This window comes from Arachis hypogaea, chromosome 12 (genome assembly GCF_003086295.3).
Source record: "Arachis hypogaea cultivar Tifrunner chromosome 12, arahy.Tifrunner.gnm2.J5K5, whole genome shotgun sequence".
NCBI classification, from domain to species: Eukaryota; Viridiplantae; Streptophyta; class Magnoliopsida; order Fabales; family Fabaceae; genus Arachis; species Arachis hypogaea.
The window spans coordinates 110,663,260-110,719,386 of NC_092047.1; the positions used below are offsets into that span (position 1 = coordinate 110,663,260).

At 33.0% G+C, this 56,127-nt stretch overlaps 7 protein-coding genes across 11 annotated transcripts; 3 read left to right on the top strand and 4 right to left on the bottom strand.

Annotated features, from left to right (window-relative positions):
- Window positions 1-5,005: 5,005 nt before the first annotated feature.
- Window positions 5,006-10,318, top strand: LOC112728234 (methionine aminopeptidase 1A). Its single transcript, XM_025778288.3, has 16 exons — window positions 5,006-5,285; window positions 5,788-5,838; window positions 6,396-6,581; window positions 6,894-6,969; window positions 7,106-7,153; window positions 7,247-7,291; window positions 7,398-7,497; window positions 7,684-7,735; window positions 7,821-7,862; window positions 8,228-8,289; window positions 8,380-8,478; window positions 8,777-8,850; window positions 8,948-9,017; window positions 9,189-9,254; window positions 9,330-9,418; window positions 10,035-10,318. The coding sequence occupies exons 1-16, from the start codon at window positions 5,215-5,217 to the stop codon at window positions 10,110-10,112; spliced, it is 1,209 nt and encodes a 402-aa protein (XP_025634073.1). The 5' UTR covers window positions 5,006-5,214; the 3' UTR covers window positions 10,113-10,318.
- A 2,819-nt stretch (window positions 10,319-13,137) lies between these two features.
- On the bottom strand, window positions 13,138-14,260 carry LOC112729419 (pectinesterase inhibitor 9). The gene has a single exon (XM_025779630.3). It carries the CDS (start codon window positions 14,140-14,142, stop codon window positions 13,462-13,464), a length of 681 nt encoding a protein of 226 aa, XP_025635415.1. The 5' UTR covers window positions 14,143-14,260; the 3' UTR covers window positions 13,138-13,461.
- Window positions 14,261-18,246: 3,986 nt separating this feature from the next.
- LOC112728235 (protein GRAVITROPIC IN THE LIGHT 1) lies at window positions 18,247-21,691 on the bottom strand. 3 transcript variants are annotated; one of them, XM_025778289.3, is made up of 3 exons: window positions 21,431-21,691; window positions 21,086-21,150; window positions 18,247-20,017 (listed from the first exon to the last, which is right to left on the bottom strand). In XM_025778289.3, exon 3 carries the CDS (start codon window positions 19,941-19,943, stop codon window positions 18,684-18,686), a length of 1,260 nt encoding a protein of 419 aa, XP_025634074.1. In that variant the 5' UTR covers window positions 19,944-20,017; window positions 21,086-21,150; window positions 21,431-21,691; the 3' UTR covers window positions 18,247-18,683. The 3 variants fall into 3 exon arrangements, with proteins under 3 accessions (XP_025634074.1, XP_025634076.1, XP_025634075.1); XM_025778291.3 differs by having other exon boundaries at window positions 18,247-19,945; window positions 21,431-21,671; XM_025778290.3 differs by having other exon boundaries at window positions 18,247-20,010; window positions 21,431-21,671.
- A 15,418-nt stretch (window positions 21,692-37,109) lies between these two features.
- Window positions 37,110-40,419, top strand: LOC112728236 (uncharacterized). 2 transcript variants are annotated; one of them, XM_025778292.3, is made up of 3 exons: window positions 37,110-37,455; window positions 37,973-38,368; window positions 38,994-40,419. In XM_025778292.3, exons 2-3 carry the CDS (start codon window positions 38,013-38,015, stop codon window positions 39,646-39,648), a joined length of 1,011 nt encoding a protein of 336 aa, XP_025634077.1. In that variant the 5' UTR covers window positions 37,110-37,455; window positions 37,973-38,012; the 3' UTR covers window positions 39,649-40,419. The 2 variants fall into 2 exon arrangements, with proteins under 2 accessions (XP_025634077.1, XP_025634078.1); XM_025778293.3 differs by having other exon boundaries at window positions 37,112-37,455; window positions 37,981-38,368.
- A 766-nt stretch (window positions 40,420-41,185) lies between these two features.
- Window positions 41,186-44,037, top strand: LOC112728237 (uncharacterized protein ycf20). 2 transcript variants are annotated; one of them, XM_025778296.3, is made up of 4 exons: window positions 41,186-41,489; window positions 41,871-42,083; window positions 42,657-42,979; window positions 43,102-44,037. In XM_025778296.3, the coding sequence occupies exons 2-4, from the start codon at window positions 41,911-41,913 to the stop codon at window positions 43,107-43,109; spliced, it is 504 nt and encodes a 167-aa protein (XP_025634081.1). In that variant the 5' UTR covers window positions 41,186-41,489; window positions 41,871-41,910; the 3' UTR covers window positions 43,110-44,037. The 2 variants fall into 2 exon arrangements, with proteins under 2 accessions (XP_025634081.1, XP_025634079.1); XM_025778294.3 differs by having other exon boundaries at window positions 42,657-44,037.
- A 183-nt stretch (window positions 44,038-44,220) lies between these two features.
- On the bottom strand, window positions 44,221-47,967 carry LOC112728238 (uncharacterized). Its single transcript, XM_025778297.3, has 3 exons — window positions 46,194-47,967; window positions 45,457-45,646; window positions 44,221-44,871 (listed from the first exon to the last, which is right to left on the bottom strand). The coding sequence occupies exons 1-3, from the start codon at window positions 47,796-47,798 to the stop codon at window positions 44,744-44,746; spliced, it is 1,923 nt and encodes a 640-aa protein (XP_025634082.1). The 5' UTR covers window positions 47,799-47,967; the 3' UTR covers window positions 44,221-44,743.
- A 4,021-nt stretch (window positions 47,968-51,988) lies between these two features.
- On the bottom strand, window positions 51,989-54,865 carry LOC140176865 (serine/threonine-protein phosphatase 7 long form homolog). The gene is made up of 5 exons (XM_072208421.1): window positions 54,689-54,865; window positions 52,901-53,090; window positions 52,492-52,819; window positions 52,190-52,271; window positions 51,989-52,111 (listed from the first exon to the last, which is right to left on the bottom strand). The coding sequence occupies exons 1-5, from the start codon at window positions 54,863-54,865 to the stop codon at window positions 51,989-51,991; spliced, it is 900 nt and encodes a 299-aa protein (XP_072064522.1).
- Between the last annotated feature and the right edge of the window lie 1,262 nt (window positions 54,866-56,127).

Sequence of the window (56,127 nt, forward strand, 5' to 3'; positions counted from 1 at the left end):
GATTCCAAAATTCATTACATTGTCATTTAATGCATGGAAACTATGAGAGAGAAAGTTGTAGCTGAATTGATTGATGGCCATAATACTACACGCCACTCTAAGCTAGGGAAGTAAAAGCAACTTTTACCAACTAATTGGTTTATTACATTTGAATTGCTTTTCTTTCAAGTTGTTTACTCTCTCTCATCTCTTTCATCTTTTTTGGTCAATATCCAGAAAATAAAGGAAGCCATGGAAGCTACATGGAGCTACCGAAATGAAGCTGCATGCATCAAGACCATCAAGCTAATGATGGCAAGAAAACATACTAAAATAAAAAAGAGCTGTGGCTGAGATTTTCACAAAATATGGTTAGATTTGGTGAAGTAATCTTGAGCTCTTCATGCTCAAAAATGGACAATGAAGATTCGGCCAGCAAGGGAGATTCTTGAAGCATGACTTGTCTTTGATTCTGCTCAACCACCACAAGAAGTAGCTAGAGTGGCGAAGTGATGGTTGAGGCAGAGATTGAAGCAGATGAAGTCATCATCATCATGAAGCATCAAGGGCCAGAAATCTATCTTGGAGAAGCAAGCCAAGGATGGAGAGCTCAGATTGATGAAGGGTGATGATCAAGAAAGGACTAGAGGTAATTGCATGTTGGGTTTTGCATGGTTATCTCTTCTCTCTCTATGTGGCCGAATCGGTTCTGTTTGTTGAAGGAGGAAGAAGTTGGTTCGGTTGTTGGCTTCAATAAGTAGAGGCTTCCCTCTTCTATAATAAGAGGGAACAACCACTGTTTGAAGCAAGGAGAAAAATTTGAGAGTGCAAGGCACAGTGTTCTCAGAGCTACCTGAACTAACAGTTTTCTCTTCTCCTTCAATGTATTTTGTTTAGTATTTTTCTGTTTAATTTTGTCATGTCTTGAGTCTCATGGAAAAAGGCAAACAGTGAGGTTTGTATGAAAAATCCATAGAGCGGAAAAAGGCAGAGAGTGCAAAATTAAAAGAAAAAGCCATAGATGTCTTAGAGTTCCTTTGTTCATCTATGTTGTGTTTCATGATTCTGTGGGAATCCCCTTGTAAGTTGGGTTAGCACTTTACAGTTTGTAATCAGGATGATTATAGTGAAATTCCATCATAATTGTGATGGAGACTGGATGTAGACTGCACTGCACTTAGCAGCTGAACCAGAATATATCTAGGTGTATTTTTTCTCTCTTCTCTACTCCATTTCTGTTTCTACTGCACAGGAGCAAAAACCAGAAATATCTCGTGCCAAGTGACGAGATAAAACGAAAAGTCTCGTGGCTAAGGACGAGAAAAACAAAAAAGTCTCGTGTCCAGTAACGAGATAAAAAGACAAAAAGTTTCCTGAATTGGTCTCACAAGTCAGCAAGGGTTATCAAGCAAAAAAGAGGCTAAGATTCAACCCCCCTTCTCTTAGCCACTGAAACCATCACATTTTAATATTAGTTTTCCAAACTTAACACATTGAACATGTGTTCTCCCAGCATGGCAATCTTTGGAAGCTCATCAGCTCCATGTCGCTTGAGAAGGGAAAGTGTTACCATTGATCAAAGCATTGGAAGCGCATCCAGTGGAGGGAGAAAGCGAACGGCTAAAGGTGAAAACTCAAGGTATCAATGCGGAGCTTATGCCATTGTGGTGGAGTCTAGCATAACAAAAAATCCAAAAAAGTCATTCTTCGGTTGTTCTTACTTCAAGGTAATAATAATGTTGATTGTGTTGTTGTTTCGTTTGTTGAATTGTTATGATGTTGAATGCTGGGAGATGCTATATTGATGGTGTTCTTTTACCCTACTAAAAATGGAACATTGTGACTTCTTCTAATGGTTTGATCGTGTGTTTGAATATGATGCTGCTATTGAAAAGAAAAAGATTGAAAAATGTGAAGACAGAATCAAACAGTTGAAAGATTTAGTTTGTAATTTTTTAGGGTTCTTGTTCGTGGCTGTTGTTGTATCAATGTTGTGGGTAGGAATAAAAAGGGTTTAGGTCACTTTAGCAGATGGAATTGAGTATTGATAAATATAAATTAATTATTTGGGGATTAAAGTGTATAGTCTGAAATTTTTTGAAAACCAAAATGGGTAAATACTCTTTTATTTTGGAAGTGAATGTGAGGAGTCGCTCACCCGAAGTGTCCGATTTTATGTCTAATCAATTTCCAAAACACATGCAGCATAGGGTATTTCTCCAAAATGATGTCATTTCTGTATAAAGAGAGTCATAGACTATTTTATCCGTTTTATCCACGTGTCACTTAACGTGTGATGTGACAAGTTAACACAACATGTAAGACAACTCCTTTAGGAGTTGACAGAGTGAAATGGATTATGGACCTAAATGATTTATGAAATTAACAGTTAAAGACCAATAAAATAATTAATTTATGTTGAGGATTAAAGTGTCATTTAAAAATTTTTGGAAATCAAAATAGATAAAGATTTATCAAATGAAGTTCGAGCATGAATGACATAATCAAATTCGAGTGGATAAACTAAGTAATCGTTTGGCCTAATCTTCTGAATTCAATTATAAGCAATATCAGTCTGAATCAAAGAGAGTTTCAATTAAAGTATAATTATTATTTCAGCTAACGTTAGAATAAAGAAGAAAAATTACATATATAGTTGACTTTTAAAACGTGAGTTTTTCTCTAAATATAATTCATGTATTGTTATTGTTAAGGGGTGGCAAATGGGTTAGTTCGCTTTGTTCTGTTTCGCTAAAAGTTTGCTATTTGATGAGCTGATTTATTCTGTTTTATCTAGTGAGGCAATCTCGAATTTCTCTCCCGTCTTGCTTAACAGCAGATTGGCGGGTTAAGTCTGCCAGCCAATTTTTTTAATTAATAAATTATTAAATATTAAACAAGATATATAATTTCACAACTATTTTAATAAATTTATAATTTTTAAATTCACAAATATTAAAATCTTTATAATTTTAAATATGTAATAAACATAATCACCAAGTTTTTTGAAACAAAATAATAAAACTAACATTGTAAAAAATAAAATAAATATTTTTCAAAACATATAATTAAACATCTTTAAGTTTCTAATCAATCAAATATAAAACCTAATTCAAATTATAACTTAAAATATCTTTAATTACAAAAAAAAAAAAACGACGGATCTGCCGAAAAAGCCTCCCGTGCCAAAAGTTGCCAAAACCTGCGAATCAGACGATGCGGATCGAATTAGGCAGACTTTTTACTTATAATATTTTTAAATTTTCAACTCGACCCACTTCTTTTATTGAATTACGCGGACTAGTTCGACAAGTTTCGACCCATTTGCCACTCTTATAGATATTCTAATATCCAAATCTTATTAATAATCGAAGAGTTTTAATAAAGAAAACACTACATTATACTACTACATACTTATACACATATATACATTATATTGTTAGACAACAAAAACATATTAAAGTACCCAAAATTTTTATTTTTTTCACATATTTTCAATTCTGTCTATAAATAAAGGATATTAAAAGAAAGTACTACTCAACACCTTGATAGTTAAGTTATCAAATGTTTTTCAAATTTATAAAAGCATGAACAAGTTGGTGAAAATTAATTGTCAGTAGTGAAGAATCATTTAGCGGTTACTTTTGGAAGTTTCTTCCAAAATGAATGAACCATCCTTATTAGCATTTCCCCGATGGCTTATTCTTCAATATGCCAATGAAATCCAAAACTATAAAAACAAGACATTTTGTTCATCATTTTGTCTGTAACTTGCTATAGTATAAACACGTACATAACCTTACCAATTGCCAAATCATTCTTTCATCACCTACTTCACCTTCCTTGCACGTAGTTTCGATCGTCAAACTTCTGCATTTAATTAGATAGATAGCTCCTAGAATAATATGCTTCAAGATAGCTAACAAATAATAATATTTAATTCCCCATGCATGAATCAAAGTTGAATAATAACCGAATTGGCATCATCCCCTTTGAGAAGTAAATAAGGTGCAATCACTTGAAAGGGAAGGAAGAATTAATTAATTGCCTTTGAATGGAATTGAATCTAACATTAATTATTGAATGTTTCAAGCTCAGAGAAGATATCCTACTTTATTTATACAAGTAATTTATTGACCAATATTAAATTTTCAAATAAAGTTTAGATTTTATAATGGATTAAACTTTGGCTTGCTTATAGGAAAGATATTCTGAGGAAAAAAAAAAAAAGCGCAATATCATTTAATAAAATAAGATAAAAATTTACATACAGTTGTATGTTTTTACTCTTTATATAAAATTGATAGTTTAAAATTGTTATATGATAATTTAGTCAAATTTATATTTAATAATTTTTAATTATTAATTTCAAATGAAAATAACTGCATTTGAGTTTTAACCATAAAATAAAGAGTAAATCAAAATTGCACCCTATTTTTGAATGCACCGACAAAAATAACCTTTATTTTTTATAACGATAAAAATATCCACAAAATAATATAAAATACAACAAAAATAACTAAAATAATATTTTTTTATAAATAAAAAATAATTTTTTGTATTTGATAAAATTATTTATATATTTGATCTTAAAATTTATAGGAATATTTAGATAACTATTTAGAAATTACATAAAAAAATCGAAGAAAAATTTAAATTCTAGAAATGTATTCATTTTTTAAAAATATTTGTAGTCATTGATTAAAAAATCGTAAATAAAATATACTTGACATAACATTACTAAATTTTAAAGATAAAATTATCTTTTTTTAATGATGTTTGTAAAAAATATATCAAAATTTAATATTTAAATCACTTTTTGATAATATATTTAATATTATATATTTTTATCAAATTTTAAAATGAGTATAATTTTTATGGTTAAGAAAAGTGTGGTAATTTTTATAAGCGTTTTAATAATTTGGATGCAAAATTGGTGGTTTACCAATTTTTTGGGCCAAATGCTTCGTTATTTGATGGGCCTACAATACCAAATAAAAAACGGGTGAGCCCATAAAAACGAACCGAAGAAGCCCAATACCAAAGGCACCATTTTCTTACACGCGAAGTTATTATAATACTTTTCTTGTAATTTTTCTTCCTTTTTGGTCTAAGGTTTTACCATTTCTTGATTTTCTTGAACCCTAGCAAAGTAGCAATTAGCAAAAGACATAGCCTTCAGCATCAGAAAACAGATTGAACCTCCTTCGTCTTCTTTGTGTTGGTGAAATCAAAATGGCTGGTGAATCTGATGTCTCTGAAAATGCACTTTCTTGTGCTAACTGTGGAAAACCCGCAAATCTTCAGTACTTAAACTCTTCTCTCTCGCTCTTTCTATAATTTTACTGTGTACTTGTTCACATATTTTGCAAGCACTTTTGAAAATTTAATCTTGTGTGGATTGAGGTATGCTGTTTTCGCATTGAATAACTTTTGATATATGCGGAAAGGCTTAGTTTTTGAGTTTGATCAAAGTGGATTTTTGAAGTTTTCAGCTGTAGCTGCTGTTGCTGATGACAGCATTGATTTTGGGTAGTTTTTGGATTATTAGAGTAGTTTCGGAAATTTTTTAGTGGTGCCTAATTTGTTATGTTTACCGTGCTATGATGTTGAAAAACTGTGGAAGGTAGAGTTTTTGATCAATTGGGTGGTGAAAGTTACAGTTTTTTTTTTTAAGTCTTGCAATTTGGTTTAGGAGGTTTGGGATGATCATGTTGTAACCAGATAGGGATGCCCTTATGCATAGATGTTTATGTAAAATTTGTAATTTTTATTGTATTTTATTTTATTTTTATTCTTTTTGCTCAGGTGTCCAAAGTGCATTGAATTGAAGCTTCCTCGTGAAGGTTCTGCTTTCTGGTCTGTGATTTTTTTTTTCATTTTTGTCAATGATTTGATGTCCATTTTATTATCCATTAAATTTCTGTGCACAATTATAAAATGATATGAAGACTAAAACCAAGTATAGAGTTGGAATCTTTATGGACTATTTTGCATAGGTAACACCACGTGATACAATATGAGTATGAGGTACAAAATTTTACAAAAAATAGGCTATGAGTGTGAGAAGGAAAAGTAATTAAATTATAAAATAAACATAATTTTTGAGCAAAATCATATCAAATGATATGAGATAAAACTATATCGATTATCAATTTTGACTTTTTTCAGGAATAGTTTGTAGTTAGATATATGTTGTTTTTGTTACAATAGTAATATTTAGAGTTAGACGAATGAGTACACAAGTATCAAACGAGTTTACAGATACAGCAACCATTTAGGAGGGCCATGCTTTAGAGCTTATAGGTTACATTTACAGAGTACGATGGTTGCATCACATAAAACTTTACTAATTGATGTATCGATGTCCTTTTTATATTGTTCATATTGGAGCCTATTTTGATATCTCTTGACAGCTCCCAGGATTGTTTCAAGTCTTCGTGGAGCTCGCACAAGTCGGTGCATGTGAAGGCGAAGCTATCCTCACCTGGCATGGGCACTCCAGGTGAGCAGGACTCAAGCTCACCTGGTGAAAGTTGGTTATACTGCTTGAAGAGAGGGCAGTCACGAACTCCAAAGATGCCTCACTTTGATTGGACTGGGTAATTTCTAGGACACTGAATCGCTTCATATTGTGGAATGTATGCATCTTAATTTAATGATGATTGATCAGAAACTTATGTTCATTGTTACTTATTTGCAAAGATATGATGCTGTTTAAGCATTTTTCAAATCCTTTTTTTTTTTGTTTTTCCCATGTTCACCTTCTTTTTCATTTATCTTATGTATTTTTGGCATTGTAGATGTATGCAGCAGTTTACAGCTAACATACATTTTCTTTTCAGCACTTCATCTTATGTTTGTAATAAACTCAATTTTTGTTGAAAGCAAAATTTCATTTATGCTTTTGTAAGGACGTTGCGGCCATATCCCATATCTGTTAAACGCATTGTTCCAGCTAATATTGATAAACCAGACTGGGCAGATGATGTGAGTTACCTGAGTTCTTCCTATTTAATTTCTTGCATTTTTTTATTTGACTCATTTTACTACAGTTTATGTGATAGCCAATAATTTGATAGCAGGGTTTATTTGTTTCTAAATTGTCTCTATCTTCTATTTCCAGGGAATTCCCAAAATTGAGCCTAATAGTGACTTCCAGCATACTGTTGAGGTGGGTAGTTTTTTAGTTTTTCATGTAGGATAAAGTTGGAGATTATTTATATTTTTTTATTTAGTCTCTCTTCTAACTGATTTTAATATGTAGATTAAATCTCCAGATCTAATTGCGAAAATGAGAGAAACATGTCGGGTAAATTCTTCATGTTTTCTATGGCATTTAGTTTTCATAGATTTTTGTGGTACTTTATTTGGCCCCTCTGCTATCTTAATTTATTCTCGATCATATTAATTTGTAGATTGCAAGGGAGGTTTTGGATGCGGCTGCTCGTATTGTTCGGCCTGGTGTGACAACTGATGAGATTGACAAAGTTGTTCACGACACAACTATTGCTGCAGGTATTACTTTTGTTTGCCAAGTTCCATTTTCAAAATCTTCTGTTACTGTTATTACTTATTATTATAGTTATTATAATCACATGCTCTAGAGACACACTTTTTCATTTATTGTTGTTGCTGCTATTGCCAATTACACTAAATAATTAGCGCTGATGGATGTTTTCCACCGAATTTCCACTTATGCAGGAGGATATCCATCACCTCTCAATTATCATTTCTTCCCTAAATCTTGCTGCACGTAGGTATTTTCCTTCTGTTCATATTCTATTCTTCTCAGATTGACCCAGGTATTTGTTAACCATGAAATCTGCTCTGTTTAACAGGTCAGTTAATGAAGTAATCTGTCATGGAATTCCTGATGCAAGGTAGACTGTTCTGTGATTTTCTCTTATTTATCCTTTTTACAGTTTTTCTTTGTTACCACTTACCAGTACCGGATTGTAGTAATAGATCTTCTGACGTCTGCCTTCATTTTAACATAAACGTCACTATCACTTTTTTGATACATTGAAATGTCAATGTATCTGGATACACATATATATTGATTTTTTCAATGTATCGGGAAAAAAGGTCAAAAGTAACATTTGTTTTGAAAGAGTTTATTATAATCCAATGGAAAATATTTCTCTTGAAATGCCGTATCGGTAATTTACATTTCAAGTAGTGCAAGTGTAGCTATTTTGACAATTATTTCAATTTGAGAATTTTTTTTAATAATGTCATTTTACAGGAAGCTTGAAGATGGAGACATTGTAAATATTGATGTCACTGTGTACTATAAAGGTGTACATGGTGAGTGGATTAATGTATATTGATATATGTGTACACTATTGAGTTGAAGTTTATACATGACACTTGTCTTTCTGTGTTGAGTTTATGCAGGTGATCTCAACGAAACGTACTTCGTGGGAAATGTTGATGAAGACTCTCAGAAGCTGGTCAAATGCACATATGAGTGCCTTGAAAAGGCAATAGCTATTGGTATATTACCATTGTATTTCTACTCAAGTTTGATCATCTCCATTTAGAACGTAATTGAATTTCTAAAAGTATTATAGGTGCCTTGGATTTTATTGTTTTTATGTTTTGACATGTACCTCAAAGCTTCATTGTCAATTCATACACTAACTGTAAATTCAGTTCAATGATAAATTTCGGTTGAAGTCAGAACTCAGAAGGATATGTTTTAATGAGTGATATCAAATAATATCATATTAGCTGCTTATTGATATTTAGTGAGTAATATATATTCTGATTCTTCCTTTTCTATCAATTTCAGTAAAACCCGGAGTACGATTCCGGGAAATTGGTGAAGTTATCAACCGTCATGCAACTATGTCAGGCTTTTCAGTGGTATTGCATTCTGTTCCTTTACAATTAATTTTTTTTCTTGCACAACAGATTTGTTTACTAGTTTGTTAGTTACTGATATTCTCCCTTGCCCCTTTAGGTAAAATCATACTGTGGTCATGGAATTGGAGAGCTCTTTCATTGTGCACCAAACATTCCTCATTATGGAAGTATCCTTTTCATGGTTTAAATGCACTGCAAGAAAAAAGTGATTTAACAAAAGCTGTTTTTTAACACTGCATGTCTTGGCTTCTAGCTTCTCCCCCTATCCCTCCAATTCGTGTTAAAAACAAACTATGATTGCAATGAAATCAAATGCAGTGAACCTTAACCACTTGCAGGAAATAAAGCAGTTGGTATAATGAAGGCTGGACAAACCTTCACAATTGAACCAATGATCAACGCAGGTATGTTTCTAAAAGGTTTAAATCGATTACTTACATGGATACACGTCATATGTCTGATTTGGTTTTTTTTGTTAGGTATCTGGCGTGATCGAATGTGGCCAGATGGATGGACTGCTGTCACCGCAGATGGTAAACGAAGTGCTCAATTTGAGCACACTCTTTTGGTAAGTGCATCTTTCTTTAGTCCTGGTCTTACAAGTGCTGGAAGTGACCAACTGAAAGAAAAAAAAAATGAATCTTTATTGTTTCAAATTTTGGGTAAATTACATTGATTTCTCCATAACTTTTGATTTATTATGCTTAAAAGTGATCTAAGGAAGTCATTGTCCCATTTCGCAAAATACACGAACATACCGAGTATTGACAAATCCCTAGGGAAGATAGTGTATACCTTACAAATGAACAAATATATGTGCAGTATTGTCTAACCTTAGGGGAAGTTAATGTAATTTATCATTAAATTTTTAAAGAAATTTTCTAGAAAGACAATAGCAGTTCCTTTCTCTTTGTACTTACCTCCTTCGAAGATCATGACATCAATGTGACACATAATTTTTTACATGTCCTTGACTAAATCTTTGCAAACCCCTATATGGTATTGGATATTAGAGTACACAATACAATGATATGTTAGTGCTTTAAATCCATGGCCACTTATCTATAATTTGTTATGTTGGTGAATTTATGGCTTTATAGTACCTGTGTATCGTATTTCCTAAGTACCTTAGGCTATGTATTTTGTAGTTAAATTAACCATTTTTTAACCCTTTTTTTTCTCAGGTGACAGACACTGGTGTTGAGGTCCTAACAGGGAGGTTGCAGACATCACCCAATGTTTTTCCATGGTTAAAATCATGAAATTTGTGGCAGTTTTCTGAAAAAAAATACATAGAATGAATAGAACATTAGACAACATTTCATTGCCCTTTCACTTCTTGCCTCTTTTTGGTGGATCATGTTTTGTAACTCATCATAAAGTTCAACATAGATTGAATTCTTCCAAACCCCTGTTGTGACAATATAATGTTTGTTTTGTATAATTAAATGTTAGTCATTTTTAATAATCTTGTCCTATGTTCTTTTCTTCAGCTTATTTGTTGTAATCAATAAAATAGTTAGATCATAAGTAGTCTAATAAATAATATATTCTACTGCATGGTTCATGTTATCTAATTTTTGGGGTATTTGTATCAACTATCAAGTGCACAAGTAATATATTCTTCAGCTTATTTAATTCATGTTATTTATTGTTTGTATAATCAAGACAATAAAAATAGACAGATATGCATTTATTAATATACATATAACAGTACTGGTGCTTCGTTTCTTTTTCTTTTAAAAAGAAATTAGTTGAAATAAATAGTGAAAATTCATTTTATTCAGAAATTATTTTATTTATTTCTTTCTTTCAAAAATGCTAAAAATTTGGAAGTTGAATCTCTCTCCTCTCTTCTAAGATTGAAATTCATAACTTCATATATCACATTCGAAGCAATTTTTTCTGAGGAAAACCTTTGACTTGATTCCCACAAAGCCTATTCAAATGTACAACAAACATGCTATTACATAATATATCTCTGACAATAAAATAAAATAACATATCAAAATTTTAAGGTAGAAACTCACCTGCAGTCGACTGTAGGTGAAGTTGCTTCTGGATGGTTGACACGTGTTACTATATGATTTTAAAAAAATTGATTTATTTTATACAAATGGTTTATTTAAAAAAATCGGTTTAAGTAGATCAAATAACTACTTTTAAAATAATTTCAATTCTTTTTGTGTATTATTCCTAAATTCCTAACAGATGAATTTGGTATGTTCTTCTTCTTCATTCTTATTGACCAATTTTTCTTTAAATTTATCTGAAATTTTTATTTATTTAATTTTCGTCAAATATATGTATACAAATTGTTTGAAAAAGTAACATTTAGTATCCTGAAAAAGAAACAAAATTCACTTTTTTTTATAGGAATGACATAAACGGTATCATCTGTCTTTTTTTTTGTGTCTCTGTTTCTATTTTCTTGATGAGCTTTGTTTTGTTTTCCATAACTTACATTTTCAGTTGCTTTTAAATTAAGCTGTAAACAGATTTTAAATTAAGCTTTAAAAATATCTTCAATTACAAATTTACTGTTAAATTAAATTTCATGGTAATCAATCAATTAACTTTTATTTTACTAATAAATTATTTTCATGCAAATTATTGTTAATTTTTCAATATTATTCTATAAATAAATTATTTTTTTAAGATAATAAGACGATAATTTACTTGTCTAAAAATTATGATTTCATTGTCATGCACGTTTTTGTGTTTTTACTTACCAACTAAAATTTATTTTTAATAAAATTAGAATTTATTTTCAATAAAACAAAAATATCTAATCAAAATATTAATTTGGTCTCCTTAAATAATTGAACATAATTTTTAATAAAATTTTTTAAAATAAAATCAACCCAAGAATAGAGAAAAAAAAACAACTAATGAAAATATTTATTTTGGCATTGCCATCAAGAATAGGATAGTCATAGAAAAAATCCAACCCAATAAAAAGGACCTAACTCATACAATTAAACTACCATCATATCATCACAATAAACTATAACATCACCAACTAAAGAGACATGCAACAAATATGAAAGAGATCATGCCAAAATTTTAACTATGCTCATGTTATCAAACAGTCCACATTATACCATAATTACATTTTTGTCTTCTACCACATGAAATTGCGATGAATTATTTTGGCATTTATGATATCTTCCTTAGATTTGTAAAGAATCTCTATTTTCATTTTTTCTTTCTTCATATTAACCAACTATGTTAAACACAATTCCCACAAAATCATTAACACCAAATTTCAAAGCTAATATTTTCTACGTATTCCATTTGCTAGTACAATTATTTCTTTAAAAAAATAAAAAAGATAAATACATTCTACACATATCTTTTAAGCTTTTTATTTAAATAAAATAAAAAAAATTAATTTTATTTGATTCTTTTAGATTAAATTAAAAAACGTGAATCTTCTAAATCTATTAATACATAAATTGTGTTAGAGTAATGTGTATTAAATATTATATTAAACACCACAATCTAGGATAATTTATGCATCAAACTGCCAAAGATGTGAAAAGTAGAACTCCCAAAATTATTGTCTAATGTCCAATCAATTTCATCTTAAATATCAAAATAGTGTGATGACATAAACATGTACGTATTTATTAAATAATTTTCATCATTCACAGAGGAATGAATAAAAACATAAATTAAGAAATACATTTGAAATAATAAATTTGATTAAGAAATATAAATAAGAAAAACATACCTAATTGAAAGTTTGATATTAGTTCTAAAAAAGGGATTGGAAGAGAACGAATATGTGAAAACGAAGAAGAAGGGAATAAAAGTAATAACCGTTTGGTCCAATTCAAACCGTTTTTTTTTTAAATAAATCATTTATATAAAATAAACTGATTTTTTTTAAACTATATAGTAACACGTGTCAGCCATCCAAAAGCAACTTCACCTGCAGTTAACTAACTGCAGGTGAGTTTCTGCCTAACATTAATCACAAATTTTGGCTTAGTAACATAAATGCTTCATCAATTAAAAGTACAGGGCTTCAAGACAAAAAAAAAAAAAAGGTATAGGGCTTCAAATTCTAACTTGTGTCTTATATTATTCCTTTAATTTCAATTTTTTGCTGCCTTTGTCTTAAATCTTACATTAAGAATCATCCTCCTTTGTTTTAGGTTTTTTTAATTATTTTCCTTTTATTTATATATTTTGTCACTTTTGCTTAGTTTACTTCTTCAATCTTCTTCCACGTGACTTCAGCTGGCTTTGCCAATTAAGAGAGTCTCAGTCAACGGATCAAAAAACTATTACCAATAAGGAAGGAAAATAATAATAATTAAAAAAAATGCAATCCCTAGAAAAGAGAAATAATAAATGAATAACAAAATACAATAAAAAATCACTTCTTTTTAATACAAAATAAATAACTATGAATAACATTATTCATCCAAATTACACTTGATTATTAAAAGATAATAACTACCCACCCAAAGAAAAAACATGTACCTTAATTATAATAGATCAATCTAAATACATACATGAAGAAATTAACAAAGGGTGGTTAATTACTTAATTAAAGCTAATCAAGCTAGCTTTAATTTTGATGATCCCTTTTTAATGATTTCAAGGCTTGGTGTTCCTTGTTGCTGCTTCCATGTACTTATGAATGAAGGCTAATGCATTGCTAGTAACTTGTGCAACATTCATGGCCTTACCCCTAATTGAAGCTGTTCTCTTACTCATTCTATGGCCAGGGAATGCATAGACACAACTACTAGCATCTGTTAAGGCAGTGCTAACCCATGTCTCAACATTGTTAATGTGCCACAAGAAATCATCATTGATTGTTGATCTACTTTTGTTGTTCATCCTTCTTAGCTCCTTGATTGATTGACTAAGTTGGTCAACACTATCACTTAGTTGTGTCACACAATCTTGAATTGTTTGGTACTCCCTTCTCTTCTTTCTGTCGTTATTGTTATTGTTATTGTTGTTGAGATTGTTAATCGCGTCGAGTTCCTTGGAAACTCCCACCAAGTAGTTCTTTGTGTGGATTGCCCTAGCAAGGCTAATTGACAAGGCAACATGTGCTAAGTGTTGTGGACCGTCGATTTCATTGGTGCTGGCGAATTTCGAAAGGGAACGGATGCATAGTTCACGGTAGAGAGTGCCATTGCAAGAGGACTCTATGTATGATAATGTTTGGGATTTAGGCCTTGACAATGTTGGATCAACTTGACCAAGGGTTGGGAAGAAAAGAGAGAGGAAAATTGTGACTAGAAATGTGATATTGAAAGGTGACATTCTTTTAGGATTTGGGCAATTCAAGATTGAAGATTGATGAGACTTTTTTTTAAATTGTGATGATAGAAGAAGAGAATTGAAGTTCTCAAAATGCTTTGATTTGAGTTTGGGAAAATGGGAATGAGTTTGGTGATTATATAGAGGAGTGTTCAAATCACTATCACATGATAATAAATGATAAGTTGCATGTTACGTGATTTTATGTCCACTATGCATGCAATGAGTTGCGCTAAGAAAGAACAATAGGGCATATATTATAAAATTTTAATAGCAATTGGTCGGTCAAAATAATAGACATAATTAAAATAGAAGATTAGCATTACCGTTTGTTATTCAATTAAGCATTATTACATTACATTATTATTGTCATTACATGTGCAATTAATAGTTAATTCAAGTCAAAGGTATTCCCACTCTATGTAACCAAAGAAGAAACCTACCTAGTGTAACCCTATGTGGAAGAAGGTTGTTTAATTGTTTCTCCTTATTTGACTAAGGTTGCCACAAGGCTTTTAAATTTTGTAGTTGTATCCGTGAATATATAATTGTTGTGATTATGAGTATTACATATTGGTGGACTCTATAGTTGTTATTATTGGAATGGTTACTATAATTATACAATTTTAATCACACTTAAAAAATATTATTAAAATTAAAATGATATTTTTTTTATATTTTAATAATATATTTAGTTTAATTTTAATATACTGATAATATAAAATATTTTATATAATTATCTAATTATATTTTTTTAAATAATTATTCATACAATCACATGGTCAATGTAAAAAATAATTATTTTTAGTGATATAGTATTGTATTATTAGAGATAAAAATTATTTTATATTAATAGTTTATCAAAATTAAAGTTATATTATTTATTTTTATTTTTTAACTATAAAACGGTTCTCAAATAATAAAAAAAAATATTTTAGTTTTAGTAACATAATAATATGCATCATAGCATGTACCATGTATATATTATGTATATTATATAATTGATGGAAATTTGATGGAAACTCAGGTGGAGTCAACTTTACGTGAAGTTGATAATTGAGAGTCGTTAGATGAAAATTTAGTCAAATTAGTCAAATCATTTAACGGCTCTCAACTATCAACTTCACGTAAAGTTGACTGTATTTGAGTTTTCACCTATAAAATTTGTGTTTACAACTAAATTATTATTAGTCTATATATTATGACACGTTGCAACTTGATGCGATGCGTTATGATTTTGATGCAAACTATGGCTAATTAAGGTTGCAAACCACAATTTAAAATCATGGTAAAATTAACTAGTATGTAATATGAAGTATAGTCATCAATTATGGCTCAAAACTTATAATAAATTAGTGTCACCCGGTTTAAAGGGTTAATTAGACCTTGACCTTATCACCTTAATATAAAAACAAATTCCGATTAATTAAGTGCGAAGTTAAAAAAGGGATGCAATGCTTAGGAAGGAAAAGAGCATGAAAGTGACTTGAATAATTAGGAATAATTTAATAAGATAATGTTAATGATAATGTAGGCTGAAGCATGGTGCAACATGGAGCTTTTTAGGCGATACCAACGGATTTATGTCTCAAAAATTATTACAACACACATGCGTGTAGCTAATTAATTGGTTGGCAAAATAATAATACCAACACCGCCAACAAGATTAGAAGATTACAGGTAGGCGTAATTTTCTTTAATTAAGCAATATTATGTTTAATTAATTATTGGTTGCTGGATTTTGCAAGTGGAGTGAGACAGTAAGATATTGTAATGTTCCAGCAACAATAAATACTATAATTCAACTCAATCGAAGTTTCTTAACTATGATATATTAAAAACTTGCAATTTACATTAATAATGATTCAATATAAACCCCCTTAATTTTACTATTATAAAATAGAAAAAATCAAGAACAAGTAAGTTCTTGAAGAATTGAAGAATTTTGTGATGGATTTATAAATTCTTAAAAAAAAAAGTACTAAGTAAGTTTTTGAGAAAATTTTTTAATGGACTTATAGATTAGTATGAAAATAAAATTGTAATTGAGTCCTCAAAGAATTGTAACATTGAACTGAAGACTTATAATTCTTTATAATTTTTCAAGAAATTACTTGGTACATTTGTTTTTCTTTAAGGCATATAAATCCAACACAATAATCTTAATACTTTTTTTTTCTTCTTAAAAGCATATAAATTGATTGCAAAACTCACCCTGAAATAAAAATCTAACATTTTTTTACCTAACTCATGACTTGGGAAGGAAGAAAGCAACATATTGAAAACCATGGGCTTTGGTTCAATCACTTGGAAATCACAACTGAGATTTTAAATTTTATCTTGTTTTCTTGTCTTTGAAACTTGTCTGTTATTCTATAGGTTAAGTACCTGAAAGACATTATAAACAAGAAAAATAAAAATTATAAGGTGTTATTTTCTTTATTAATAGGTGGAAAATATTTGAACGTCTAAGTAATTGTACTTGGATGTTAAAGATGTTAAATAGACATTAATTTTTAGATGCTTAAATAAAATCATTTCTAGATATTAATGTGACTAAAGGACAATTTGGTGTACAAGTATTTTGCATAGAATTTTAAGACATGGTTTGCATTTAAATGGTATAATGTAGACAGTTTAACTTAATAATAATGGCTGATTTTAAGGTTTGAATCCGTGATTTTAGGCTACGATTGTTTATAGGTATAAGTCACCAAAATAAGGATATAAAGACACAAAATTATGTTTAGTATATGAGATAAAGATAGAGACATTATATTCAAAGATATTAAATTAATATATTGTGTTCTTCTTAACACAGAGACACTAACAAAAAAATAATTTATTTTTTATTTTTAATTATTCTCATTAATTTTTTATAATTATATTTTTTATCACTATATTTGTTTTCCAAATTTTTTGTATGAAAAAAAAAAGTGAATTGAACTTTCACAATGTTTTAGTTTATCACCAAATAAAATATAAAAACACTAATTTTTCTATCTTTGTCTTTCATAACTTGTTCTTAAGGAATTGTGTTTTCATAACCAAATATAATTTTAGAGGCACATGAAGACAACTCAATCGTTACTCTAAGCCTTTTTTATAGATAATAATTTGATTTAATAATTATTGAATTATTACTTGGCTAACTGTGATTAAAGAATTCTGATTACCAATCCACAGATTGTTGTATTAACGAAAAAAAAAAAAAAAGTGGAGATATGAAAGGACCGAGGAGAATGAAGCCTCTTGGAGAAGGTTGTTGTTCTTAAAGTGGACAGCCAAATATTTCAGGAAATTACATTTATATTTTTGTGAAGTTGTTAGTAGACAATTAGAAATATTCAAATTAGAATAAAAAAATAAATAAATATGTATGAAGAGTGAATTCGAAAACAAAAATAAAATAGCCTAAATACAATTATGTTTGAAGAGATTCTCACTCATACAACACTTGATTTGATAGAGCTTTAAGATATGCCCCATCTTCAAATTAATTGCTAATTCTACAAGAAATTTCTAAAATTCGCTATTCAATTATTTTCAATCTGAGTTACAAAAGATAAAATCCCTTATTTATATATTAATTCTCCATCTTTTTTTTTATCATGATATCTTAATTCTCCATTTCTCCTAGCTAATCCTTTAATAGTTGCTTAATGGGCCTAATACTAATAAAGCTTGACCCTTTTGTGTTTGGTCGGAATTAGTCATGTCAACAAATACCCAATTACCAAAAATTATATATATATATATACACACACACCTATGTAATGACTCGCACATTTTTTCAACTAAATAATTAACTATCAAAATAATAAAACTTATTAAAATAAAATAATTAAATATATAATAGACTAATACTCATTTAATTACAATAATATAATATTTTTTTATAAAATATCAAATACATATTTTATATTTCTATGTTAATTGATAAGTATATATAGCATGGTTGTTTATTTGTTTTATTTATTTATTTTTCTCATTTTAGGCTTGTCTCACCATAAGACCTTTTTTCCAAGTCTAGTTTGTGCTACAATTGCATTAAAGATAATAATAACTCCCACATGTCCCTTCCCACCAAAAGTCCAAAACCAATGATAGTCCAAAATATAATGTAAAGTGGAAAACTTGTATATACCTTACAATCCCCTTCCTACAAACACTACAATTTTGAGTGCAACATGTTTCCACAATACAACAAGGCACTTGACAATAAACAAGGATAATTAAGAACATGGCTATCAAACTCAAGAGTTTATCTAAATCCATCAAGTTTAGGTAGGCTTGAACCGAAAAACTCAAACTCATAAGCTCGTAAAAGCTTACTCGTATGACGAGTTTATACGAGTTGACGAGTTTAGCTCGAGAGTTTGACAACCTTGATTACAAGACTCAATTAACCTCAACAACAACTAAAGGGGATCTTAACAGTTACAGACACAACATTATCTTACAGGTTAAGGAAAAGTGAAGTCCAAATAAACCACATAGAAACACATGAATCTTCTGAAAGGTTTGCCCTGCCAAATTTAGGATCATTCAGCAACTTTCATACCAGATAGATAGACTTTGCTCTGAATCACGCTTCCACCAATCCAGAATCCAGGCATAACCATCAAACCAACCTTTGGTTTTTCGTCGTTGTCTTCCATTATCAGATTCTTGACCACGCTTTCCATGTAAACATCGGAGAACTCGCTCCCACCTTTAACCTGAAAGACCTTGACATTCGGCTCGAAAGAATAGGCCAATCTGTGCAAAAGCCAAATTGACTTGGCCAATTTTAGAAAAGCTTGGTAAAATGGAGTCCTTGGGTGCCCTCCACCCATTACATAATTTCGTTGATCTAAATTTCCAAAGAATGATGCTTCCATCTTTGGATGAACCACCACAAGGTATTTGCTCCTGCAAAATTTCCCAAAAATGGAATCTGGATTTTGTCCTAGCATGTCTAAGGGATCCATCTCCCTTAAAGCAAGAAATTGGTGGAAGAAGCTCTCTTTGGTAACCGTAATATTTTCTGAATTGACAGAGAAGCTTTCTTGCTCAAAACCGCTGAACATTCTTTGGCATATGTAAGACTCGAAGGCATATTTCTTGTGAGCTCTCTTCGCATAAACGACATCAGGTTCTATTGAGTTTGCAGCTGCATCAAGGTCCCACCCAGCAGCTTTCATCATGTTGATCAAAGGTTTAGAAAAATCGTGAATGGCTTTCGCGGCTGCATCCACGGAAGAGGTAAAGAGATCCGGAGTTAGATCAACAGGGAAAAATCCATTTTCATTCTCTGATTCCTTGGTTGACAAACCTCTAAGCTTCAGATTTTTCTCTAGTTTGGCTCTTTTCTGGCTAGCTTCCTCAATCTGCTGCTGTAATTGATGGATCTCTGAATCTTTATTCTGGATTTCAGACTGGAATTTCTTCACCATGACCTCATAGGTTTTCAGGAGGCTCTGCTGTTCTTGAATTTCTGCGGCTAAACGGGAGTCTTGGGGAGAAACACACACCGGTTTTGGGTTGTTTTCCCTGTAGAAATGCTTGAGCTCAGACAAAGTTTTCAGCTCGCTGATAACAAGTTTATCGGCATTTTGGATTTTATCAGGGTCATAGGGGGTATGAGCGGATTGCAGCTGGATATAAGCCGACTTAAGGGAAGAGATATTCGTAAAGATTTTAGAAATAAGGGTTTCCATAGCTTCCGGATTCTGATTCATGGCCTCTTCCATTGGTTGAGGGTGGACCTTCTGACTATTGCTCTCGCGTAATTGAGTGTCTTTCGCTCCAGTGGGTAGCATAGCTAACACCAACAAAGGGGCAGTTTAACAAAGGTTGCAGTCAACAGAATCAAAATTAAGACACAACCTGCAAGCTTCCGAAGAAGTTCAATTGAGGAGATAAGTGCAAAAAAATATTTATTTTTCACATTTCACAAATAAAGTGCTTAAGCTCGACAAGAATATAAATAGATTAAATTGAACTTATTTCATGTCAGATGCTGTTTCTCGCAAGGAGAACTTTTCTGCCGGGTAGTCTTAAGGTATTTTACAAGTTAAATATTTTTCAATTTAAAATAAAATATATACGAAAATATGCATGGAAAGTAAGGCACCATAAGAAAGTGGCAATATGATGAAGATGTAAACATAGAAAGCGAGTAATTATTCAATCATTCGGGAAGTGTAAGTAATATAACAACTCATGAATACAAAAAATAAGTGAATTCCATTGTGCCAATCACAAGCCCAATGTTTATTGATCACTTTCTTTCCGGATACAAAGTCAATACCTAGAAAACACCACAAGTCTACAAGCATTCTGTCCACTCTTTACCTACGTGTCTCCGAAACTGATTTCTAATTCCTCTTGTGACTTATCTTAAAAAGTAAAACCAAATAGTATGTAACGGCTCATGATAGTTAGTTCTCAGAATATAAAATAGTGACCAATTAAGACAACCTAGTAAACAAAGGTACTCGATTTCAGTTAAATCACCTCAGGGATCATGGATATTAATTTGTTACATAAGGAAAGTTCACCAGATCATGTCTCTCCTTCACCTAACTACAAAGTGGCAACTACAACCTGTACATCAAATTTGCTATGATGTGATCCCAACAAGTCTGGAATCTCTTCTATATTGAGTCTTGGAAACCGCAACAAGAATATCAGAATAATCCAGTCTTTAATCTAATATCTAATTATGCAGTTAATATTACTACAAATACAATAGAGATCGCTATATATGCAAAAATACAAGGGTGACCCATGAGCCAAAAAGGTTGATCAGTCAGAAAAGTTCAGGTGTTCCACAACATCAAATTGTGAATGTTCGAAGTACTCAAAATATCATATTAATACACTTCGCAAAACGCAGAAATAAGAAATAACTCAAAATTAGGTATAGAAAAGAAAAAATGTGGGAGTTAGATTTTTCTACCTAGAAAGACTGCATTTCAGGAAGAGAATGCATCCAGCAAGCATAACATCCTTGAACCTAAAAAGCTGAAAAAAAAAATTTAAGGCATAATATGAGAAGAAATAGCTGCAATTATTGCTTTGTACACTCAACTCAAAATTCCGAATCAAAATTCAACAGATATTTTGCATTAATCTGGTTTCAGAAAACACAACCCAAAATCTCAATCAATAAAAAGGGATGATTTTTACTATAAAGAAATGATGGGCAGCATAAAAAAACAATCTTAATGTAGCGAATTCATAAACACACACACACACACACACACAGAGAGAGAGAGAGAGAGAGAGAGAGATCTGTGGTTACCTTTGGTGGGAGAATGGAAGAGTGTGTGAAGAGCAAGTTGGAGTTGGGGTGTTCAAGTTGGGGAAAGGGGAGGAGGTGACAACATCAGAGGAATCAAAACCCTATACCAACCATACGGAAATTCGAAGCAACTTGTCGTTTTATGTTTTCTTATTACACTCTTTTATTTCATTTTTATTTTCTTCCTCTTAAGCACCCTATTCTAAGCAGGGCTAATATTTTTTGCTTTTTTTTTTTTTTCGAAAGGATGGTTCACGTTTCAATTTCATATAAAGAAATGAAACTTTTTTAATTATTTCTAAAAATACCGGTCGTTTTAGCTGATGGTTTTAATTAATATATATTATAATTAAAATTAATAATTAAAATTATTGGAATAATTGTTGTAAAACAACTAAATAAATAAGAAAGATGTAATTATAAAATAATGTAATATAATTAGATAGCTTTAATAATAATATTCACAATGATTACTATTTTAATATAATAAGGATGATTAATATATCTACTAATATTATATGTTGTAGTATATGAATAGAAAAGAACTTTGTACGTAGAAAGAGAGAGAAAATTTTGTATTTGTATTATTGTTTGTGTGTAATTGTTAGAGGCTTAAGCCTCTATTTATACACGTATATGAGGTAGCTTTTTCAACTTCATATTAAATGAAGTCATCCTTGAGAAACTATATATCATGGAAAATGGGCATCCACGTAAGGTGTGATAAAGTATTCTTATCACAACACTCCCTCTTAGATGACTATTTAGGATTATGCCTCGTTAAAACCTTACTAAAGAAAACCCAATGGGAAAAAACTTTAGTGAAGGAAAAAGAGTACAAAATCCTTTGTGATGAGGACTGTCTCATTAAAAACTTTGTCAAGAAAAATCCAATGGAAAAAAACCTGACCAAGGAAAAAAGAGTACAGTCTCCCCCTCTTGTCAACATTATTTAATGTCTCGCAATCGGCACATCCCAATCTCATATACCAATCTTTCAAAGGAGGATTTTGGGAGTGACTTTGTGAATAAATCTGCCAGATTGTCACTTGAGCGGATTTGTTGGACATCAATTGTCCCTTGATTTTGAAGATCATGAGTGAAGAAGAATTTGGGAGAATATGCTTTGTTCTATCGCCTTTGATGTATCCGCCTTTAAGTTGAGCAATGCATGCTGTATTATCTTCAAACAGGACAGTTGGAGCTATCTTATGATCAATCAGTCCACATAATGACAGAATATATTGGATCAAACTCCTGAGCCAAAAACACTCGCGACTAGCTTCATGTATCGCTAGTATTTCGGCATGATTAGAGGATGTTGCAGTAATCGTCTGTTTTGTTGACCTCCATGATATAGTTGTACCACCATATGTGAAAAGGTATCCTGTTTAAGATCTCCCTTTATGTGGATCAGACAAGTATCCAGCATCTGCATAGTCAACTAATTGTGACTCAGATCCATAGGGATAAAACAATCCCATATCAACCGTTCCATGAAGGTATCGAAAGATTTGCTTGATTCCACTCTAATGTCTTCTGGTTGGAGAGGAACTATACCTTGCTAGTAAATTCACCGCGAATGATATGTCAGGTCGCGTATTATTAGCAAGATACATTAGCGCTCCAATGGCACTAAGATATGGTACTTCAGGACCAATGATATCTTCATTTTCTTCTTTAGGACGGAATTGATCCTTTTTCACATCCAAAGACCTTACGATCATTGGGGACTCAAAGGATGTGACTTATGTTGGAATAAATTACTTTTCATAACCCAGATCATCCATATTGAATCATCAAAAATATATCATATCATAATGCGGAAGCGTACCTGAATTTATAAACATGAATCATACGATCGGAAGAGTTTGGATCTTGTGGTTCTTTCGATCTTCCTCAACCGAAACCTTCTGTATTCCTAGGTGGCTGAATTGCAACTCTTTTGATGGGGAAAGAGCAACAAAGGCGGCTTTGGTATATTGGGGACCGAAACCCCGAAGGTCTATTTATATTTGAGCATGGCACCCATTAAACCCTTAAGCCCAAATAAAATAGTATCTAAGGCCCAAAAGATAATATATCTAAAATCCAAAAAGATAATTATCTAAGGAACAAAAGATAATATCCGGTTTTATTCTCATTTAATTCCAAATCAAAAGTAATAATGACTTATTCAATTAGCATTTAAAACAATAAATGAGATCATCATTATATAAGTCATTTAATTTGAAATAGCATAATTTGTGATTATAATGTATTGCCCACAAATAAGTTAGGAAATCAAATAATTTCCTAACAATCTCCCACTTGGGCTATACATATATTATTTCTTGACATAATCACATCTTTATAAACTTTATGCGCGCATCTGAATGCTATTTCTCTCATTACTTTAACAATCTGGTCCGTCTCATACATTAGATATGGAACTACCGCAGCTTTTATCACATTAAATGCCGTGACTAAACCACGTCAATCACCATCCTAATATACTTAACGACATAGATCAAATTTGGATGAGTAATATGGAAATTACATGCCAAGTGATCTCATGCATGCCTATTTCCAGCTGGTCCAACTTTATTGAGATCAAACACAATACAAATATTACAAAATAAACATTTCACATAACATGAAATAAACCATCAACTTAATTCTGCAGAAAAATAATTCAATATCTGTCATAGGACATATAGCATGAACTCCCACTAAACCAAGGCATCACAAATATTGAAACCCATCCGAGCAGTGTGCTCATGAAAAACTTTAGGGGTCAATCCCTTGGTAATGGATCTGCTAGCATATACTCTGTTCCTATATGTTCTATGGAAATCTGTTTTTTTCTTAAACTTTCTCCTTGACAACTAAGAACTTGATGTCTGTATGCTTCGATTTTGTCAAGCTCTTATTGTTATTGGAGTATAGTACTGCTGACTTATCGTCACAAAATATCTTTAATGGCCTTTCAATGTCATCTACTATATGAAGCTTAGTGACAAAGTTTCGCAACCATATGCCATGAAATCGGAATCAGAGTACCTAATGATCTCCAAATTTTCTGATCTCCGATAAATAAGCATGTAATCCTTTGTTGACAAAGTTTCGCAACCATATGCCATGAAATCGGAATCAGAGTACCTAATGATCTCCAAATTTTCTGATCTCCGATAAATAAGCATGTAATCCTTTGTTCTCTTTAAACAACGCATTACGCGTTTAACAGCTATCCAATGATCCATGTCCGGATTGCTCAAGTATCTACCCAACACTCCCACTATAAATGATATATCGGGATGTATGTAGACTTGAGCATACATTAAATTTCCTAGTGCTGATGCATAAGGTTTATCATGCATTGTTGTCTTCTTAAGATCATTTTGGGGCATTACTTGAGACTAAACTTGTCTCCTTTAACTACGGGTGTGTCCATTGGTCTACAACTTTCTATGACATATCTACTTAAAATCTTTTCGATATAGTTCTTTTGTGACAATCCAAGAATACCTTGAGAGCAATCTCTTAGTATCTCGATTCCTAATACAAAAGAGGCATCACCAAGATCTTTCATTTCGAATTTGTTCGATAGAAATTTCTTAGTTTCATGCAACAAGCCTATATCGCTACTGGCAAGTAGAATGTCATCAACATGTAAGACCAAAAGAATGTATTTACTCCCACTGAACTTGCGGTATACACACTCATCTATAATATTTACCTCAAAACCGTACGAGGTAATGACTTGATGAAACTTGTGATACCATTGATGGGAAGCTTGTTTGAGACCATAGATGGATTTTCTCCTTTTCTATTAGATCTCCTTAATGACACTTCTTGAGGTTGTTGAGCTTGCTGTATGGGTTGGGATTGAGAAAAATTCTCATTATTTTTCTGTGCTGTAGCAGTATCTTGAGCAACAACGATATTCTCATTGTTCTCTTGTACTGTAACTGGATCTACAGTAGGATTCTCATTGTGCTCTTGTACTATAACTGTGTCTTGAACAATAGTAGGTACAAAGACCTGATCATTGTCAGTTATAGAATCCTCATCAAAAGCAACTTTCCTAATATTTCCTTCCCCCCCAAACTCAACATCCTCAAGAAATCTCGCATTTTCCGTCTCAAAAATAGACCTTGATGCAGGATTGTAAAACTTGTACCCCCGTGAACGCGCAGTATAACCAACAAAGTAGCAACTAATTGTCTTTGAGTCCAATTTTCTTTCATGCGGCCTATATGGTCGCGCCTCAGTTGGACATTCCCAAATATGCAAATACTTTATACTGGGCCTTTTTCCAGTCCAAATTTCATATGGGGTTTTGTTAACTGCTTTGCTTGGCACCCTATTAAGGATGTACACTGCGGTCTTTAAGGCTTCTCCCCAGAGTGATTCAGGCAAGGAAGAATGACTAATCATACTTCTCACCATGTCCTTAAGAGTTCGGTTCCTTCGCTCTGCAACACCATTCATGCTAGGTTTGCCTGACATGGTGTATTGCGGAACAATACCACACTCCTCTAGGAAAAGAGCAAAAGGCCCGGGACGTTGCTCACCTGAACCGTCATATCTTCCGTAGTATTCACCACCACGATCAGATTTGACAGTTTTAATTTTCTTTCTAAGTTGAAGTTCAACTTCAGCTTTGAAAGACTTGAAAACATCCAAGGCTTGACACTTTTCATGAATTAAATATAGATACCCATAACGAGAGTAATCATCTATGAACGTAATAAAGTACCGTTGTCCATTCCAAGAGACAGTAGGGAATGGACCACATATATCGGTATGTATCAGTTCTAAGACATCTTTAGCTCTCTCGGCACCTAATTTCCTTTCGTTTGTCCTTTTCCCTTTATGCACTCAATGCAGACTTCAAAGTCCGCCAAATTTAGGTGTCCAAGAATTCCATCCGACACGAGTCTCTGAATTCTCTGTTTAGAGATGTGAACTAGGCGTTTGTGCCATAATGATGCCGAATTCTCATTTAGTTTTCATTTTGTACCTATTTGCAGTATTTCATTATTATAGGAATTTAAGTCAAGCCTATATAGATTATCCACCAAATGACCAGAGCAAATATTATTCGAATTATAGAAGAGATTGACTTTATTTTCTCCGAACGAACAAAAATAACCTGATTTGTCCAAACGAGAAACAGAAACCAAATTCCATCTAAATGACGGTACATAAAATGTCTCTAATAAATCCAAATAAAATCCACTCATGGAACATAATCTAAAGATTCCTATAGCTTCGACTGCAACTATATTGCCGTCTGCCACATAGATGTATCTTTCAGCATCACTTGGCGGTCGGCTCCACAGGCAACCCTGCATAATAACACTTACATGAGTAGTAGTAACAGAATCTACCCACCAAGTATCAACAGGTGCATAACTTAAACTAGTCTCAGAACAAACGAAAATAAGAATTATACCTTTCTTTACACGCCATGTGGCATATTTGGTACAATCTTTCTTCATGTGTCCCACCTTCTTACAGAAGAAACAGGTTGAAACTTGATACTGTTTCTTAGCCTTTTTCTGCTAAGAAGGCACATTCGCAGTGGTATTACGCTTTCTTTTATACTGAGAAGATGAAGCTATGTGAGCACTTTCAGTCTTATCTTGCTGTAGCTTCTCTTCTTCTTGCACACAGTGAGATATAAGCTCATTTAAGGACCAAGTGTCTTTCAGAGTGTTATAACTCACTTTGAATTGCCCAAAGTATGCAGGAAGGGAAATCAAAATGAAATGCACGAGTAAATCTTCAGATAACTCTAACTTTAGTGCTTTCAATTTTGAAGCAAGATGAGACATTTCCATAATGTACTCCCTTATGTTCCCTTTATCTTTATACCTCATGGAGACAAGTTTTCTCAAAAGGCTACTTGCCTCCGCCTTTTCATTCTTAGTAAAGAATTTTTCAACATCTTTCAGGAACTGTTTGGCATCTTTATCCTCAGTAATTGAGCTCCGAAACGCCTCAGGAATTGAGCGTTTCATGATCATAATGCTCATTCGATTAGATCTCTCCCACTTCTCTATTTTAACCTCATTGAGGTTTTCCAGAGTGGAAGTGGGTTTCTCCTCTCGAAGAGCTATATCTAGATCCATACAACCGAGGACAATCTCCACGGTATCCTTCCAAACTTTAAAGTTTGAACCATTCAGCATAGGAATACTGCTAATTTGCGCAGAAACATTGGTAGCTAAAGCCATAGTTTCTGGATTAGAACAAAAGAACATGCAGTAAATATTAGTTAATTAATGGGTAAAAATCCATATTGAGATATCCAGCACAACATTAATTTTTAATCTTTGGATAGAAAAATTAACTGTAAGTGATACTCTCATTGCAGTAATCAAATATTGTCAAAATTTCTATCACACATTAAGTCTTTCTTTGGACCGACTTAATGCACACATAGAAACTTAAACTTCGCAACCTATTTATTACCGCATATATTTTCTATTAATTGGCCAAACAATAACCTTCCTTTGGGCCGACTATTGACCGCATAATTAATAGAAAATAAAGAGAAGTGTGCAATGCTTATTATTTGGCCAAACAATAAACTTCCTTTGGGCCGATTATTGTTCGCATAAATAATAAATATTACTTTATTCTTAATTAGTTATACCCAAACATGTATTTACTATCAATATGCGTATGTAATTCGGCCAAATATAGACCTTCCTTTGGGCCGACCAATATTCGCATGAATTACATATCACCATATTCTTAATGTTTTAAATAAATCAATTTTCACAAAAGAGGCTACTTTGACAGCATAATGTTCAATCAATTTATTTCAAAATCAAATCTTTATAAAATAGATGGGTATACTGATCCAAATTGTTACTAGTTTACTTATGCAACAATAAAAAAAAATATTTAAATCGCAAAATGATTTAAATCTTAATGGTGTCTTTTTAGACCTTTAAAAAAATATGATTATAACTCATATGCCAAAAATTCTCGATCCATTAAGATTAAAATTAATCTTTATAAAATTAGTGGGTATAATTAATCAAAAATATAAAAGTTTAACAATACTTTATTTTCTATTTAAAAAAAAAATCAATTTACTGTTTATTATATAAAAAAAAAATCTGCCAAACTAAATAAAAGGCAGACCTTCTCATAAAATATATATACGTAACCATATATATCCTCAAAGTATAACCAAATAATGATATATATAAATGATGGATAGTATATATACACATATATATTCAAAAGCAACCAAAACGGCGATATGTTACGTTGTATATGTGGAACAATACTAAATACATATACACTAACCCACACAGTCGCACAAATATAATATATATACATATATTCTTATATATGTAACATCGTAACGTAATGAGAAACATATATACATCGATCCATATATCAATTCAGTAATTAAAAAAATAAAACTGAATATTTTCGATGATTAAATTATGGATGGCTCTGATACCACTTGTTAGAATAAATTAATTTTCATAACCCAGATCATTCATATTGAATCATCAAAAATATATCATATCATAATGCGGAAGCGTACCTGAATTTATAAACATGAATCATACGATCGGAAGAGTTTGGATCTTGTGGTTCTTTCGATCTTCCTCAACTGAAGCCTTCTGTATTTCTAGGTGGCTGAATTGCAACTCTTTTGATGGGGAAAGAACAACAAATGCGACTTTGGTATATTGGGGATCGAAACCCTGAAGGTCTATTTATATTTGAGCATGGCACCCATTAAACCCTTAAGCCCAAATAAAATAGTATCTAAGGCCCAAAAGATAATATATCTAAAATCCAAAAAGATAATTATCTAAGGAACAAAAGATAATATCCGGTTTTATTCTCATTTAATTCCAAATCAAAAGTAATAATGATTTATTCAATTAGCATTTAAAATAATAAATGAGATTATCATTATATAAGTCATTTAATTTGAAATAGCATAATTTGTGATTATAATTAATATATGTATTGCCCACAAATAAGTTAGGAAATCAAATAATTTCCTAACAACTTATCCATATAAAATCTTTTCAATATCTTCTCTATGTATGTTGTTTGATGAATAAAGATCCCATTTTTTATATGCTTGATCTGCAGGTCGAGACAAAATTCAGTCTTTCCAAGATCTTTCATCTCAAACTCTTCTTTTAAAATTTTTTATAATTGTTGGAATTTCTTCAGGAGTTCCAATGATATTTAAATCATCAACATACACAGCAATTATAATGAATCCAGATGCAGTTTTTCTTTATGAAAACACACGGGCATATATCATCATTCCTGAAACCGTTTTCGGCCAGATACTCAGTAAGACGATTATACCACATTCGTCTAGATTGCTTTAGACCATATAAAGATCTTTGCAATTTGACTGAGTATAACCCTTGTGAATATTCATTGTATGGTTTAGATATCTTTAGTCCTTCAGGGACTTTCATATAGATATCCCGATCTAATGAGCCGTATAAGTAGGCTGTTACCACATCCATTAAATGCATATGCAGTTTATGATATGCAGATAAACTGACTAAATAACGCAATGTTATTGCATCCACTATAAGGGAATACGTTTCTTCCTAATCTATACCGGGTCTTTGTGAAAAACCTTGTGCCACAAGTCGGGCTTTATAGCGCACAACTTCATTTTTCTCATTTCGTTTTCTCACAAATACCCACCTATATCCAACAGGTTTTACATCTTTTGGTATACGGACTACAGGTCCAAAGACTTCACGTTTTGTAAGTGAGTCTAACTCAGCCTTCATGACTTCTTTCCATTTTGGCCAATCATTTCTTTGTCGACATTCTTCGACTGATCTTGGCTCAAGATCATTAATTTCATACATGATATTTAATGCCATATTATATGCAAATATTTCATTGACAATTGTCTTATTTCGATCCCATTTCTCTCCTGTAAAGACATAATTTATCGAGATCTCGTCATTTTCACAATTTTCAGGTACCTGAACGTCTTCTGGCGTTAAAATTATATCAGAATTTTGGACAACTGCAGGTGTCTCTACTATGTCTTTTCCAACAGAAATAGTATTTACCTCTTTTCGCTTTCGAGGATTTTTGTCTTTGGAACCGACAGGCCTGCCACGCTTCTGGCGTGTATTTACTTCGGTGGCAATTTGTCCCACTGGGACATCAATTCGAAGTCGGGCATTTTTCACTGGTATATATGATTTGGTTATCCTCTTTGTATCGAAAAATGCATCAGGCAATTCATTTGCTATTCTTTGCAAATGTATAATCTTTTGAACTTCTAGTTCACATTGCCCTGATCGAGGATCTAAATGCATCAACGATGATGCATTCCAATTAAGTTCCTTTTCAGGAAGCTTATTCTCTCCCCCTAATGTTGGAAATTTTGATTCATCAAAATGACAATCCGCAAACCGGGCTTTAAATACATCTCCAGTTTGTATCTCAAGATACCTCACTATAGAGGGGGAATCATATCCAACATATATCCCCAATTTTCTTTGGAGTCCCATTTTGGTGCAATTGGGTGGTGCAATGGGAACATATATTGCACACCCAAATATTCTTAAATGGGAAACATTTGGCTGCTGGCCAAAAGCTAATTGCATAGGAGAGAATTGATGATAACTCGTTGGCCTCAAACGAATAAGTGTTGCGGCATGTAAAATAGCATGCCCCAAACCGACGTTGGGAGATTTGTTCTCATAAGTAAGGGTCTAGCAATTAATTGGAGGCGTTTAATAAGTGATTCTGCTAACCCATTTTGTGTGTGAACATAAGCTACTAGATGTTCAACACTTATTCCATTAGCCATACAATAAGTATCAAAAGCTTAGGAAGTAAATTCACCAACATTATCAAGATGAATTGCTTTGATTGGATTTTCTGGAAATTGTGCTTTTAATCGAATAATTTGAGCCAGTAATCTCGCAAACGCTAGGTTGCGAGAAGATAATAAGCACACATGTGACTATCTCGAAGATGCGTCTATTAGGACCATAAAATATCTAAACGATCCACATGGTGGATGAATAGGTCCACATATATCACCTTGAATCCTTTCTAGGAATTCAGGGGACTCAAATCCAATCTTTACTGGTGATGGCCTTAAAATTAACTTTCCCTGAGAACATGCAGCACAACAAAATTCACTAGTTTTAAGAATCTTCTGGTTCTTTAGTGAATGTCCATGGGAGTTTTCAATAATTCTCCTCATCATGGTTGTTCCCGGATGACCCAATCTGTCGTGCCAAATTATGAAATCATTTGGGCTAGTAAACTTCTGGTTTACAGTGGCATGTGATTCAATTGCACTAATCTTGGTATAATATAACCTAGATGAAAGTGAGGGCAACTTTTCTAATATTACCTTTTTATTTGAATCATGAGTTATGATACATAAGTACTCATGACTTCCCTCATTCATAGTCTCAATATGATATCCATTTCGGCGAATATCTTTAAAGCTCAACAAGTTTCTTCCAGGCTTGGTAGACAACAGTGCATTATTTATTATAAATTTTGTTTCTCCGGGAAACAAAATTGTAGCTCTTCCGGAGCCTTCAATCACATTGCCTGAGCCAATAATAGTATTAACACATTCTTCTTTTGGCACAAGATGAGTAAAATATATATCACTTTTAAGAATAGTGTGCGAACTTGCACTATCCGCAAGGCATACATCTTCATTACATATCTTTGCCATTTTCTTCAAAGACAAATAATAATAAAATGAGTAGTATGCACAGTTTAAATTGAATACTTGATTGGAATTATTTTTCTAAGAAATACTGCACATAAAAATAATATCATATACTAAAATTTTATTTTAAAACATGACACATTTAATGATTTCAAAATTCATAAACATTAATATTTCATTATTTATATACATCATATTTGAAACTTAAACACATAGAAAATAAAACTTAACAATAAGTTCTTTACATTATTTATTTACATGGATACTTAACAATCTCACATATTAAACTATTCCATCATTGATCAAATGACCAATATTTCCTTTAGAGTCCTCAAAGAAATAAGATACATCATAATGAGAGGTGGAATTTTCAACATCATTTGAAACAAAATTTGTTTCCTTTTCTTTGTCATCCTTTTTCAAAGATGCCTGGTAAAGATTGACTAGTTGCCTTGGGGTACGACAGGTACGTGACCAATGGCCCTTTCCACCACAAGGAAAATATTTATCCTCTATTGATTTATTCGGCCCAATATTTTTTTCTTTATCCCACTTCTGGTGAGATCCTCTCTTTTGAACATAATTCTTTTTCCTTCCACAATTTTTCTTGTTATTAAAACCTTGCCATTTACCTCTTCTGGGGTAATGATTTCCCGCATTTACTTCAGGAAATGGGGCGGCGCCAGCTGGGCGCGCTTCGTGATTCTTTAAAAGCAACTCATTTTTGCGTTCAGCAACAAGAAGACAAGAAATTAACTCAGAATATTTTTTAAATCCTTTTTCTTGATACTGCTGCTGCAGGAGCACATTCGAGGCATGGAAGGTTGAGAAAGTTTTCTCCAACATATCATGATCAGTTATCTTTTTCCCACATAATTTCATTCGTGAGGTGATTCGAAACATTGTAGAATTATATTCATTTATGGATTTAAAATCCTGCAGACGCAAGTGCGTCCATTCATATCGGGCTTGAGGAAGTATCACCATTTTTTAATGATTGTACCTTTCTTCAAGGTCTTTCCAAAGATCTGCAAGATCTTTTAATGTGAGATATTCATTTTTCAATCCTTCGTCAAGATGACGACGAAGAAAAATCATGACTTTGGCTTTATCCTTCTGGGATGCATTATTTTCAGCCTTAATGGTATCTCCAAGATCCATTGAATCAAGATGAATTTCATCATCTAATATCCATGATAAATAATTGTTTCCAAATATATCAAGAGCATTGAATTCAAGATGAGAGAGTTTCGACATAATGAAAATTTGTTACCTGAGTCTTCCTTAAAAATTTGATTAGAGTCTCGTGCTGATAACGTGTTGTAAAACAACTAAATAAATAAGGAAGATGTAATTATAAAATAATGTAATATAATTAGATAGCTTTAATAATAATTTTTACAATGATTACTATCTCTATATAATAAGGATGATTAATATATCTACTAATATTATATGTTATAGTATATGAATAGAAAAGAACTTTGTACGTAGAAAGAGAGAGAAGATTTTGTATTTGTATTATTGCTTGTGTGTAATTGTTAGAGGTTTAAGCCTCTATTTATACACGTACATGAGGTAGCTTTTTCAACTTCATATTAAATGAAGTCATCCTTGAGAAACTATATATCATGAAAAATGGGCATCCACGTAAGGTGTGATAAAGTATCCTTATCACAACAATAATAATATTTTTGAAATATCATTTTTTTTTAAAATTAACTAATAAGTATTTTAAATTTTAAAATGTTAGTTAAGGTTTTAAATATAAAATAAATTTTATATTAAAAAATTAAATTTTCAAATTTTTAAAGTATTTATGGAATAAAAAATAAAAAGTTTAAAATAGAGTTCTGCTTAAATTAATTTATGAAATTCAATAAATTTATGTGTTTATTTTCATTAAAAACTTAAAAGATAATTTATTTAATAAAAACTTTTCGATCTTTAAACAATTTTTTTTACTAAGATTATTTAATGATATCAATTTTTTTAAATTAATAAATATATTACAAAAATATTTAAAATTAATTTTTTGTCTTTTCAATAAAAAAACTTTATATATTAAGAATCTTAAGAGCAAAACTCAAAATTTTTTATTATTTTTGAAATTTTACGGAGTGTCTTCGTTTGCAAAATCATTTATATTACTTAGAGCTAGTGAAGGTTATTAGAGAATGCCACAAATCAACATATAAATTCAATTTGATTAATTAATATGCTAGTGAGTTTAACCATCCAAAAACAAAAAGAAAGAAATCAATTTGGTTGGTCGAGTGATCAGCTTACTCGTCCGCTTAAGTAAGTGTCGGGATTTGAATTTCGTTTTGTGCATGCAGTAATCTATTGGCCAACGACAGACTTTTAAATGAAACTTTAATCCGCAACAAATTGGTCTTTAACCTGTTGAATTGGAGAATACCGTGGATTAAAAAAAAAAATAATAAACAAAAAGAAAGAGTTATGTCAAAGACAAGAAGCTAAGGTTCATACAATTATAAAACTTAGGGGGTAAAACCTTTTTTATTAATTGATTTAATTCTATGCATCGCTCTTATTTTACTGATCACTTTTTAATGAGCTTTGTATATAAATAAGTATTTGTTGAGTTAAAATTTAAAATGGTTTTTAAAATTTACGTACTGTACTAATTTAATTCTTGATTTTTTGATTATATTGTTTGTGTTTTTAAATTTATAAAAAATGCACCTAGCATTCTATTTCCAGTTAATTAGTCTATTGTCGGTTAGTAATATAGCACTGACATGATAAATGAGTGTCATGTTGTACATTATAAAATGACGTAGTATGATTTTTGGCGATAAAACGCACTAAAACAATGTTATTTGAAAATTTAGAGAGTTAAACTCTAACATTAATGATCATTTCATCTTTTTTTCTTCTTCTTCTTCTTTTGAATTTAAACATTTAGCGCCATAAAATTCTTGCGCCTATAACTGTTATCTAGAATTTGAACGGTGAAATTATCCGACTTGGTAGAATTCACTCACACTCTGAACTTCGTCCGCAATCATAGTCGTTAAGCGAGGAAAGGAAAAAGCGTTCTCGCGAAATACAGAGGTAGGTCTGTACTGGATTAAAAAGAAAAGTTACCGTCTTTCTATTGAGATATACATTATTGTGTGTATTTGGTCAGAATTTTGTGTAGGTTGATAAAAATTTTTCACTATTTTTTATTTACTAGAGTTTATGTGTGTTTTGTGGGTAGTGGAGGAATTTTTTTTTATGTTCTGTTTTTACATAAGAAAGATAGATATTTTTTTCAATGTAATTTTATTTGGATTAGTTGATAGCTATTTCTAAAATTTTTGTTTGTGTACGAGTGCCATGGTCTATTGTTGTATGTATGAGTGAGATGGCTATTTAGAGTTCTCGTTGTTGATTTCATAGAGTTTTTACTATCTTGACTCACATAATCAATTATGATTCTGCTTTCAGTTTTAAATAAAATCAAAGAAAAAGAAGGACGTTGGTGAAGAAAGAGAAGAAGAAGAACGATAGATTGGCCGAAAATAAAATGAGAAACTAACTAGATGCATTTTTTACAAACTTAAAGACACAAATAAAATAAGGGAGTAAAATGTCGTTTTTGTCCCCAACGTTTGGGGTAAGTTCCAAAGTTGTTCCTAACGTTTCAATCGTCTTATTTAAGTCCCTAACATTTCAAAATTGACTCAATGTTGTCCTGCCGCTAGGGATCCGTTAACAAAATTGACGGCAGGACAAAATTGAGACGATTTTAAAACGTTAGGGACTTAAATAGGACAAAAACGTTGGGGACAAAAACGATACATAGAAATAAATTTTAGTTTTATCCTTCAATAATATTAATTTTTTACTGTACATAGTATTCAATTATTTTTTAATCACATTTAAGTAAATTACACTTAATCACATTACTTTCATTCTAAATAAATTTATTTTTTTTTATAATTTTACACTTAAAGTTATAAGTTAATATAAAAATATAAAAATATTTATTTAGAATAAAAGTAGTGTGATTAAGTATAATTTAGTTAGATGTGATTAAAAAATAATTGAATATTATATATAGTAAAAAATTGATATTATTGAAAGATAAAATTAAAATTTATTTTTATGTATCGTTTTTGTCTTCAACTTTTTCGTTCTATTTAAGTCCCTAACGTGTCAAAATCGTCTCAATTTTGTCCGGCCGTCAATTCTGTTAACGGATCCCAAACAGCAGGACAACATTGAGTCAATTTTGAAACGCTAAGAATTTAAATAGGACGATTAAAACGTTAGAAACAACTTTAAAACTTACCCCAAACGTTAAAGACAAAAACGATACTTTACTCTAAAATAATCAAAAACTAAATTAATACAATCCGTAAATTTTAGGAATCTCTTTAAAGTTTAACTCCTTTTTGTCATTTTAATTTATGCTCAAAACTAATATATTTACTATATACTTAAAATTAAAAATTATATATTACATATTTATTGAATTTTTTATGATATAGAAAAAATATATCTGTACTTGTTTATATATCTATATTTATTAAAAAAATCTTTATTTATATTATATAAGAAATAAAATATGTTTTTCCTTTGTTATCCGATAAATAAAATATGTCTAAACTAGCATAAAGAAATAGCATTGGTCTCTAACTTCAAATATAAAGATATTTATTCACAATTTTTTTTTAAAATTAGATTTCGACACCATTTTTTACAAATATATTTAAAAAATAAATTCTTTCATCTTCTAAATTTAATAATTTTATATTAAAGTGATTTTCTTTTGAACAATTAATTTAAGAATTTATTTTTGATATACTAATATAAATAATTTTATATAATATTTAATTAGATTAATTTGTTTAGATAACTTTTAAATAATAAATTTAAAAAATAATTATTTTTTGATAATATTATGATTAATTATCTGTATAAAAGAATTCTTTTAGACGACATTCCGTGAAAATTAAATTTATAAAATAAGAGTATATTCTAAAGAAAACATATAAACCTATCACCGACACAGGTGCCCCAGAAAATATTTAAAATTGAAAAAAAAAAAAAAAAAAAACTGCATCGCTCCATGTGCCTGAGTAAATCCAATCTGTGTCGGAGTGACTCGTGTTTTTAGGTTCCTTCATCATCATCATCCCATTTCCACCCAAACATTTTTATTACCTTCTTCTTCTTCTTCTTGAACCATATTCTTAATTCTTTCTTTCTCTCGTTTTTGTTCCACCAATCATAGTGTAGAACAGCTCCTATCCACAGCATCGCTCACTAGATCGATCTACTCTCCAACACGGTAACTCTCAATTCTGCTCCATTTCTATCTCCTTATATGTCTTTGATTCATTCGCAAAATGCTTGCTTTTCGTTGAAGTTCTTAACTTTTTCCTATTTTTAGTGATTCATGCTCATTGTCTCGGGTACTTTGGATTCATATTGAAGTCGTGGTTTTTAATGCATTGATTGTGGGGGGTGAGGGTTGGGTTTCCAATTATTGCGATAATCCCCAAGTTGGTTCCTTTTTGCTTAAATTATTGAATGCTTCATGATTCTGTCCACCTTGGATGGGAATAGTGGATTTTTTCAATTGGTTTACGATTTAACATTTTAGCTCTTGATACATGAATATGGTAGGGTTAATTGAAAAGTACTAATAATGATAACTTTGATGCCACTGGCTTAGGATGTTATAGCATTGTGGTTCAATTTGTATTTTAACTTCATTGTTTAATTGAAGATAACAATGAGTTTATGAACTCAGGTATGAGTTTTTCAGCGATAGTTTGTTTGCTGAGTTTTCATTTTCCTGTTAGATTTGCAGGGTGCCAATAAGAGCTATTGTAGTATTGGTAGATGGCGCTCTCGGCTTCGAGGGCAATGTCAAAAGGTGTAGTGATAACAGTGCCTGTGTTGGTTCTTTCTGCTTTGGTGGCTGCTGTATTTTTGTTCTTCTTGTTTTCCTCTCTGTCCTCTTGCTCCTGTCCTTCAACTTCAGGCCCGCCTGTAAACCCCATCGCCAACGCCGTGAGTGTTGGTGGCACTGGTGTGTCTGATTCTGGCAGTGGTGGCTTTACTCTGTCAACAAGGAAGGCTGACGTTGAGTGGGTGAAAAATCAAATCATAGCAAACGGGCTTCATATGCATGACAATGTGCTTCGCAAGGGTATTAATCCTCGGACGAGGGCTCAGCAACTTGAGGATCTTAGACAGTAAGTCCCTTAATCTCAGTCAGTTTTATTCACTTGTGTGTTTCTGTATGAGTATATTGTTGTTTCGGGATTGCCAGATTTTTATCTCATTCATTACATAGAGTTTCAGAATGACAATTATGAGATTTGTGCCATTTCTTGTTTGCATTGAGAGTTTCAATTTGGTAGAGAGAGAGAACACTAAGGGAGACACGATATATTTAATGGTCTGAATTGTAGGGTATGTGGCACTGAATACCTGGTTGTGTCATCTAAAGTATGCAAGATGTGAGAAATGAAAATGAGTGGATGTAGAAAATTCACTCCCCTTTCTTTTATTGGTTTGAAGCACAATTTCTTCAAAATGAAGGAACTACAGATTGCATTTTTCCTTTTATTTTTATTTTATATTATTGGTATAGGAACTGCAGAATGTTATGTTCTTGCATTATGTTTTCTTCTCAACTTGAGTAATCTTCCTTGTCCTGTCTCCATCTCAATGTTCTCTTTGCAAGATTCCAATGTTTTTGGAGCCGTATATGAAATATACTTATCAAGAAGTGGTTGCAATGCCTAGTTTTTATTTGAGCATGAATGCATCAATGCTCTTCTGGATTATGATCACTAAATTTTCATCTAATTGCAGATTTAAGGGTATATCACACTATGAGGGGGATGGATCAGATAATCACACTGCCCTTCCGTGCCCTGGGGAACTCCTTGTTGAAGAACACCATAGCAACTATGGCGAGCCTTGGGCAGGTGGAAGAGACGTTTTTGAGTTTCTTGCTCAAGCTAGTCAACTCCGACCTGACTCACAGGTCTTGGAGATAGGTTGTGGTACGCTCCGTGTTGGTTTACATTTCATCCGATATTTAAATCCTGAACACTTTCATTGTCTCGAAAGGGATGAGCTCTCTTTGATGGCTGCATTTAGATATGAGCTTCCTGCCCAAGGCCTCTTACACAAACGACCTTTGATAGTTAAGGGGGAGGACATGGATTTCAGTAAGTTCGATTCTGCCACAGTGTATGATTTGATTTATGCTAGTGCCGTGTTTCTTCATATGCCTGATAAGCTCGTGTGGATTGGATTGGAAAGATTAGCATCTAAGTTGAGACCTTACGATGGACGAATCTTCGTATCACACAATATTAAGTTCTGTTCGCGATTGGGTGGAGAGGAATGCACAAAGAGGCTCACAAGCTTGGGGCTTGAGTATCTTGGGAAGCATACGCACGATAGTTTGCTATTCAATCACTATGAGATATGGTTTGAATTTAGACGGTCAAAGGCTTAAAAAATTAGCAATTTTATAGAATGAAGCATTTGATATAGCTCCGAATTGCCTCAACTTGCTAAATGTGGTTACGATCACGAAGAAAACTCTTCAGCAATGCAATGATGTTCTTGCTTCAAGTCTGGAGAGGTGGCAGTTTTACTGCTCAGTTTTTCATCAAGTGCCTGAAATCTGTATACTCATTTCAACAATGCTAAAGAGAAAAAGGATCATCTGTAATTGGATTGAGGAGTTGACAAACCGAAGGAAATTAGTTATTTTTTGAGGGGTTTTATGGTGAAAATGGCTAGCTTGATTGGTACGAACTTTTTAGTATAGTTTCTATGTAGGTTCTGATATGATAGTTGTATTTAGCAAGCATATTATTTTGCAACTGATTTTTGTTGTGACTGAAGTGGTGCAAATTATCATGTGTAATGCTCAGAATTTTAAATACTTGTCTATTTTTTGAGGATTTATATGTTGTAACAAAAGCATTTTTGCTGAATCTTTGAAGATGCCCCCCATGTTCATCCGAGTGAAAGAGGGCCAAGAGCTAAATTGTATAGCTGAACAATGAAACTTGTAGCAAACAAATTTAATGGAATGCTTGAAAGGAACAGTATATTCTCCATACCCAGAAATGACAAGAGGAGAGAATTTGTTGATTCACATTGTGTAAATGTCAGTAGGCAGGTAATGTCACATGTAAACAAGGGGATACAACATGCAATGTAGTAATGCTGTGATTATCATGTTTAATGATATATATCTGAATAGAATTATCATAAAGATGTCATTTTTTCATTGTTTAAATCTATACTGCAAATTTAACATTCTGAAAATATAACTAAATTCTATAGCATTGAACAAAATAAACACCATTTTACAGAATTTCAAAGTGTAAGTGCAATCTTCAAGTGTTCGAAGATTTAAGTACAAAGACGTTGACAAAGAGAAAATTATAAACTTGGTAGGAAAGTAAGTGCTTAATCAACTTGAATTGAGTAGTTAGTTTATTCGTTCGCTTAATCAAGTGTCTAGAGTTCGAAATTTGTTATGTATATGCAATAACTCATTGCTAACGGCGATTCTAGAGTTCGAATTTTGTTATGTATATGCAACAACTCATTTCTAACTGCGATTCTTAAATAAAACTTTCATCTGCTGCAAATTAATTCTTGATCTGTTAGGTTAAAAGCTTCAACCTGGTGATATAAATTTTTCCAAAATCAGTAGAAATTTTATTTGGAGATTTTCGTATATAAAAATTTGAGTAGAACGAAATAAAATAAATTTAGTTACAGTTGTGTCATTTTAAACTAAATATTTCATCTACAAATTAAATATATTCCTAAAATAATTCTGGGTTCTGCTTTGTTCCTTTTGACAAACCGCAAATAAGCATATGGTATTTTGATCCATAATCTCTTGTATTTTTGTGTACAATGTAGTGTTTTACTTTCAGTATATTTAGAATAATTTACTACTAATTTTTTATACTATAAATTTAAAAGAATTTTATATTTCCATTAACTTGTATAGTTTTATTTGCAATTGCAATTGAAATGTAGCTTTTTTTTAATTAAGAACATTTTTCTTTAGTAGTGTCTAAGAAAAAATAAATAAAACCCCAAAAAGAAAAAAATGGCCATGGTCATGGACAAATAGCAATGAAAGCATAACAAAAATGGATTTCTTCTTCAATGAACAAAACCCATTTTTCTTTCTTCATTACCCTTTAGCAGCAAGCACTATACTCCATAGGGAACTAAGAACAGAGAAGCAAGGACAACCCAATAAAGTTCTTCATCATGAAATTTCATATTCAAGCCCCCTTTTTGGGTCTCACACACTGAAAGGTTCTAACTTTACTCCTTGTTTCAGCTTTTAATTCATATTACAGAAACACCCATTTTGCTCTTTTCATCTTTTCATTAGTACAGCGCAGAAAGCATCAAAGTTGTAAACTTTTCCGTCTGGGTATTTTAATTTGTCTTTTCACGGAATAAGGATATAGGATTGGAAATTTTGCGCAGGTATAAAAGCACTTGAAAATTGAGTTAATTGATTGAAGAATAATAAGATTCTGTGAATAGTATTTGTTTATGTTATAGCTATTCCTAGCTCTTAATGCTTAAAGTCCCTGTCATCAATTGAAAAATTGTTAATTTAGAGCATTTGGTTTGTTTTCTTGTTTGCACTGTTCCCACTAATGTTTCTTATAATTCTGTTATCTTTAGGTGTGAGGATTATGCAATTTGCTTTTTGCTTTCAACCAGAATGGCATCACACAATTATATGGCAAGTGCCAAATCTGTATCTCTTCATTGTATAAGTTCAGGTGTTTCTCAATCTGCCATTGCTGCACTCTTTTGTAAAATCAATTTCGGCCAGAAGCAATTCTCTACTTGCTGTTTCGGTTTCACTCAACCTTGTTTGATTGACAAGTTCAGGTAAGTCAGTGGTGGCATTTCGATTATGCTTATGCTAGTTGATCATATGGATAATCTGGGAATATATGTGACAACTTTGAAGATTTGGAGGTTCTGTAACATATCAATGCAGCCTTGCACTTTGAGATGTGTGGTTATCTTTTGTACATGATTATATTATAAGCCTGTCTTTCTTAGTTGTTTTCATTGTTTCCATGTGATTACATATTTTCTATTTCTTTAATAAAATAATTATCTATTCAATTAGAGTATCTAATGTTCTAACTGTTCATTAGTGCCTACTGTTGCACTACAATCATAAGTTGAAAGTTAACATCTATCTTCATCAGAAAGATGGAATGTGTTTCATAACTTTAATCATGGTGGATTTAGTTTTGTGTAAAAATTGCTAAAAATGGGTAATATCTCTGTTGGTGTGATTACTTTATATCAGAAAAGAGTTTGGTAATTTTCAGGTAATGGATTATATCTCTTAAGATCTGCATCTATTAGTACATCCATGAATGTGATTTGAATATAGTAAGATAATCATACACTGAGAATCATGCATTAAGTCTTTGTGTTGCTCTTCAGGAGGATGACATGGTCTATAAGAAGCAGCTTAAACGACAGTGGTTTTAGTCCTTCCACTTCTAACGGTACCAATGGAAGAACACGCATAATCCGAGTGATTCAAGAGTTTCAGACCACGTTAGGTTCGAAGATTCAGGAAGTAAAGAAAAATCTTCCGCTGAAGCTTCTTTCCTTCCTGGTTGGTTTTTATTGCGCTACTGCATTTGCCACTGTTATCGGACAAACAGGTGACTGGGATATTCTATCTGCTGGCTTAGCCGTGGTTGTTGTGGAAGGCATCGGCGCTCTCATGTATGGAACTTCTCTTCCATTTGTTAGCAAAGGTAGGAGCCTAATATCAATATTCAATTATTGGAAAGCTGGCCTAACATTGGGACTCTTCTTGGATTCATTTAAATATTGATTGTTTTGGTCTTTGTCACTGGTATTCGGATGTTATTACCAGGAATCTGACAAATCTGGTTTGACGAACTGCGGCTGCCTCTCACACTTATTTAAATTAAGCAGAAGTCCTTCCATGTGAGTTGGATTTTCGCAGTGATAATGACACGCAGTCTGTTCGGTTCTCCATCACAGATATGTTTGAGACATGTGAAAGTGTCACTTCTTTGGACATAATTTAGACTGTAATTTCTAAGGTTAGCATTGCTGAAAGCCATTGCTCAAATTAAGAAGGTAGTCCATTCAAGCTGTTATGTCAGTCATCAGTATTTATGATCAGCAGAGCAATAGTTTTGACTTAGATAATTAAAGGACATTGAAGCAATCGGCAACTTCAATTTTTACCATAGATGGATACTGAGTTCTGTTTGATCAATGCTACAGTCCTTCATTCCCTTATTCTTAAGTTGGTTCATCTTGGTGTTGAATCTTTGCTGTCAGGGTTGCTGGTATTCAAGTTCTTGAAGGTCATTCTGACAGCAGAACAAACAAACCAAACTTTTTATTGGCTTGTGAGTCGTGAGCACAGATGATGAACCACAAATCCTTTCGCAACATGTTAGTTATTGAAACCAAGGAAACTCGATTCAGTTCTTGGCCTGGTGATTTCATATTTTAAGTCTGGCACAAGATTGGCTCATGCAGTGATGTGATTGTGAATCATCTTCTTGCAAGAACTCCAAGATTGTTTGTCATCTGCTGCAGGCTCCATCAAGTAATGCAGATGATGACATATGTTGATTCACAGATTTTGTTTATATATGGTAGACTCCTGCAACATGTTTTGTGAAGGTTATATATAATGTTTAGAGAGTCTTTGCATTTCTGGTGTACATTTGGATCTTGAAGATTGTGGTCTTGTGGATGTAAATATCACTTTTTGATGAACCTCGAGTTTTGGTGAAAGTATATATGAAATTACTTTTTAGTTTAGCAAAAATACTTTTGAGCTGTAATGTCATTATTACCCTCATATTAACATTAACTAACTTATACCTCTAAAAGTAATTTTACTTTATTCAATTAAAAAAAAAATCTAATTCTCTTAACTCATCCATGCTTTGCCAATGATGCTATTACAACAATCACTTGTAAGCTGTAAGTAAACAGGAGCAAGACAAAGTAACTAACTAATCAAACACTAGGTAGTATTATATTAGAACAACACTAACATGTAAGCAGCCTTATCTGAGTGCTAGAAATTATAACTCAAAATAAGGCTCAGGGGTAAGTGCTATGATTTTTACCCTTATTTGTCATTACATTTTGGCAACACCAAATATAACTAATTCAAATCACTATACAAAACTTGTGTATGTTAATGTGTATGTCCAAAGATTATTGACAATGAGGACTTAACATATACAAAGGTGTTGTAACAATCTAAGTTGTGTCATGCAAGAACAAGATATATTCATTGGGGACAGAGCCTCAAATGGAAAGCCAACTTGACCATGTCATGAATGAATTTCTACCATTAATTGATAAGGTTGGCTCTAACATGGATCCACAAGATTATTCAATCAATGGTGGAAGTTCGAAGCTGGCATAGTCAAGTGAATTTTCCAATCGTGAGAATTCAGTCCTGATATTCATTTGTTATGCAGCTCTTCATGGAATTGTAATTTGGAAAGTCATTACGAGACTCAAGCATCAACATTGGGGCCTGGATATGCTGGTAGACTCATTATGCGCTTATCTAAGACGGGACCTCCAACAGTAAAATGATAGAGGCTTTGGTAAGTTGACCCTTCAAACCCAAGCAACTGATGCACTGCAGAAGACACAAAAAGAAAACTAATGAAAGTCTATTCCAGTTATCATCACATCAAGCATAGTGTTGTCCAAGAAAAACCTTTTCCAGGATTTCAATGTTATAACTTAATGGAAAAAAGCTGTCTGAATTATCATTAAGAACGTATGCATACATCGAGATGAGTTCATATTGCTAGAGCTACTATCTTATGCACATGAACAGAATTGAAAGTATCCAATGAAGTTTCTATCTGGAAAGAATCACATTTTCCACCACAATCTAACAAGTTCACCCAGATGTTCAATTAGGAAATGATATAGAAAAGGAGCATAATAATAACTAAACTATGATGCTCATCAGTGACAGCTTAATAATGAAACATTGAATGAATTGAAGTATGATGCAAAATTAGCAATGGTAACTTGATGTGAAAGTGCAACTGCAGAAGTGATGATTAGTTATCAGTAGTTGTGTAGAATTCAATTCACTACTTCCTAGTTACTCAATCTTTGTATTAACTTATAAGTAGCAGATGCAACGTTGATCCACAAGTAACCAACAGACTGAGATTCTCAAAGTAATGGCGAGAAGGAAGAAGCATACCAGGGTCATCAAAGAAACAACCAATTCCAGTTGCTGAGATTCCAACAGCATGTGCTTCAAGGTACAATACCTGTCCAAGGACTCCAGTCTCCCAAAATAAACGAGGATACATCCATACATTCTTCTCACGCAATGTAGGCTCTAACCGAGCCAACATACCAAGGCTGAAGCAACCATCACTTGCAATCTCCTGCAAACATATGTCGCATTAAAAAAATGGAGATCAAAATATGCTAGATTATCAGTTCTATTTAAGCATTTTTTGACTCTTTTTGCAAGGGGAACAAAAAACGCTTCGTACAAAGAACACTATATATAAGGCCATCAAAACAGAGATACTAACTCTACATAATTACTGTACCTCAAAACTAGTAGCTCCTAGGAGGCTTGAATAAATAAATAAAGAGAATAACTAAGTTTTGAAACCCTCAACTTCAACTTCGAGACCTTTTCTCAGATTAATTTGCTGTTAAATATATTTCTAAGAGAATACAATTTGCACAAGGATTTTTATTTGAAAGCAAATGCTAAATTCAGAACGCCTAACTAGCAAAAGCTATAGGCATAAAACCCAAAATTATTGTCCTAAAGAACAGGGAACCATTTTCTTTCTATGTCACTATGTATCATAACTTAAATGGGTTGATATTTGATTAAGTTTTCAGCATTTATGAAACTCTATCATTCAATGTAACAATCTGAAAGACAAGTGAAATATTATTAATCATAATATGAACCTGATGGCACGAGAGCTGCTTGGCAAGCCGCTGACAATCAAATCTCAGGAGTTCATACAAAGGAAGCTCATTGGGACAGCCCTCTGGTTTGGCCCAGACAAAATCGGGACGCATAGCTTTCTTCAACTCACCCAAATGATCCTCATTCCTCACCAGGAAATACAAGCCCTGAGGCAAATCCACTACTCTATGAACAAACAAAGCAGCATGCACCTCAGCATCCCATGGAAGTGCCCGATATGGCAGCGCGAGCTGCCTCCTTTGCTTTCCTCCAGGTTGGCAACCTGAAGGAAGGCAATGTGACATCATCTGATAAAATGTATCCCTCTGAATTCCTGTAACTCCATCCATATCAACAGCGCTCCTTCGCTTCCTAACCACTTGCCTCACACTATATCCCTTGTAAGAACCCTCACTATAACTGCCACTACTCTGAAATGGATCCACCAAGAACCTATCCCCTGAAGTCAAAGGCTTCTTCACAATCTCAGAAGTTCTATATATAATATCCCAGCACACATGCTCCTTGCTAAGGGAATTCGGCTTCCCTCTCCATTCCAATTCCGGAAAAGACTCCAATATAGCATTACTCAACTCCTTGTAATCCAAATCAAAACCTTGAGTCCCACTTGGATAAACAAGCATAACACAATCAGGGTGCTCAAACTCAATCTCAGGGAACTTCCCCATAACAGCACGTGATGGAACCTCAAACTCGGGAAAGACATGGAGCCCCATAAGGTACTTCAATTCCTCACACCCTAAACCATCAAGAATCTTCACATCCCAACCAAGACCAGCAGCAGCCATAGCAACAGCACCAACAGCATGTCCAACATCATGATTACAGTACCTGAAAGCACGCTCCCCGTACTTCCAAGCCTCACGCCAGAAAATCGAAGACAACCCAACAAGGAAAGAGTTCAAAGGAAAGAACTTTTTGAAAAACCCAGGTGGGATTTTGGCCCTTACCTCCAAAGCATGTTCCTTTGGGGCATAATGACAAACACATGGTGTGTCAAAAAGTGATTCAATGGAGTTAGGTGCAATAACATAAGCCTCAGTTGGGTGAAGATTCCCACTACTCGGATTAACCCTTAAGGACCAAGTTGAAAAGCCCGTGGTTTTCCATGCCGAGAGAGCAAGAGAATCATAGAGGAACTTTGAGATGGTGGTTTTGGAAATGGGTTGTGGAGAAGGGAGAGAATGGAAGAGTGAATTGTAAAGGGGTGCATTTGCATCATCATCAGCATTGTTATCATCAGTGGGGAAATGGAGGAGAGGGAGGAGAGGGGAAGAGAGGTACCTGCGAAATGGGTTGGGCTGGTTGGCCCAATCAAGCCCATGTGGACCCCTGGCGTAGCGGTTGAAGTGGTGCTTGGTTTGGTTGTGGTATTTTAGCACGTGAGAGAGTTTGTTTTGGTCGAGGTTTTGATTTTGTTGTTGTTTTTGTTGTTCAGTGGAAGTCGTAGAAGGTGAAGAAGAAGAAGAAGAAGAAGAAGAGAAGGAAGCCATAGCTTGTGATTGGAATGAAGAAGGGTTGTTAATGGAGGGAATGAAATGGAACAGTGATGGCGGAAGTGGGTTCCGAAGGAGGAGTGACATTTTTTTCCTATTTCTTTTTTAAAAAAGCGGTAACAAATAATAAAGTGAGTTTTGTTGAGGTGTGTGGAAGCTCTGAGTTCTTTGCTTGAGAATCTCAATTCTCAAGTCTTCCTTGGACAGTTGGACCATGCTGTTGGGGACTTTCACTTTTGCTTGCTAGAGAATATTCGTTTTCATCTGAAAGAAAAAGAAAAATGATATATTCTTTTTTTACACTCTTGATTTGAATTTTTTTTATAAATAAATAATTTAAATATTTTATTTATCAAAATATATATAATTTAGAGCGTATTTACGAATTTTTATTTTATTATATATCTCGTTTACAATATAAATAAATTAATTATAAACATATTTTGTTTACAAATTATTTATTCTGTAAACGAAATATATGAAAATTTTTAAATACGTAAAAGTTGATATACTCTACATATTTTATTTATAGTGTAAACAAAATATACTCATAATTATAAACGAAATATGAGCATATATAATTATAAAAATTTAATTTTTATAAGTATAAAAAATAATTGTTTTAAAAAATAAAACGGTATTAAATTGCATTAACTAACAATGCAATCATAAAAAGTAAACATTCTAATTTTGCTTGTTAAATTGCATTTAAACTTTTTAGTTTTTACCCAATTTTGTTGATAGTAACTCCAAAATTAAAGTAAACAATATAGATGTTCGATTTTTTTTTAACAGCTAAGATAAAAAATAATAGTTACAATAATAAATAGTTATATTTTAGTATAAAATGATAAATATATAATTTTGTATTTATTTTAAAAAATTCTAAATTTAATCTATATATATGGATAACTAACTAATTATACCAAGAGAAGAAGGAGAAAAAGTCCATGTAAAAATAGTTTATTGTTTTTATTTAAAAAAATTAAAAAGAATATTTTTTTTCATTTTTTGACCATTTAAATATACGACAATTCATCTCATTACAAAAATAAAATGTTACTGCAATTCCTAATTAATTAATCTGTTAGACAAGTTCTTTTGTTAGTTTTTTCGTAAATTTTTAACAGAAAAATTTTATGTGTATCATTTATTACTGAAGTGTTAGAGAACAAATAGAGAGGGACAATTTGGTCTTGCGGCTCAAGATTTGATTATGGAGTAAGGGGTGGTGTTTTAGTTGAAAATAGGTGTATACAAAGTCAAATACGTAGAGGGTGTGTTACATGTAGCATGTGGGGGGCGTGCTAAGTCAGTATGTAGGGGGCGTGCTAACACGTGGTGAAGCCTGGTTCGTCTTGCGTGCTGACACATGACGAGCTCTGATTGACTGATGAAGCAACACGTGGAGGTGTGCTGAATACTCCTCTCTATATAAGAAAAAATTCGGTACCATTTTCATTGCGAAGAAGAGTGTGCTTTGAGTGTTTTTTGAGTGTGTTGGTAGTGTTCTTTGAGTGTGTTGGTAGTGTAATGGAGGGTACTGCGAACTTGGTAGTGTATCGCAACGGTGAGATAATATGGAATACTCATGAAGGAGTAAGGTTTGTGTGTCAGAATCCGTTTTCATTTGTGGTTCAATGCACCATGACGTTAATGGAGTTTCAGAACGGTCTCTGTCAAAGCATGAAGAATGGTGTGTTAAGGAGAGTGAGTAGAATTCTGTACCAAAATTCGGTTGTAGTTTTTGGTGGTTTAACACAGTTTGATATCATGCCGATTATTGATGATGCGAGTATGCAGAATATGTTCCAAATTCATCGGCAGACTCAATGCGACAGCCACAGATTGAGCTGTATGTCGAGTTTGAAAATGTAGAGGCAGATGAGATTCAAAATGATTTAGATATAGAGGATGATAGAGCTGCAGTGTACGAAGGAATGAATAGTGACAGTGAAGATGACTTCGAAGCCACTTATGAAGCCGGAGACGAAGACGGGGATGGTGATGTGGGAGTAGAGGCAGTAGCGAAGAATGTAGTGCTTCATCCCTCGGGTAGTCAACCGATGAACGTTCCACCTTTTATGCGTAACTTGGATCTTGACGCGATGTATGCACCAGAATTTTTGGAATATGCAAACATAGGTACTTGATGACTGAATAATACGTTTTTGTTAATTTATATTATGGACTGATTAATGAATGATGATTTCTGCTTTCTGTAGGCATTGTTGATCCTGAGAACGGAGAGTTCAAGATTGGAATGAAATACAGTTCTAGAAAGTCGGTCGTCGCAGCAATTAGAAGTTACATTATCTCTAGAGAAGTTGACTACAATGTGTATGAGTTTGAGCCATAGACATTCTATGCAAAATACAAGACGTATGGGCGTGGGTACGACTGGCTTATCCGTGCCAACTTGATACGGAAAAAAGGTTGTTGGGAGATATACAGATACAATGGTAGGCACACGTGCACAATGGGAACAATTTCACAGGATCATTCCAAGTTGGACTCGGATACAGTTGTTGAGGCTATAAGGCCATTGGTCGAGACTGACCCGTCCATCAAGGTAAAATCTTTAATAGCGAAAGTCCAATCAAGGTTCAACTATACCATCAGTTACCGAAAGGCTTGGTTGGCAAAGCAGAAGTCCATAGCCAAAGTTTTCGGTGGTTGGGAGGATTCTTACCATGCTTTGCCATGGTGGATCTCGATCATGGTTCAGAAGATGCCTGGTTCAATTGTCCAAATAGAAACACGACCACTGTACAACGGGAATGAGGAGGCGCACGGTGTAAAAATACTTCATCGCGTATTTTGGAGTTTCAATCAATGCATTAGGGTGTTTAGGCATTGCAAGCCTCTAGTTCAGGTTGACGGGACATACCTATATGAAAAATACAAAGGTATACTTTTGGTTGCTGTTGCACAAGATGGGAACCAGAACATTGTGCCGATCGCTTTTGCCTTGGTGGAAGGAGAGCCAGCTGATGTGTGGCACTTCTTTCTCAGGAATCTGCGAACGCATGTTTTTAGAAGAGACAGTGTGGGTATGATCTCAGGCCGACATGAGTCAATCTGAGCAGCAGTAAATCGTTCTAGAGGTGAATGGCAACCTCCAAGAGCATGGTGGATATTTTTGTACAAGGCACATCGGCAGCAACTTCGTAAGGGCATTCAAAGTCCATCACTTGTAAAAACTTATTGTCAACATAGGGTATTCAAGAACGGTGGAGGAGTACAACATCAACTATAAGAGTTTAGAAGAGCGAGGAGAGGCATATGCCAGGTGGTGCGATGCCATTGGACTCCAATATTGGGTATTGGCATTCGATGAGGGACATTGATGGGGCCGTATGATGACGAACCTTGTCGAGTGCATTAACTCAGTGTTAAAGGGTGCCCAAAATCTACCTGTGTTGGCACTCGTCCGAGCAACGTATTATCGGTTAAATGAAATTTTTACGCGAAAGAGTGCTGAAGCTCACGAACACAAGCGTGTTGGATTTACTTACTCCGTATTTGCACAACAACGGATAGAAGTAAATATGCAACAGGCTGGGAATATAGTTGTGCACCGGTTTGATAGACAAAATGATGTGTTTGAGGTGAGCAAAATGACTAGCGGAAAGGGTCTTAGTTATTGATCTTGCGCGACGGACCTGTGACTATGGGCACTTTCAGGTGGAACGACTACCATGTCGCCATGTTATTGCTTGTTGTGCTAACCAGCCTCTCGATTGGCAGTTGTATGTGCATGATGTGTACAAGATTATAGAGGTTCGTAAGGATTTGAGTCCACACCATTAGGCGATCCCGAGACATGACCTGCTTATAAGGGACCCACATTGGTCGCTAATCCTACCTTGATGGCTACCATGACTGTGGTCCAGTGGTTGTGGTATATGATAAGGAAATGGCTCAAATACTGCATGCTGAGGTGGACCCTAAGGTGCATCCTGAGGTGCAGGTGGTTGTGGTGCTGGTGGCTGATATGGATGCTGAGGAACGTGCTTCGACAATCTCGATATATGTCCGTACGAGCCTACGTACTAATCCCAGTACTCCACCGTCGGTATAAAGTCACAGGTCAGAAGGGGGTGCAGATCCCGCAGCCGAGTGTTTCGCTTGTTGCCTCATTTTGCTATCCATACTCCATGTAAAACTGTTCAGTCATGAAGTTGCACTCCGTGAAGAGTGATGCAATGCTGGTCCAGTAGAATGTCTCTTGCTACTCCTGGAGGAGGTTGTGCATGCCCAAACTGACGTATCACTCAGTCCACAGGGTGCCGTTCGACACACTCGAACGACAACAACAGAGCAACGATGTCACACACCTCAAGATATCCATGTAACTCGTCGGGTATGATCAATCCATCGTATGGCCGCCACTCAAACTGCCACATATTATTGGTATATTAGAACCCTAATATTAATGTTTGGAAATAGGAATCACACGAACCCTAAATATTTACCTCTTCCATGTAGTCTATATCTTGCCTAAATTTTGCTGCGGTCTTCGATAACCACGTTGTGGTCCGTTCCGAATGACTCCACCTGAAACATGATTCATTGAAAAAATTTTAAAAAGTCACCGTAAATCAAACATGCATCGTGAATATAACGCAGGACTAAAATAGGTTTTTGTTACCTCATGACAACTGGTATCTCAGCCAGTGGAAGGGTCTATCTCGGTACGGACACAATACAGGGCATTCGCTCCCATGCCCAAACAAACAACAGATTAAGAGGGCCATCCATCTCCTTTGTATCATACCTTGATGCACGACATAGTGCTCTGTAAAGATATGCGAGACATGCTGACCCCCAACTATAAGTATGGATCCGCTCGAAATTGTGAAGCAATGGTAGATACTTTGCGTGGGCATATGCGGTTGACTTATCTGTGAATAGAGTCGAACCCAACAAACAGAAAATCTGCCATCTGACATATCTCTTAATGGACTCTTTAGTGTCTAACGGTTCTGCGTCTCTGATACATCGAACCCAACCCAGCTTTATATAGGACTTCGAAGAACTACTGACTTCTAGTTCACGACCAAATATCGCGATGCTCTGGCTCTGTAGGAAGTCGCTACTACTATCTGTTCATTCGCTCACATGCTCTCCATCAATGGGTAGGCTAAATATATGAGCGACTTCTTCCAGTATTACAATAATCTCACCCATCGGCAATACAAAGGTGTGAGTTTCTGGCCTCCACCTTTCCACCAGAGCAGCTAATAAGGGGTAAAATCCTCTTATCACCCCAATCCTAGAAACATGGTAGAAACCCGTCGAGCGTAAGTGGTTTTCGACCATCGAGTTCAACGTCAGTGGCGGATCCAATTTACGGACCATCAAATTCTTGTTAGGCTGGTTCCACAAAAATATATTTATTAGTTTAAAGAAATAATAATTCTTACAAATAATAAATCGACATCAATATAAATATTATTATAAATATTCACATTTTTATTATAATATTTATTTATTAAAATATCTAACAAATATTACCATATTTATTTTTTAAAAAATATTTATTCATTTATTAATATTCAAATTATTTATTAAACTCACAGAAAAATAATTTCATTCTAAGAAAAATAATAAAAAATTTATATATTAACATTTATTTCTCTAAATATTATAAATATATAGTTATACTTCCACTTCTTTTTTTAAATAAATAAATATAAATGATTGATTTTTTTTCCGAAATCAAAATATTTATTTTTTCAATATTTAATAACGATATATTTTATAAATATTTACATATTTATTATAATATTTATTTATGAAAATTTTGAAAATACATGTTCGACACGCATATTTATTTTTAAAAAGTCAAAATATTTATTTATTTATTAGTATATTCATAACAAAAATTATACAATATATATTTCATTATAGTATTTTTATAACAGAAAATTAATTTAATTATAACAAAAAAATTATATATCTACGTTTATATAAAATAAAATATAATTATACTTTACAAATAAAAATTTTATTCTAAAATATTCATAAAATACAAAAATAATAATCCTACTATATTTTTATATGATACTAACAATATTTAAAAAAAATTTAAATAAATAAAAAATATAATTTATCAACTTACATAAATTGGATGATCCAAATAATTTATAATATATTTTTCGGATGTCGTATAATTACGTACCATTTTTTTTAAATAAATGCAAACTAATATTTTTTCTCTATTTTTTTTAGCACCACTAAACCAAACACTATCCTTCTTTCTTTCTTTTCTCGCAACCCTTCATACACTAACAGCAACCGTTCTTCTCTCTAGCACACACTAACAGCAACAACCCTTCTTCTCTCTCAAATACTCTAATGCATGTGATAGGGTGAGGGTCTTTTTTTATAGAGCCCAAGAGTAACGTTCGCTGCTTATCGGGGTGGAAGAACTGTTGCCTGCATGCAGACGGCCTCCAACATGTCCACCCTGTGTTACTGCAGCACATTGAGAAGGCGCGGAACTCTGTAAAGCCTAGCTGATTCGCAGGCACCGTGTGTTGTCAGGGAGCTGCATGCGCGTCGCGTCACCACGCCCACGACGTGTTGCTGAGGAACTAGCACGCCTTTGACGGACAGCGGTACCACGCCCCCTGCATGTTGACCGTGACATCTACAAACCAGCAAAGCACCTCCCTCCTCAATATTCAGCCAAAACACTAATACACCCTCCATATGAAAAATAATTTCTGCCTTATTGCATTATCAAAACATCTGGATAATATTGTGTTGAACACACTGTATAATTTCTTGAAGATTTTAGTTCCTAAGGTATAGGTTGAAAATTTTTTTGTTCCCAACTTTTTTTTTACATATAAAATCGTATTTTTTACTTAATATTAAATTTTATTACCAAATTACCCTAACTAAAAAAATTATAAAATAAAAAAACAAGAGTGAAAAAAACGGACGAGAGGGAGAAAGGGAATTACGTGGGGGGGGGGGGGGAGGGACTCGCCGAGGGGAAGGGGAGGGGGAGGGAAGAAGAAGACGGCGGAAGGGAAGGTGGCGACGACAACGACGCCAGCAGATCGACGAGGAGGACATCCGCGCGCATCGTCGTTCTGCTCCTCATCGCTAGCCGCTCGCCGTTGCTTCTCGTCGCTCATCGCTGGTCCATTCTTCTAATGGAAGTGGCAAAAGTGGAAGCTTTCTAATGGAATTCGCTTTATACCCGAAGCTTGGTCTTAGAAACACACTTCCAAATCCTATAGCATCTCAACCATTTTTCAAAACACTAAGCTGGCAGCGCTATTCAGGGACATCATGTGACCTTTTCTTTCAAGGTTCAGTGGGTGGGACAAGCATCCCCAATCTCAGACACCCTCCTCCTTCGAGAGAAAGTTATGCCGACACAGCAAACTCAAACCTCTCTCTCTCTCTCTCTCTCTCTCTCTCTCTCTCTCTCTCTCTCTCTCTCTCTCTCTCTCTCTCTCTCTCTCTCTCTCTCAAAACATCGGGTTCTAGTAACATGTCACCAAGTCTCGGGTTGAATAACATGTTGAATTTCAGTGGTGCACATGTGACACAACTTGCTACATCATCCCATAGTGAATCCATTCATCAAGTTCCGAATTCCGCATGGTGTTCGAATAAGATTGTCCTCAATCTAGGTCTCAGTCAATTCTCACAGCTTCCCAATAGCCAAGTTTCCGACGAGTTTGATGCACTACAACCAGGTAGGAGGCATCATGTGAATCTAGAGTAGTTCTGATTCTAATTTTATTTTTCTGCTTCTAATTCTATTGTTGTTGATTCTTCTACTTCTGTTCTATTTTTGTTGTTGTTTTTCGGAGTTGAAAGAGATGGTGATGGTTTCTTTTTTTTCTTCTTCTCTTTTACTGTTGCTAGTTGAAATGAATTGTGTTTTGATTCTTTGATATTTGTTAGTTGAATTTTTATTGCTGCGGTTGAAATTCTAGTTGAAGAAGAAGAAAAAGAAGAAGATATGCTGGTGCGATAGAAAAAAAAAAAAAGAAGAATAGAAATTGAGTATTTTAGTAAAGAAAGGAGAAGGGTATTTTGGTTCGAAGGATAATTTTAAAAATATATCACATTCATAATATATATATATATATATAACAAGCTCTTAAAATTTTTATAAATAAAAAAATAATAAATTTTTATTCGTATAATATATAAAATAATTACTATATTATTATTATTATTATTATTATTATTATATTATAGATTAAAATTTAGTAATTTAAATTTTGTTTTTATTTTTAATATAAGTATTAGAAATAAATAAATTTTTTATAACAAGATGTAATGTAACAAAATATATATAATATTAATTAGTTTTTAAAAAATTTTGAAAAGATGATTTTTTCTAATAAAGTGTTATTAAAAAATTAATATTATAAAAACT

Excerpts from the sequence above, each read along its gene's own strand:
- LOC112728234 (XM_025778288.3), top strand. The coding sequence starts at position 5,215 with ATGGCTGGTGAATCTGATGTCTCTGAAAATGCACTTTCTTGTGCTAAC. Across the intron at positions 6,970-7,105 it reads AACCAGACTGGGCAGATGAT|GGAATTCCCAAAATTGAGCC; the intron begins GTGAGTTACCTG and ends TTCTATTTCCAG. Across the intron at positions 9,419-10,034 it reads AATTTGAGCACACTCTTTTG|GTGACAGACACTGGTGTTGA; the intron begins GTAAGTGCATCT and ends TTTTTTTCTCAG.
- LOC112729419 (XM_025779630.3), bottom strand. The coding sequence starts at position 14,142 with ATGTCACCTTTCAATATCACATTTCTAGTCACAATTTTCCTCTCTCTT.
- LOC112728235 (XM_025778289.3), bottom strand. The coding sequence starts at position 19,943 with ATGCTACCCACTGGAGCGAAAGACACTCAATTACGCGAGAGCAATAGT.
- LOC112728236 (XM_025778292.3), top strand. The coding sequence starts at position 38,013 with ATGGCGCTCTCGGCTTCGAGGGCAATGTCAAAAGGTGTAGTGATAACA. Across the intron at positions 38,369-38,993 it reads CAACTTGAGGATCTTAGACA|ATTTAAGGGTATATCACACT; the intron begins GTAAGTCCCTTA and ends ATCTAATTGCAG.
- LOC112728237 (XM_025778294.3), top strand. The coding sequence starts at position 41,911 with ATGGCATCACACAATTATATGGCAAGTGCCAAATCTGTATCTCTTCAT. Across the intron at positions 42,084-42,656 it reads TGTTTGATTGACAAGTTCAG|GAGGATGACATGGTCTATAA; the intron begins GTAAGTCAGTGG and ends GTTGCTCTTCAG.
- LOC112728238 (XM_025778297.3), bottom strand. The coding sequence starts at position 47,798 with ATGTCACTCCTCCTTCGGAACCCACTTCCGCCATCACTGTTCCATTTC. Across the intron at positions 45,647-46,193 it reads AGCAGCTCTCGTGCCATCAG|GAGATTGCAAGTGATGGTTG; the intron begins GTTCATATTATG and ends ATATGTTTGCAG. Across the intron at positions 44,872-45,456 it reads TTGTTTCTTTGATGACCCTG|TGCATCAGTTGCTTGGGTTT; the intron begins GTATGCTTCTTC and ends TGTCTTCTGCAG.
- LOC140176865 (XM_072208421.1), bottom strand. The coding sequence starts at position 54,865 with ATGAGCGACGAGAAGCAACGGCGAGCGGCTAGCGATGAGGAGCAGAAC. Across the intron at positions 52,272-52,491 it reads GCACTATGTCGTGCATCAAG|GTGGAGTCATTCGGAACGGA; the intron begins GTATGATACAAA and ends ATCATGTTTCAG. Across the intron at positions 52,112-52,189 it reads ATATAGACTACATGGAAGAG|TTTGAGTGGCGGCCATACGA; the intron begins GTAAATATTTAG and ends AATATGTGGCAG.